Raw genomic sequence first — 72,089 nt, 5'->3', positions numbered from 1 at the left:
AAGGTTGCCTACTTACTTCCACAGCAATATGGAGATACTGACTGTGATATTACAAACATGACAGCCACCTCAATCTGAGCAGAATTACTTGATTTATTAGGAACAAAATAGCTATGTAGGCTGGACTCACTTGGCCTTATTAAAGATTCTGTTTCACTAATTGCTTGCACAATGGGCAAAGGAACAAAGGGAGGAGGGAAGAAACAGAGGCAAGTGTCTGCCAGAGGAATCCTCACTGGTTAGCCTATGGGGAAGGGGAATGACCTACACTTTGGTGGCTTGCATAAAGCTATGAGGCTCCTGCAGGGAAACAAGAGTTTAGAATACCATGTTACCCTGGATGAAATTCTAAAGAAAAACCTTATTGTGCTAGAACTTGAGACTGGCAGAGTGGTCGCTTGTCCCATCCTGCCTGCACAGATAGTTGATCACAAACGCTGAGAAGAAATGAGACTCTCCTTTCTCACTTACAGGAAACTAGTTTTTCTGAGTTGAAAAGAACCTTGGCTTGGAGCTGAGGAAAAGCAGGAAGACCATGAGGTGATGAGGAAGTATGTAAGAGCAAGTTCAGACTTTCTCCAGGGACTTGGATTATGGAAAATTATGCCAAAGGCAGCCTACAATGGTTAAGAGCATAGATTTGGATCCAGAAACTGAGTTTGACTTCCTATTCCACCATTTTCTGTATGTCTTAAGCAATTCATTTCCCTGAGCCTTGGTTTTCTTAGATGAAGATTTTAACAATGTCAAATCACAGAACTTTTCTGAGATGCATATGAGAGAATATATGAAGGTGGTTTGTATAGTGCCTGCATATAAGCTTTCAATAAATGAAATCTGTAAAAAAAATAAAATGCCTCCATGATTGTCTTAGGAACAATTCTATATAAATCCACTCTGGAATCTCTTCTGGGTCCAGAATTCTATCAATCTCCAGCTGTACAGTTAATTATAATCACAGAATGTTAGAGGTAAAGGGACCTTAGAGATCATCTATTTCAACCTTCTTGTATTACAACTAGGGAAGTCAAGGTCCAGACCAAAAATTAAGTGCTTTGTTCAAAGTCTCTCTAAAGGAATTCATAGCAGGAGAGGGTGAATCTCAAATTTTAAAGAGTTAGAATTATAGTTTTAAAAAAAATTTTTCATGTACCACATACTATAGCTTTCATCTACAGAACTCGACAAGCATCAGTCAATTAAGGTGCAAATCACCAGTGCATTGTAGATAAATATTAATTATCATTACTTATTTAATAGGTATTAAGCACCCACAAATACACAAAACATTACAAAATTACCTTTGCTTCACTGAAGTATAGATCTTTCTGGTTAACTTTGCTTTTTCCCTCTACCCCCTTACCAGCATTTATCTCCACATAAATGAGCCTCAGTATCATCAAGATTGATAGCTTTGCTAGTATTGATTATCTATCCTGTGCATTTCACTGCCAAGCAGGACTACAGGTGTGGGGAAAGACCTGTGGCCTCACATTTAGCTGTGGGTTTGCACTGCTTACCTGTAATTATGGGGCTTACTTGTAGCTATGTAAATGGCGACACTTAAGTAACATTTGCCCATACATCATCCTCTTCGGGATTTCCGTGTCCACTTAGGAAATTGCCTCTTCGTGGTGCACCAGGTCCATTGTGCTATTACCGTATTTAAAAATAACCTGAGGGGTTATTACTTAGGTGATGATGGCCAGCTGTTCTAGCTCTCTACTGAGAGGACAATTTCTTTAAAAAGTCATTTGATGATGGCAAAGAAGATTTAGACAAAAGCAGGCAAATCTCTTGACTGTGGAAGGCTAGCCGAAGTTGTGGAACTTTATCTCCAGAACTACAAATGCAGGTCCATTCGTATCTTTTTGTGCTGCTGTAGTTTCTAAGCAGCCTGTTGAGAGGCAGAGGGTGGACCTTGTTCCCTGGAGGTTTCCTTGAACACAATGATCACATGACACGTTATAATATCCTAGGAGATCCTGCATAAATCAAACTATGTTTTGAAAAGAATTTCCTTCCCCCGTTCACATGGAAGACAAATATGTCAACCACATCCTCCCTGGATACGCTTCTTCCTTTTCTGAAGAAAACGATCAAGAGGAGAGATGGTACTTTTCCACAAAAGAAAAGGGCCTCTCTGTAGACTAAACAGAGTGGAAAAGAAGGTACTTGTTATGTGAGGTTTCTCACACAGGAGAGAAAAAGTGAAGACCTTGGGGCTGATATTGCTACTGTAAGAACCCAGCTGAAACCCAGGGCTGGGGACCCTGCCTCACGCGCTCCTGCTGTCTGGGGTATTGCAAAAAAAATTACAACAGAAATGAAGATTGGGTTTGATTCAAGGATTACAGTGGGTTAGAAATAAGCCTGTGTTTATGTTGCCTCCAAAAAGCTTAATAGCTGTAGAGCTTGAACTTTTGTGTTTGTTTAAAAAATGCCAGGGAACAACATTTTTTCATTTTCCTTCTGCAGTGACTGTTGGTTGCTTCAAATCCCTTCATGAATGTATTATGGAAAACTGGGACAGAGTTTTTCCCCCTTGTTAGCCAAGTGCATGCCTGCTGTGGTTTTATGTTAGAAAATACAATTTTCTTTAAAGGAAATGTACAGTAGAAACCTGAGCCATCAAGCCTGAGATCATGTAGCCCAGAAATGCATGCTTGTGCCTATTTTTTTTTTTTTGGTCAAACTCTTCTACCTTTCTACTGATTTTATGTACACTGTAAGACAAATTATATCAGTTTTACAGGTATAATATTTTACAGCATTTTACCTTTCAGTGGACCTGAAATGAACTCATTTCATAAAAAAAAACTTTTGAATTTTTATTTTTTGTACTCTTGTTTATGAATTGATGCCCAGAATATAGTTTTTGAAACAGAGTGTATTGAAATGAACATTTTATTTACCTGCCGGTGTTAACAGAAAAAAAAAAAAAAAAAGAAGAAAAGAAAAGAAAAGAAAAAAATCTCTTATTGCATGAAGTTTGTTGGAAATACCCATTAAGGCTTCCAGTCCCATAAAATTTATGGAAGCTCTTAGTTTGACAACCAGCTTTTTGGTCTTAGGACTGAAGTAATATGTATTAGTAAAGAAGCTTTCATGAAACTGTGCATCAGTAAGGGAATGTGCATTGTTTATCTTTCCATCCATTCAAGCTCTTATTGAGAGAGGCATTGTTGCATTGTGGGAAGTGCATGAAGTTTGGAATTGGACTGAGTTTCAAATCATATTGGGGTGCTCCATCTTGAGTTCCTAATCTATAAAATGTGTCTACCTCATAAGACTGTAGTATTAAATCAAGTAACTGGTACAGAGTTCCAAGCCCACTACTGGAACCTAATTGGCCCTTAATCAATAGTAGTTATTATTAATATTGTTAAAGCTTTACTCTAAGGATCTAATCAGAAACCTATGCACATTTCTGTCTGCATGAACTCAGTCCTGCAATGAGATGAAGATGACCCATTAACATTTTCAAGAGTTCTTGATCATGAAAAGGATTTCAGTGATGGGTGTCAAGAAAAAAGTTCAGATATTTAAAAGCTGGTTTTTCTATATTGATTCCACCAGCTGATGCATGCAAGCTTTTGTATTATAAGCCACATGTCTTCTGGCCAAATATTTCAGGGAAGTGACATTGTAACAGACAATCCTATTTTTCTATTCTGTGATGTTGTCGTTTTTTCTGATCTCTAGACAAGTTGATGCAGTAATAACCACAAATAATAGTTCTGGAATTTTCGTCTCTCCAGGAAAGAAGAGAACGTGCCATTGCCCTGTATTCTGCAACCCATAAGGTTAAAGAAAATCCTCCCTAGACAGGCTATTTTATCAATACAAAAATATGTGGACATTATCACAGCTGTCCCCCACCTTATAGGATGATTGAGATTTAACAGCAATATTAGTTTTGCAGGAGATTTCACCCTTTGGGACAAGAGGTTGCTGTCATTAAGAAATTTTTCTTAATGTTTTAACCTAAATGTTGTAAACATTTCACATGACTTCTGCCATTTTTTCATACTCACCTTCAGGAAAGTAGGTGGATTGGTATTTAGAGGAGAATACATGTGATTTGTTTTTCTTTTTAAAGAGCGCTTTTCATATTCTGGGTATCTCTAAGACTTGTGCTTCTAGAAATCGTGGTCTTTCTGCTAGAATGGAAGTTCTATGAAAGCAGGCATCTTTGTCTTATTGATTTGCTATAGCGGTAGTTCCTGCCACATAACAGGAGCTCAAAAATTGCTCATTGAATGGATGAGTAATCATTTAGATCAGAATGCAACTATATATTTTGTGTGCATTACCAATAGTCTATGAAAGGAGGACAACAACATTGCTTTGTTTATCTCTCTATTCTTGCAGATTTTCCTGCTATTACACTTGAAGATTAACTGAAAGAGAGATTTGGATCCTTTTGATGTGATCCCATTGCCCTCCAGCAACTTTGTGGAACTCCTGTTCTGCCCATCCCCAACATCGGCCTGGCACTTAACCAAAAACTTCAGTTTATTTTTTAAATTACATACTCTAAATCTGGTAAAACAGACAAATGGTTGAAAAGCAAATTTGAGGATCCCAAAGCACCAGATACCAATGGAATTGAAAAGGTTTATTTTTTTCTGTGCTTCATCCTCTATTTAAATCCCACAAATTAATTTCAATATTTGTGGAAAACCACATATACATCAAGCACTGTGTTGGGCAGAAATTGGGTCTGTATAATCTTAGGTGAAAATCTTCCAAACATTTAACAATCGGCAATTCTCAGTTCTCCTTGGTGTTTCAATGTTTGGTATTTCTTTGTGTGTTTATATGTGTGTTCAGTAAATGCATATATATGTAAAATATATATGTGTGTGTTTCCTCTAATTCTATTGTCTAAGAACTAAAAACGGCTGATTTTAATGTTTCTTTTAATAAAGTTTTAATAAATTTCCAAGTTTGGAGTGCCTCAGATATTGTGGTGTAGTGAAAAACACGCTTCCAACAATCCAGAAGAAGCCATTTCAGCAGCAACTTTTGGAGTCTTCATTTTTAGAGTCTTTTTTTCCATTGGTGTGCAGGACATTTGTATTCTTCTCACAGCCTTATGTAATTCCTAGTCCTCCTCTTCTGTACCACCAAGCTGAGAAATGTTGGCAGTCCAGAATCGTTAGGGCGAGCTGCACAGCTGCTGTCATATCCCTTGCCTCTATAATTTCCCCTGATTGATATATTTGTGCTCAGAATGGATAATCCATCATTTAAAAAGGTTAATATAAAATGCTCACAATGGCAGTTTTCTTTGTTTTTGGTTTAATTCTATCTTCTCCCACTCTCCCTTATTTTGTTCTGTTCTTCAAGATTGGGCTTACTTATCCCTCTCTAAGGAGCACAGTTGGAAATGTTTGCCTGTTGCCCATCAAACACAATATGGTTGTAGTAGAAACAAAGGACATTCAGCAGCAAGGATGACTGGGACAGACAAGAAGACAAATCTCTAATGAATGGAGCCTAAGAACAGCAGAACAGAATGAGACCTTTTCCTGATCGACTGGGATTTACAGTCAAGAACTTAGAATACCCTCTAGCATCTTTCTCAGACTCCATCATGAAAATCTATCTCTGTTTCTCAAGCATTTGTTGATAACTTTGGCAAACTTATGAAGCACGTTTCTTGTATCAGGAACTCTGGAATGTGCTGGAGACAAAGAAAAGGATAAATAGAATATGTTTCTACCTTTGAGGAAGGCAAATTAGTGAAAGAGATATATACATAAATAGGTAATTACAACACAGTTATATAAATGCAATGGTACTCTAGTTAAATACAAGAATATTGCAACAAAACTAATGAACTCTGCCCCCAAAAGTCAGGGAAATCACCAGAAAAGAGATGATATTGAACTTGGCTTTAAAAAGAAGGGAGATAAATACCTGGTAGTGCAATTGCTGGGTTGTAGGGTAGCTCTATTTTTAACATCTTAAGGAAGCTCCATACTGTTTTCCAGAGTGGCTGTACCAGCTCGCATTCCCACTGATAGTATAAGAGGGTTCCCCTTTCTCTACATCCTCACCAATACTTGCTGTTTCCTGTTTTGTTAATTTTTGCCATTCTAACTGGTGTAAGGTGGTATCTCATTGTAGTTTTGATTTGTATTTCCCTGATGGCTAGTGATGTTGAATATTTTTTCATGTGTCTGTTAGCCATTTGTATGTCTTCTTTGGAGAAGTGTCTGTTAATGGTTTCTGCCCATTTATTGACTGAATTATTTGTTTTTTGGGTGCTGAGTTTAAGAAGTTTTTTATAGATCTTGGATACCAGCCCTTTATCCATAATGTCATTTGCAGATATCTTTTCCCATTCCCAAAGATACAGATATAGTGAAAAGATAGGGCACATGTATCCTAATGTTCATAGCAACAATGTCCATGATAGCCAAACTGTGGAAGGGACTGAGATGTCCTTCAACAGATGAATGGATAAAGAAGATGTGGCTCGTATATACAATGGAATATTACTCAGCCATTAGAAAGGATGAATACCCACCATTTGCATCGACATGGATGGAACTAGAGGGGGTTATGCTAAGTGAAATAAGTCAAGCAGAGAAAGACAATTATTATATGGTTTCACTCATATGTGGAACATAAGGAATAGTGTGGAGGACCACAGGGAAAGGGAGGGAAAACTGAATGGGAAGAAATCAGAGAGGGAGACAAATCATGAGAAACCCTGGACTCCGGGAACCAAACTGAGGGTTATAGAAGGAAGGGGGTTGGGGGGTGGGGTTAACTGGGTGATGGTTATTAAGGAGGGCATGTGCGGTGATGAGCACTGGGTGTTATATGCAAGTAATGAATTGCTGAACACTACACCAAAAACTAATGATGTGCTATATGTTGGCTAACTGAACATAATAAAAAAATTAAATAAATAAATAAATAAATAAATAAAAGGGAGATTGACACTACAAGTAGAAACAGTTGGTCCCAGACTGCTAAGATAAGAACAGTTAGAACGTGGGTTGAGGGGGACAGGGTGAGGAGCAATGCTGGGAAGATGGAGTGGGCAGCATTGCACTGCTAAGGCATTTCGACTTAACTGTAAATCAAGAATTTTGGAGCAGGCATCAGTTTTGTATTTTCTAGAAACAACTCTAAAAGTGGAAGGAGAAGAAGAAATGGGAGGAATGAGGAACTGCCAGGAAGCAGGTGTTAAGAGTGATTCTTTAACTTTTTTCCAACATTGCCATTCATTCAATGAAGTGTTCTCAAGTTTTGTCAATCTCAGTTATTTGAGCCTTATTGTAGAAAGCAGGACTGTCATACTTAATGCCCTAGCCTGTCATGAAAGGATTATTTGTCTTTTCTAAAATTCAAATCTTAAGGTAATATGTATATCAATGAAGAACCATTTATGGCTATCAGTCAATTATTCTTAGATAGCAATCCATGGAAGGAGCATTGCACGGTTCCTGTTTTTGTACCTCATGGCTCCCTCAGGTAGTATCTGATGTTCTCTAGGATGATCCTAAAATTATTTTCAGATTCTTCCCAAAACTTTCTCAAGGATCTCAAGAGACCTGCTGCAGGTTTAAATCATTCTCACCCTCCATCTGCTCTCTCCTCCCCCCCATCTCCTGTGACTCTTCTGTCCTTTTACAGATTCTGGAGGTTCTCCAGCTTTCTGGTTTGTATTCCATTGGGAGCTCCTGATTGTGCTGAGCACTAAGGCTTGGATATATGCAACATCCACGGGGTAAAAAATGTTCTTCCCATGTACCTTTTTTCTGTCTTCATATTCATCGGCCAGAAAATGAAACAGATATAAGCCAAGGTTTCACTAGAGACTTCTGGTAAGCGACTAACCATCACTCTGTAAAATCGAAAATGTTCCATATTTGCTATATTTCTTCATATCTGCCAAAATCTGTTAAAAGATTCTTTGAAATTCTCCTGGGGTTGACTGTGATCTGAAGAAGAAGATTTCTACCTACAAAATATGCCCAAAGGTCAACTTCACTATTCTGGGCTCCTGAAAAGGGCAGGCAGTGTGTCACCTCTCTCTCTCTGCCTCTGGTCCTTCCTTGGTCTCATTCTCCATGCTCCTGAGAGCAAATTCTGAGCCAAATGAACCACTAAGTGATGCAGCCATTTTGATGATGATAATTTTCTGCATTGACCTTCTGGTTTCACACTATATTGTTTACTGTCCTACTTACTTATTTTTGTATTTCTTTAATTTCTCTAAACTTAGGAAACATTACAATCCTGTTTGCTAGAGAACCAAGTTCAGTCCTATTTCTGTAGAAAGCTGTAGAATTTAATCACACTATTTTACATATTCCCTTCTTTTTAAATTGTTATTTTTGTTGTCATCAAAATTACATAAGAACAACATTACACATGATTATGAAAGTCAAATAATTCTACAAGACTTATAATGAGAAGTCAGCAGTTCCCTGCTGCCAAACCTTCCACAGCCTCATTGCCAGTCTCCTGAGGACGCCACATTCACAGTTTTCATTTTCCTTCCTGTTTCGAATAATGAACTTATACTCTTATTTCTTGATTTTTTTTTCATTTTCAGATATTGTCTATTGATTTTCTGCTGTGTAACATGAAGATTTAGCTCTCTAGGGTCTTTCTGTTCCCCTCACACAAACAACTATCTTATAATTTTTAAGTACATTTTCAAGTTTATTATTATTGTATACATATTCATACTGAGCCATGTAGAATACTATTATTATATATTTTTCATATAATTTTTATCATCTCATTTTTTATAGCTTAGTATGCCATATACTTATCACTAATTCATCACCAAACTACCAGATGGGTAAAATCCCCTCCCAATACAGTTTTAATTTCTTCTTGGAAATTCTTCTCCTGGAGTATTCGACTCCCTTTTAGGGAGAAATGATTATTCTCTTGGACTTTTTCTTCCACTTTTGATCACAGATTTATATTCACCACCATCCCTTTATCTCTCCTCTGTATGGGATCTGTAACTCCTGGATTCATGGATTTGATTTTTTGCAGATTACCTACTAGTTTTTGTGAAGCACATTCTTCAGGTAGTTTCTGAGAAATGCATGTAAGATAAACATTTTAAAAAACTCCTATGTTTGGAGTGCCAGGGTGGCTCACTTGGTTAAGCATCTGACTCTTGATTTTGGCTCAGGTCAGGATCTCAGCATCCTGATATTGAGCTCTGTGCTGAGTGTGGAGCTTGCTTAAGATTCTCTCTCTCCCTCTCCCTCTGCCCTTCACCCAGCCTGGCACTTGGGCTCTCTGTTTCTCTCTCTTTCTCAAAACAAAACAAAACAAAACAAAACAAAGCATTCCTGTGTTTGAAAATGCTTTACTCTCTGCTCAAATATTGTTTCTATTTCCAATGAAATAGAATAAATAAATAAATTTCCAATCAAAATTTAAAGGAATGACTCTTTCTTTCTAGCTTCCGTTGTTGCTATGAGAAACACTGTCATTCGTATTCCCAGTCTATTTTGTGAGACCAGTTTTTCTCTGTAGAATGTTAGAGTTTTCTCTTTGTTAACAGTTATGAAATTCCTTCTTAATCTAGAAATGCATGTCCTTCAGTCTGAGAAATTTATATATTTGATAAATTTCTTCCCCTCTTAATTTTCCAGAGCTCCTAATATTCAGGATTTCATATTTTCTCTTCTATTCTACAGAGCCTTGTTTTTTTTTATCACATTTCTGGAGAGTTTCTTCAGCTTTATCTTGAAACCCTTTTATTGACAGTAATATGACTAAGTGCCAGTGATGTGTGAAAACTCTATTGTGTCCTTAAAGAGAAGGAAGTTGCCCCCTCCCCATTTCTTGTTGGTATATGGATGGAGCTGAGTAATTTTAAATTAAGAAGTTGAGTGTAATACCCTGAGGATAGCAAAGCGATGAATTAGAACAAGTCTAGGGCCCTGGTAAGTTTGTGGACAGAGGCGCCATATCAGCTCAGTCTTTTACATGAGACAGAAATTTATTTCTCTCACTTAAGTCAGACTAAGTTTTCCTGGGCTTAGTGTTTTTATGGTATAATCTTTTTCTACCCTTTTAATTTTAACCTATCTACATCTTCATAGTAAAAGTTAATTCCTCATAAAAAGCAAATTGTTTGGTCTTGCTTTTACACTCAGTCTATCAATTGTCTTTGTATTGTAATTTAAAAATTAAATTGAAATTAATCAATTGAAAAACACAGCTGCTGTGGCTATGTTAATATCAGATAAAGTGAATTTCAAGAGTGTTCTGAGTATTACTAGAGACAAAAGGAATATTTCATAATAATAAAAGATCAGTTCATCAGAAAGAGGTAACAATAATAAATGCATGTGCACTTAAAAACAAAGCTTTAAAAAATACATGAAATAAAATTTGGCAGAATTTAACAAATAAATCCACAAACATAATTGGCTCTTTAATACCTCTCTTTCAGAAATTAATAGAACATGCAGACAAAAACAGTAAATATTTAAACTTAAACATTATCATGTAAATTGATACTATTCTTCTTAACTGTGCATAAAACATTCACCGGAACAGACCATATGCTGAGTCAGAAAGCAAATCTCAGTAAATTTCAAAGGATTAAAATCATACACACTATGATACCTATCCACAACTAGATATCAATAACGAGAAAATATCTAGAATATTTCCATCTACTTGAAATTAAATTATGTACTCCTAAATAATGTATAGGTCAAAAACATTCCAAGGAAAGCATTTTTACCTGAATAATAATGAAATTGCAATTTATCAAATTTGTGAGACACAGAATACTTCCTAGAAATAAATTTATAGCTCTAAGTGTTTATATTAGAAAAGAAAGGTGTACAATTATTTGTCTAAGCTCTCCTTTTAAGATGTAGGTAAAAAACAGATTAATGGTTCCCAAAGGTTAGGAGGAAGTGGGAAGCCGAAGAACATGGATGGCTGTGTCTATGAAAGAGCAATGTGAGGGATCCTTATGGTAATGGAAATACTCAGTATGTTGACTGTATAAGTGTCAATATCCTGGTTGCAATATTGTACTGTACTCTTGCAAGATGTTACCATTGGGAGAAACTGAGTCAGGTACAGGCATACCTTGAAGCTATTGCAGGTTTGGTTCCAGACCACCACACTAAAGGGAGTTACCACAATAAAACAAATGAAGTTTTTGGTTTTCCAGTGCATATAAAAGTTATGTTTACACAATACTGTAGCCTATTAAGTGCAATAGCGTCATGTTCAAAAGAACAATGTATGTACCTTAATTAAAAAAAAAAAACAAAAAAACAAAACCCTCACAGATGCCTGGGTGGCTCAGTTGGTTAAGCATCTTCTCTTGGCTCAGGTCATAATCCCAGGGTCCTGGGATCAAGTCCCACATCAGGCTCATTGCTCAGCGGGGAGACTGCTTCTCCCTCTCCTACTGCTCCCCCTGCTTGTGCTCTCTCTCTCTCTGATAAATAAATAAATAAATAAATAAATAAATAAATAAATAAATAAAATCTTTAAAATAATAAAATAAAACTTCATTGCTAAAGAATGCTAACCATCACCTGAGCTTTTAGCAAGTCCTAATCACTGACACAGACCACTATAACAAATATAGTAATATTGAAAAAGTTTGAAATATTGTAAGAATTACCAAATGTGACAGAGACATGAAATGAGCAAATGCTGTTGGAAAAAGGATGCCAAATGATTTGCTTGATACATGGTTTCCACAAATTTTCAATTGGCAAAAAAAAAAAAAAAAGCACTGTCAGAAAAGTACAGTAAAGCAAAGTGCAATAGAAGGAGGCATGCTTGTACCTGGACTCTCTCTGCATTCCTTCTTATAACTGCACACGAATGTACAAATGTCTCAAAATAATAGTTTATTTAAAAAAAAATCCTACGCAATACCTTTTTTGACTTAGATATCATTGCAGTTGTGTTTTGAATTCTGGGAACAAAAGTGCCTCCCCAAAAGGTATTAAGTCATACTATGAAGTCTTTTTTTAATTCTTTTCTTTTTCACTGAAAAAAATAATACACATTCAGAAAAATGCATAAAACAAATTTATAGTTGAATAATTATAATGTGGATCTCCATATACTACCACCTAGCTTAAGAAATACACCTTTGCCAGCAACCCAGAAACTGCCCATAGCCGCTCTTTGGATTACTATTGCTTTGTTTCCTCTAGTGATAACCAACACCTTGACTTTTTATGATACACATTTCCTTTTTTTCTCATACATTTGTCTTCTGTTATGTCTTGCTAAAGAATATAATTTTGTTTAGTCTGATTTGAAATTTATGAGTGGAATCTCATGTAAATGTGGGGGTTAATATTATGTATGCAAGATTCATCTATATTATTTTATAGCCTATAAGTTTATTTTTAATTTTGTTGCTTAGAGTGTTCCATTTCACATAAAATACAACATTTTAATTCGTTCTACTGCTGATGGAGATTTAGGTTGTCTTCCTCTGGGACTGGTACAAATAATGTTGCTGTGAACACTGCACATATTTTTAACATGTTTGTATGCATTTCTATGAGGTATTTACTTGTTAGGAGGACTGTTTGGTCTTGGGTTCCTTTACCTTCAACTTTGGTAAATAATGGCAAACTACTTTCAAATAGTTCTACCTCTGTATACCCCCACCGGTAGTGGGAGAAATTCATTGATCCACATCCTCATCAGCACATGATATTGTCAGATTTTTTTAAAACCTTCCCAATCAAGTAGGCACATAGTGTACCATTGGAACTTCGATTCAGGAAGAGCTGGGAAGCACATATGGGTCTCTATGTTGCCGATGCCTTGAATATTTCCTCATAAAGTACCCCTCATATGTTGTTTATTCAGATCTTCCTTGGGTAGTTTTGTCATGCTCTGTTTTTGAGTGACATCTACTTTTAAATATTTTCTTTACTTACATTCCTTTTAGTGAATGCATGTTTTATAGATGAATTGGTTGAAGGAAAAAGCAAAATGTTTCATGAGGAGGATGTATTCCTGATTATTCACCATCCCTTCCCTTATGCCCTTCCTCCAGCTGTGCCTCCAAAACATAGTCTTCTGCATCTGGGGAGCAGCACTTACGAGACTGGCTCAGAGTAGCACCCCAAGCACAGCCCGTCTTTCCTGAGTTGGAACTTCGACCATAGATAATGCAGGGAATGATAAGTTTTCCGTCCAGTATCCGAAAGATCTTCCTATGAAAGATTTCGTAAGTGGAAATGGCAGAAAGCAACTACCATTAATTTATACGGAAAATTTTTGGATGTTCCCAGACCCCCCAAATTACCTCTCTTAGGCTTTTCTGATACTTTAAGACACATCTAACTAATGAATGTACAGAATAAATCGACATAAGACACATTACCCTAGATACAGTTCAGAGCTTTGGTGGCTTGACGCTGAGATGCTGAGTGTCCTTGGGGGCTTGGGAGGAGCTTGGTTATGCCCTGTTGCTGCTTGTTATGCGCTGCTTCTATAAAGGCTCACTGCAACGCCAGTGCTGAACACTATTTTCGCTTTTCGTCTTTCTTTGTAAAAACAAAAATCCTCTTCCCTTTTTGGACTTCTTTCCTTTAGTGAAAACAGGCAATAGGGTAGGTCTTTTGTAAAAGCCAAGTGGTGTAATGTGAACTTTTGAAAAGTGACGGATACCTGTACCTCTAAATTCTTTTTTTTTTTTTAAAGATTTTATTTATTTATTCGACAGAGATAGAGACAGCCAGTGAGAGAGGGAACACAAGCAGGGGGAGTGGGAGAGGAAGAAGCAGGCTCATAGCAGAGGAGCCTGATGTGGGGCTCGATCCCATAACGCCGGGATCACGCCCTGAGCTGAAGGCAGACGCTTAACCGCTGTGCCACCCAGGCGCCCCTGTACCTCTAAATTCTACTGTCCAGGCTTTAGTCTTTAGAAAGTTTGAGTTCATAGAGGCAATATAAGATGTTAGCCATGTGGTTAATTTGGCCTGGCAGGTATTAACTCTGTAAGTGCTTGAAAGTAAGATTTGCCTCGTGGAAACTGCACAAAGCAGACCACTGCCTGCCGAGTCTGAGTTGACTAAGTGGACTATAACCCAGGACAAATTTAACCCTGATCACAGAGTTACTAAGGGTGAAAAATGAAAAAAGACTTTTTGCTAGTTTCTGAAATTTTCTATTACTGATCTCCAGAAGTCCATTAACCCTTAATTCATAACAGAAGATGTTGATATAAAAGATAATAATTGCTTGGAAAGGCTGACTCCCCAAGGACATTCTGCTAGTGATCAACTTGTCTACACATAGTTCTACCTAAGAATGAAATCTCTTTTAGTGATTACCATTTTTCAATTTTATGTGTATGCATATTACAGTCATCATGTACTGTGGCAATTTTGGAAATTTCCAGGAAGAATTATGTCATAGACAATATGGCTCATAAAAAGTCATAGTCACAAAAACCACAGTTTTAAAAAAGCAATATGTTATTAGTAATAATTAGTAATAATAATTTAGCTATACAGTGCCCACATTTTCCCTACACTATCATTCATGCTTGGCTATAAAACTATTAATGACTATTAATAATACTAATATCCTTTCTTCCTGAAACCACAAAATGTGGAACAAATTGCTCCACCAGTCTTAAAAAGTTTGATTTATTTCTTTCTTTTCCACATTGTGTCCACTCCATAACCTCTTGCTCACATCTTCAACCATTCAACTACATTGAAGATGTTTGCGTCTCTTCAAGTTAGAAAGGTGAAAGCAGAAATGACTAAGCATTTCTTTTTGGCTTTTGAAGAAAACCTGACTTTGTCAATAGAGGTTTATGAAGACACCAAACTATGACCCAACTCAATGACAAAAACATCTGTAAAATTGATCTTTCTCAGTCAACTAAATATTTCAATGGTTAATCGAAAAATAAAGAGCTGCAATGAGAAGCAAATAAGCATTTATTTGGGATCCAAGAATGGCAATTTGGGAAGCACAGATTCAGGGAGAAACCCAGATAATGTCTCCCTCATAGAGGGGAAACAGGAAGTTTTTATGAGGAAGAGGAAGGGGGCAATTACATAGTTGAAGAAAAGGAAAAAGAGTTTTCTGTGGGTATTAACAAGCAAGGCTACTGTGGTTTCTACAAGGATTGACTTCTGATTCTATCTTCAGAAAATCCACAACCATGCCTTATGATCATGATATCCATTCTCCCTCTGACTTGTGCTTACAACAATTGCCATTTTGCCCAGTCCAAAGTTTTGGTCAGCTCAAATGAAGATTGTTAAGGGAATATCTCTGCAGAGGCCACTTCAGCTCTACATTAAAATGGCTTCAGTCATGTCATTTTTTCACACAAGTAAGAAAAAACACAACATATTTAAGTGGCACACGCATACAGTTTAGGATTGAGACGAGGTAAAGCCTCTGCCTGACGCCAAGAAATTGCACAGGGAAGCAGCATCATGATAATTTACTCCACCTAATTTTGGGAGGTTACCTAGGTTTGAATCAGTTTTATTGCTGGTTTCACTACTGTGAATACTTCAATAATCCTTTAATTGTCCAGTGGTTTTGTTTTATTTTTGCAAGCTTTATAGTTTCCCTTTAAAATGATTTTCATGATGTCGATGTACACCAAAAATCGTCTGAACACATACACATAATATTCTGGGATACATAAAAATGATGATGACATATTTCAGCTTATTTTTTTTTAGAAGTGAGGAGGTTTTTCTAAGCTAGAATATAAATGATGGAGTTTATATATAAAAAATGTCTAAATGTGTTTTTTAATGAGGCATTTCTGTATTTCCCATGGCAATTTGAGATAATCACTGTGTACAATCTTTTAAAACAATTTTCCACATTTATTTTTAATTAAACTTGAGTAGGCTGCAAAATTTCTCAATTTACCTTCAAATGAACACTATTGAATGCATGTCTACCTCCCCTCCCCCACTAGCCCCGACAGAGCAACAAGGTGAGCAACATTCTCATTAGCTTTAAATATGGATTTGTGGACAGTTTACTTCTGGTACAATGAAAGTTATCAATATTTACTTCTGGAGTTGTGATAAAGTCTTATTTTAAGGATTGCCCTTCGGTAGCACATAGCATGTGATTTTTCCTCTTCTTTAAAATCAGAATTGTAGATGCCCTACAGAAATCGTAGCTTATTGTGACATTCTAGTCACTATTGTATTTATTCATCAAATGTATAACATAGTCTAACTTTTGTTGAATGAACTTGATAATGTTTTCTGTTGATGTCCAAAATGGGAGGGGAGACTATCTCTTCATTAGATATCTGATCATTTTTATGTAAATGGAATAATTAAAGGGAAAGGTTGCCATTAATCATGTTTATGCCTCACAACTTTTTGTGAAGTGAAAGTAAAAGCTCATTTTACAGGTGAGATAAATGGTATAGAGAGAATTGGAAGTTGATGCCAATAGTTTGAAAACGGGAAGTCTGAGGAGATGAGCTTTCACCAGGGGCCATCCCTGTGGTCTTCTGGCTGCAGATGGAAAACTCCTGTTTCTCCCCTAGTCATTACTGCCCCAATTAACTTAACCCGTTCAGACTAAATTCTGTGTGTTTCTGTAGGATCTCTAATGCTTCAGAAGAAAACTTCAGGCAAAAAGCACAGCTCTGGAGTTTGCTGCCCACTGCAGAGCCCAGAGAATATCACTGGGCCTCCCCAAGCCTTGTAAAACAAAAGGTAACATATCAACCTTTGCCTCACGGGGAATCGATGTATAATAAAGGGCAGAGAAGAATTGATGTGACTGACCAGGAGCTGCCCTTTGTGCTCTTGGACATGAATTGAGACAATTAATCTGATTTTCCTACATAACAACAAGGGCTCCACTTCATACTCAGAAAGGCTTTTTATCCAAAGCCCTCCAAGTGCACCACTCCAAGGGAAAGGCTCATAATTATTTCCTTATTATCACTCCTGTCCGGAGCAGATTTGAGTCATGGTCAAAGAAAAAGCAGGTTGCTGATTAATCTCTATCAACTGTCATCCAACAGATTCATGGTGTAAAATACTGTCTGAACTTTTAAAACATGAAACTGTAATTTCCATGTAATTGATTTTTGACCTTGAACCACATTATTCAATTGTAATTGTAACTTAAGTTAAAACAAAACGGAGCTCTCAGGTGACTATGAACCAGCAAAGAAGACACTGCAGGGAAGGAGGAATTCGACTTAATGCAGGTTCACTTTTATCAACCTTAGCCATTACTCTAATAATATGTTTCCTGCTTCTAACAAAATGTCTGTAACTAGCCTAATAAAAAAAAAAATAAGTCTTTGTGGAATAGAACTAAAATAGATCATATAGTCACCTGATTTAAACCTTGAATCTGTCAGATGAAAAGACCTAGCCCCAGAGTTTTGTGCAACATGCTCAAAGTTACATAGCTAATAAATGACAGAAATAGTATTGAAACGAAGGCCGCCACTTTCTTTTACAAATACAAAAAGGAGAATCCACAGATTTTCAGCCCCTTGTTCAAACTTGTGGGCTGGTTGGAACAGAACTATCTCCTCTCGGCTGTCTACGATACTGTGGGCTCAAGGAAGGGGTACACGTGTTATGTCATATGCCCAAGGACTTCAAAGTTATTAATCAAGCTCACAAACTGTCAAATAAAATACGTTCTATACATATATTTTGACAAACATACCTCATCATGACCTGCAAGATCAGGTTTGAATCAAATTCTTAGTTCTTAGACTCCTCGGAGTTCATGAAGGGAGTCAGCCCCTGGCATCCAGCACCTGGCCTAAAGCGTACCATCATTATTTTTGTTTTTAGTCCCTAGCTCTTTTTAATCCCACACCAGCATAGGCCTCAAAGGCCTACTTGTGGACAACCCAGTCTGCATGTCCAGGCATGAATGAGGCCCATCTGTACTCCCCATGCACCCTTGGGCAGCTCTAAGTCCTGGGAATGTACTTGCTGACACAGTCTGTCTTTGGGCTCATAGACTCAGGCAAGAGGTCTGCTCAGGCCAAGGAAGCTGGTTCATAGCTGTTACTCATCCTGCTGCTAGGATTTCAAAGCCCCAGCTAACCAGAAAGAATATGGTCTTGTGGTTGTGGTTGAGGTGGTGAGTGCTGCTTCTGACTGGGCACATCCTCTTGACACTGCAGAGCACTTGTCATAGTGGTGTGTAGACAGAGGAAGGCCTGAGTTGGGGGTTGGTAAATGTGGTGGCTTAAAGGAGGGATCTCTCATGCTCAGGTCTGCAAGGGCAGAAAGGGGAGAAATGGTCTCTTTACCCTTTAGTCCAGTATTTTTCTTCACTTCCCAAGATAACCCTCTGGGATATATAATTACTTAAAAACTTTTATCGTCCTTTAAAAAGAGAATTTAGAACATCTTAATTTCTTATCCCATTTTCTATTTTAATCAAAACAGATAGATCAACAATGTTGGGCTGATAATCATAATTCTCTAACCTCAGAACAAAAATTATTTCAGTTGCTGACAATCTTCCTTAAATCCCAATTACATATACTATTTTCAATGAACACAACTTCTTTTTATTAGACTTTTATGAGAAAAGTATGCTAATTTCAGACTTTAAATAGAGGGATTTATAAAACTTGGAAGTGTTTAGGAATATTTTTAAAATAATTTCAATATAAAGTATATGGTGAAAGGTTAAAAGAAGTAGCACTTGCTTTATCTTACAGATGACAGAACTAAGGGATAAATTAATAATTGTCTTCAAGTTTATAGTTGATACTAAATGAAGAAAGAGGACTAATTATCTCTCCGGCTTCAATTTTGCATAGTGCCAAAAATTTGAAAAGTAAAAATTGAGTCAAATAAATGATCTAAATTTTTCTAATAGTATAAACGTTTGTTACAGACATCACCCTCATACCCACACATACCCACACACATGCACACATCTCAATAATTTAATCTGTTACTCTTTATCTGAATATTTTCTGGTATGTAGCTCTCACTACCCTTTTTTAGATACCATTTCTTTAAACCATCCCATTTCATCATTACCTAGAAGGGATTCAGGTGGACAAATATGTAAGATTCTTTTAAAGGTCTTTTCCACATTTCTTCCTTAACTTTATGATACACTGTGGAGTAAATACTGCTGTTTCCATTTCACATATGAAAGAAATCGCATAAACTACAGAACAATCATGTGAGTATATGTTTAATGCCCCTTTGTCTACATGATGTGTCTCCCAAATAGGAGTAACCAATACCTGACTGAGCACCAATGATTGGAGGTAGTAATAAATGGGGAAGAAAAGACAAATGTCCCATGCAGAAGAATTCTAAAGAATTTATGTAGATAGACTGCTTCCAATGAGGTGACTCCCACTCCATAAGTGTGAGCTTCCAGGGAGTACAATATGAAAAGGGGGAAAGAGTAACTTTACAGTGGAGGGGTAAGAAATTTTATTTATTCAGTCAGTAGATAATTCTTGCTACACATATTTACTTATAGACTTCTTTTAATAGATCTATAACTTCATGAGTTACAGTTTGGATACTCCCAGTTTATAGGGAAAAGAATGTCAATATTCTGATGGGACCTGAAAGATTACTAAAACAAATATGGCAACTTCTGCTTCTAGCCATGATGGAGTAAGTAGTAACAGACATACCTTCCCACTATAAACAACTATAAACCTGGAAAAACTGTATGAAACAACTTTTTTTTAGGGATTAGATAATAGGCAGCCCAAGACTGTAATCCCTTAGAGAAGGAAACTATAGGAGTCAAGCCCCATATTTATCTTGGCTCTTTGCCTGGGAATAATTTCTGGAGGAATTGTCCAAAGAAAGAAGGGTGCAACAAAGTTCAGAGTTCAGAGCTACTAATGTGCCAGTTTGGGGGCATGTTGTGGGGCAGAGTACCAGAATGCAGGGAGCTATGGAGAAGGAGGCCCTAACCCACATGGGGCTTCTCTGTGGGTCTTTGGTCAAAATATTGGCTGTGCATGCATCAGTCTAGACAACCTGAGTCCTGGTAGAGAGTAGTTTCCATGAGGCTGAGAGCTGAATGTACACAGCAGAGGTATAATAGACAGAACAGATGCCAGATAGTACGAATCTAGGAGACATTGGTGTTCCAATCCAGCCAGAGCAGAGGATCCACACTGAGCTCCTTAGTCATTCATTTTAGACCCAGAAAAGCTTGTAAGAACCACACCCTTGAGTAAGGGCCATGTTCTAGGGTTAAGGACAATTCTAAAGAATCCCACCCAAGCAAGAAATAAAACCAAGCCTGAGGGACTCTAAGTGATTCAGTAGTCATCTTTTTAAAAAACTTTTTTAGTTTAATTGAGATATAAAGGACATGTAACATTTTATAAGTTTCAAGTATATAACATAATGATTTTATATATGTATTTGTTGGAAAATGATTGCCACAATAAGTTTAGTTAACACCTATCACCTCACATAGTCACACTGTTTTTCATGTGAAGAGGACTTTTAAGATCTACTCTCTTAGCAACTTTCAAATCAGGAACACAGTATTGTTAACTATAGTTATAGTTACCTATACCTATACTGTTATACACATGGCAGTAATTTAAGTGCCTGGCCGAACAAAATTCAACATTCTTTAAGAAGATAGCATAATCTAGACTGCCTATAATGTAGCTTCCATAATATTCTGGATAAAAAAGACTATTACTATATATTCCTTGCTTCTATGAGGTTTGACTATTTTAGATACCTAATACACACGGAATTGTGGCATATTTGACCTGGGACTGACTTATTCCAGTTAGCACAGAGTCACTAGATTCACCAATTTTGTCACAAATGGCAGGATTTCCTTCTTTTTAAAGGTTGAATACTATTCCATTGTATGTATGTAACACATTTTTTAATCCACTCCTCCATCAATGGACATTTGGGTTGGGCTGTGGGAAGATGGGAAAATGGTGAATTGTTTTTCAATGGGTATAAAGTTTCAGTTATTCAAGAAGAATAAGTTCTAGAGATCTGCTGTACTAATAGATAATAAACAGTATTGTGCACTTTAAAATATATCAAGAGGTTAGATATCATGTTAAGTGTTCTTACACACACACACACACACACACACACACACACACACAGAACACAAAAGAACACAAGGAAGTTTTTGTAGGTCATGGATATATTTAGTACCTTGATTGTAGTGATGGTATCATGAGTGTATGTATATGTTCAAACTTATCAAGATGTATACACTAAATGTGTGTAACTGTTTGTATCACAGTGATAACAACAAAACTTTAAAAAAGAAAAAAAAATTACTGTTATGCTAAAAAAGGAGAAAAATGAAACTCCCAATCAAGAAAAAGTCAATTCAAGTAGACTACTAATGGCTCAGAACTTAGAAGATAAGGACTTTGATAAATATGTGCAAGGACTTAAAGAAGAATGATGGACATAATGAGTAAACAGGTAATTTCAGCAGAGAAATGAAATGCACCTAAAAAAAGCAAAAACAACTTTAAAATACAGTATCTAAAATGAAAATTTCAATGAATGGGATTAACAGATTAGAGGTGACAGAAGGAATGGTTAGTGAACTTGAAGGAAAATTAATAAAAATAATAAAATTTGAAAAACAAAGAGGAAAAAGAATGAAAAAAGAAAGGGAAAAAAAGAGCCTTAGGGATCTGTGATATGTCAAACTGTCAAGTGTGCACACAGTTGGAGTCTCAAAGGGGAGGAAAGGGAGTCTGGTGGAAAATTTTTTTTAAGAAATAATGTCTGAAAATACCCCAAATGTCATGAAAAACATAAACCTACAGATTCAAAAAGTTCAGTGAATCCCAAACAAGAAAATACTACAAAACCATGCTTAAGTATATCACAGCCCAATGCCTGTTAGTCCAACTAACAATAAAGAGAAATATTTTGATAGAAGTGTGTTAGTTTTCTATCACTGTGTAACAAATCACCACAAACACAGAGGCTTAAAACAATACCCACTTATTATCTCACAGTTCTTTGGGTCAAAATATTGTGTGGTCTCAACTGTATACTCTGCTCAGGATCTCACAAGTTTGAAATCAAGGTGTTGCGTGGACCGGGCTCTTATCTGGACGCTCTGGAGAAGTATCCACTCCAAGTGAATTCAGGTTGTTGGCAGTTAATTCAGGTTGTTGGTTGTAGGTCTGAGGTCCTTATTTCCTCTTGGGCTGTTGGCCAGAGGCTACTCTTTGCCCCTAGAAGTCACTTGCATTCTTCCTCCTAGGGTCCCTTTCATTGTCAGTGCCAGAAATGACACATCAACTCCTTCTCACACTGAATCTCTTGGACTTCCTCTTCCAATCCCAAATGGAGAAAACTCTCTGCTTTCAAAGGGCTCCCATGTTTACAATAGGTCCATCCATATAATCTCCCTTTTACTAACTTAAAGTCAACTGATTAGTAACCTGAATTACATCTGCAAATCCCTTTTTGCATACAGTGTAACATAATCAGGGCGTGATATCTTCTCAAGAATTATAATCTTGGGTGGTGGGAAGAGGATGCATTTTAGGATTCTATACACCATAAAGAGCCACAGAGAAATGAAAACAATACATAAAGGTGAACAATTACACCTGATTTTTTATCAGAACCATGAGTGACAGTAGATTTGGACTAACACTTGAAAGATAGGAGGAAAAGAAAGGAAAAATGACAAGCAGATTTCCCTATCCAGTAATATATCCTTTGAAAATGAGGTAAAATAGAAGACATTTTCAGATGACTAAAAACAGAGAGAATTCATGAGAACTGAATTACAAGAAATGTTGAAGAAAGTTATTCAAGCTGAAGGAAAATGATGTAAGCTTAAATTCACATTTGCAGGAAGGAAAAAAAAGAGCATTGAGAATGATAAATATAAAAGCCTTTTTTTTCTTACATTTATAAAAACAACTGACTTTTTTTTTTAGAGTAGAAGCAGGCAAACTCCATGGCCCATGGGCCAAATCCAGCTCACAGCCCGCTTTCGTTTGGTTTGATAGCTAAGAATGCTTTTTATATTTTCAAAGGATTGTGAAAACAAAAACAAGTATGACCACCACTACCAACACCACCACCAACAAGAACAACTGACAGAGACCACATGTACCCTTTAAAATCTAAAATATTTACTATTTTGTCCTTAAAGGAAAATATTTGCTGATCTCCTTTTTAGAGCAAATAAATAAATAATAGTCTTACGGAATTTATAATAAATGTAGTGGTTAAATATATGATAAGAGTAGCCTGAAGAATGGGAAAAAGTAAATGGAATTATATGTTGAGAGATTCATACATTTTAAGTGAATATTACAATCTCAGTATTAACTCTGGGAAAATTGTAAGAATGCAGATTGTATCCAGAGCAATCACTAAGAAATACAAAGTAGTATGGCTAGAAAGCCAAAAAGAAAAATTCAAAATGGAACACTAAATAATTTTTGACTAACAAAAAATAAATGCAGGATAGGAAGAAGACAGATCAGAAAAACAGAAAACAAATAAGAATGCAGCAGAATTAAATCCAGCCAAACAATGATTTTATTAAATACAAATAGACTAAACAGTCCAATTAAAAAACAGGTTGTCAGACTGCATAAAAATGAAGATCAATTACAGGCTCTACACGAGCAACACACTTTAAATATGGAGAAATAAATAGGTTGAAAGTAAAAGGTTAGTGCCATGGGCTAAATTGAGTTTCTCCCCTAAGTATAGTTGTTCTCCATGTGACTACATTGGAGAAAGTTTCTTTAAAGAGGTGATTAAGGTTAAATGAAGTCACAGTGGTGGAACACAGGTCGAATAGAACTGGGTGTCCTTATAAAAAAGAAGGGGCACCAGAGACTCACTCTCTGATTGACAGAACAGAGCAAGCAGGTGGCATTACGAGCCAGGAAGAGAGTTTTCACTACAAACCAACCTGCTGGACCTTGATCTTGAACTTCCAGCCTCCAAAACTGAGAGAAACTAAATTTCTGTTGTTTAAGTCACCTAATCTATGGTATTTGGTTATGGCAGCCTGAGCTAAGACTAAGCTTGAGCTTGAGACTGAAGAAATTGGAAAAGGTACACGATGCAAACAGTAAGAATAAGAAAGATGTTGTGTAGAAGGATAACAAGCATCAAGACAAAAACTGCTACTAGAAATAAAGAGAGGCATTTCAAAATGATAAAGGGTCACCTCCTCAGGAAGACATAAAGTCATAAATGTGTATACACTAAATATAAAATCTTCAAAATATGTGAACAAAAACCTGACAAAACGGGGGCATCTGGGTGGCACAGTCGTTAAGCGTCTGCCTTCGGCTCAGGGCGTGATCTTGGCGTTCTGGAATCGAGCCCCGCGTCAGGCTCCTTGCTGGGAGCCTGCTTCTCCCTCTCCCGCTCCCCCTGCTTGTGTTCCCTCTCTCGCTGTCTGTCTGTTTTATAAATAAATAAAATCTTTAAAAAAAAAACACCTGACAAAACTAAAGGGAGAGAGAAATAGATATATACACAATTGTTATTGGGGATTTTGACACCCCTCTTCCAAAAATTGATAGAACAGGTAGATAAAAATCAGCAAAACTACAGAAGATTTGAACAACACGGTAAACCACCTTGACTTAATTACATTCACAGAACATCCCACCCAACAACAAAAGAACACACATTATTTTTAAGTGCTCATGAAAAATTCACCCAGGTAGGTCATACGTTGACTGACAAAACTAGTCTAAATTAATTAAAAACATTAAAATCATAAAAGAATATGTTTTCTAGACAAGAGTGGAATTAAATTACATATCAGTAATATTAATATTTCTAGCAAGCTCCTAATATTTGAAAATTAACCACACACTTCTAAATAACTTAGGACTTAAAACATAATAGAAATTAGATGTTTTGAGTAGAATAACTAAAACAAACATCAAAATTTGTGAGCTCCAGCTCCAGCAGTGCTTAGGAAGAAACACATAACTTTAGACGTCTACTTTAGAAAAGAAGAATGGTGTAAAATTATTTAAATTGTCATCTAAAGAAGCCAATAAAAGAAATAAATAAAGAAGGAGATAGTAAACATAAAAGAAATCAATGAAAATGAAAATATAAGGTATTTAAGGAGAGAGGGCTATGAATCCTACAGATATGAAAATGTAATAAGGAAATATGTGAACAACATCATGCTAATAAACTCTACAACTTAGACAAGACAGAAACATCTCCTGCAAAAATACAGATTACTAAAACTAACATGTGAAGAACAGAGACTTAAATATCCCTGTATCCACTAAAGAAACTGAAAGTGTAATAGAACGTTTTACCCTTTTCTCCCCAAAGTCCAGACACAGATGGTTTAATTAGTGGATTTTATTAAATCTTTAAGCAGGAAATAATACCACTCTTACACAAAATCTTTCAGAAAATAGAGCAACGGGGATAATTTCCCAACCGGTTTTATGAGGCCAGCCTAATTGTAGTACCAAAACCTGACAAAAACATTACATGAAAAAAAATTTACAGGTCAATATCTCTTAGGAGTATTGATAAGCAAATTAGTGGCAAATTGATTCCAGTGCCATATAAAAATATGGATAGTAGCAATCACCTCAGATAGACTTGGAAAAAGATTTGACAAAATTCATTACTCATTTCTTATTTTTAAAAAGTTCCAAACAAATCCCCAGCAGGCTTTTTTTTTTTAATTAGAAGAAATTGATATGCCAGTTCTAAAATGTATATCAAAATGCGAAGATGCTGTAATAGTGAAGACAAAGGTGAAAAAGAACAGCAAAGTTGAAGGACTCAGACTATCGTACTTATTCTAAAGCTGTAGCAATCAAGACAGGATGGTATTGACGTGCAGGTGGCTAACAGATTAGTGGAATTGAAAAGATAGTTCTTTGAACAGAGATCCACACTTACACAGTAAATTATTTCTCTATCCAGGTGCCAGTGAGAATAGAAAAATCTTTTTAATAGATAGTGGTTTAAAAATAGACAAATCATATGGAAAAACAACAAAACACAAATATTACCTCCCACCATCACCAAAAATTTATTCAAGAAGGTTTATAGATCTAAATACAAATTCCCTACCTACACATTTTTTGAAAAGAAGACATAGGCAAATGCCTTCACAGTATTGGAGTAGGCAAATATTTCTTAGGGAGCATGAGGAAACCGATAGCCAAAGAAGAAAAAAATGATAAGTTACACTTCATTTAAATGTAAAACTTCTACTCATCAAAAGACACCATTAAGACATAAAATAGAAAACTCACTAAGAGCCTATATAGAGCTGAGAAAGCACTTTTATCCAGAATATACAAAGAATTCCTGCAAATAGAAAATATAAAGAAAAATAACAGAATAAAGAAATGCGCAAAAGACCCAGACATATACAAATGGTGAAAAATGTACACAAAAAGATTCTCAGCATGATTAGAGAAATGAAAATCACACCTGTTAGAATCACATTCTGTACATCGGTTCCAAAAGGGTAACATCCAAATGTTAGAACGTGGAGAAACTGGACCTTCCATACATTGCTGTTAGAAATATTAAATGGAAATTTTTTTTTTTTTGAAAACTCGTTGGCAGTTTCTTATGAATTTAAATACACACTTATCCCATGACCCAGTAATTATGCTCTTATGTGTTTACCCAAGAGAATTTAAAACAAAGATCCAGAAGAAACTTCCACATGTTTATAACAACTTTATTTATAATAGCCCAAACTGGAAAAAACCCAACGGGTACATCAACAGGAGAATGGATAAACAAATTATGGCATATTCATATAATGGAGCACTTCTCGACAATAAGAAAAGAATAAACCACTAATATAGCCAATAACACTGATGAATCTCAAAATTGTCATAACTAAAAGAAGCCAGACACAAAAGAATAGCTATTGTCCAACTAAATTCACATAAAGTTTAAGAATGTAGAGGTAGAAATCCAAACAGTGGTTGAATATGACGGATGTGGGTTTATCGGATATCGCCCCACTTTTGGGGGTGATAAAAATATTTTACATTGACTGATTTGTTGGAGTTCATCAAATTGTACAATAGAATATGTATATTTTCTGTATGCAAACTTTACCTAAATTTTTAAAATTGACAATGTAAAAGTTGCACAAAAACGATCTTCCAAGGCCTTCAGTAACATATTTAGATGCATGGGTACACGTGAGCAAAGTAACAAGCAGAAAGTCTAAAAAAAGTAGACAGAAAAGTTAGACAGTGTCATGCCAATACCACCCAAGCTGTTTACAGGCTGTCTGTAAGAGGTTTCTCACAAAGTGGAAAAACAGACAGCCCCGTATTTGCACTGCCAACTTTGATTATGGAGGACAGCATGGGGATTGGACAACTGCTGCCATTATTATCCATCACCAGCGAACTACTTCAAGGATATCCAGCAGGTAATCTTTGAATACAAAACAAATATTGCAGAGAAACATTGACAGCTCTGGACCCATAAAAGGCTATATAAAGAACCACTCAATGGGGAAAGCTGTTGATGAATTTGAAAGACTGTTCAGGGTATCTGGTGAGAACAGAGTGTGAGTCCAGACGGAAGAAGTAAATCAAAGTACACGACCAGATTGAGATTTTTAAACTCTGAGCTATGAAGATGGCCTGAATCTTGCCTTTCTTCGGAGAAAAGTGCTGTAACCAAAAAGGCCTCTGAGGGAAGTTAAAGATACGCACTAAACTCCTGAGAAAGGAATTTAGCAAGACAAAAATATGCCACAATTATTTCTGAATATTTTTATCTGTGACATGGACATCTATTGTCACATTAAAACTAAATTAAGGAAATAAGGAACTTATTTGTGGGTAAGCTCTATGCCAAAAGCAGGACAGTTTTGAGACTGAATTTGATTAGTGCTATAGCCAGGAACGGAAAAGGATGGGAAATGTCAAGAGATGGTGGAATGATGCAATCAAAGCATTTACTAAGCTAAAAGAATAAGTAAGACACAAGATGGTGACAAAGAAGCCCAGTTTGGAAAAGCTTCAATAAGATTATCAGTTATCCACTGATAATGGGAGCAGTTACTGGTACATGCTGGACAAGTCTTACGATCTCTGGTTTTTGGATTCTTAGTGAGATGAGCAGGCTGAGTTTCTCGCTGACTAGGCTTATAACACGAATTCATAGGCAATCTACTAGTTTGACTAAAGCTGTACTTCAGTAAAAAGAAAAAAATGTATTATCTCTTTTCTTTGAGAAAGAAAAAAAAAAATCAGTACATTTGAAGGTGTAATCAGCACCAACAAGGTTCAATTAACACATCTTGCCTTCATTTTAAACAAAGTGAAGAGACTAAGCTAGACATAAAAATTGCATTTGTAGTTTCATGTGATTTTGTTTCTTTATTGTAAATGAAAGTCACATTCTCTACCTTTTAAAAAAAATCTAAGCTCAAGAGCCACTAAGTGTGGAAGGACAGCTATACTTGATTAAAATCTAAAAGAATCAAACCATAAATGCATTGTCAGGAGTCTTCACAGTCTTCATTTTGCTATACTGTGAGTGTTACTGTAGTTTAAAAAGGGCATTTAGACATCATAATCATAGGAACTTCAAATTAGGAGAGTGAGAGAAACACAGCAGCCAGCATCCCATTGATAAGGAAAGAAATATTTTATAGAACACAGATGAATGCTTTTTGTTAGGGGTAATATTGGGGAGATGGTTGTCAGGGCCCTTGGTCACAAGCACCTGGCTTTCCTTCCCATGAGGGCTCAAGGTTGGAAAAAGCTAGAGAGCCACCGTATGTATGACCATGACAACCTGGATGTCCCCAGCCAGTCCAGGACTAACTAAGGAGGCCTCCAGGAAAAGGAACTGTAAGGCTGTCTAGTTTTCTCCACTCCCAAAGGAGATGAATGCAGCTCTGAATTGTTCAGGGTGAAGGATGTGTTTATTACAGACTATATCAGCAGATAGAAGCCTTCACTATGTGAAGAAAGGAACTCAAAGCTCAACAGCAGGGAGCTGGAAAGGAGAGTGATCTTTATTTCCTTTTCTCTCTTTCTAAACTTCTTTTCCCATGTTTCAAGAAAGGCAAGGCAGGAACCCCATCAGTTCCCTCATGGGACTCATTCAGATCACTGCCTTGAGTCACTCCATGTCCTGATGCTCTCTGAAGGCTTTGCCTGAATAGCTCTTGGAATCTGGTTTTCTCTACCACCACCTGAAAGTTGCAGTTCCTCCATCATTCCCCCAAAACATAAATAATAATACTACTAAAAGCCTAAGGCAAGATACTCAGCTGGCTCTAAACTAGATATTGAAAGGAGATGTTCTGACCTGCTTTTTCTCCTGCCTTCACTCATCTTCTGTATGTATCTAGACTGGCTCGCTATTAAATTGCGTTGAGATTTAGGGCCCAAACCTCAACTACAAAGTAAGTATTTCTTGGCTCAGAGCGATCTCTAATCTAGAACTCTCCTCTGAACTCCACAAGTGTAAAGCCTATTTCATCTTTGATAAAGGCTCAAGGAAGAATGTTTCTTATACACTATTCCTATGTTCCCTGTATTTTATTTTCTATTTCAGAAAATGCAAAAGAAAAGTAACTCTTTGAATATGGTCATAATCCTGATACTTTTGTCATCACCATCATCAGTAGTACCAGCAACAAATTCTTGCTTGACTCTTTATTCATACAAGTGTTTTAGTCCAGCACACAGCTCCCAAGTTCCTTCAACATTAAGAAAACTCATTCCTCACAGCCCATTCCCAATAACCAATAAGTACCCTGCTGACACTGTTGAAGGCCAGTGGCAATCCATGAACTCATGTAAATTGTACTTTATCTTTTCCAGGATTTCTCCCATTTATTTAGAACAATGCAACCTCTCCTTTTGAGGGACTGGTCCTCCTACCCCGACATAAGTGTCTCTACTTCTTCCTCTTTCCTACCCCTCCACTCCTTGGCAGTGGTAGACAAATGACCCAAATGGATCAGAAGTCTTCATCAGAACTTTTCAAACTGCAAAGGGGGTGAATAAGGGAAATGCGACTTTAGTGTTTCTGACAGTCATGACCAGAGTCTCATAGAGCAGGTTGGTCTGCAAGAAGAAAGTTGCCACTGACATGGAGGAAAGTAAATTAGAGAAAGCGGCAAAGAATATCCTGAAGTTTTCCAGTCCTTGAAGCTTGATTTACCCCTCTATGTCCAGTGATTTATTTATATGTATCAGTAAGTTTTCTTTTGTGCTGCTTCAAATTAAGTTTCTATCCTTTGAAACCCAAAGAATCCTTACTAATAGAACTAGGTGTACCAGGAACGAACTTGGAAATATGAGAAGGGTAAGTGGGCACTCAGTCTGAATTTAGATGGAATGATGTGGTGACCTTAGTTACACAGTTATAATTAAAAAATATGAGAGGGACCTACACCAGTTCAAAACTGAAATGATTCAACTTATTTTCTGAATACATTTTTAATAATTATTCTTTATTGAAGTATAGCACATGTACTGAAAACTGCACATATCATAAATATACAGATTGATGTCTTATACCCAAGTGGGCATGTTAAGAAACCATCATCCAGATCAAGAGAGAATGTTGCTATCCCAGAAGCACTTATTGTTAGTGTTGAGAAATCAGAGAAAGTTGTTTTGCCTTCATCTGAGGTTGAATGAGAGGAACCTAAAGAGTTCATCACAGTGAAACAGGGCCCCAAAGTTTAAGGGGCATCACAACTAGCATGTAGTCAGCCATAAAGAGCTTCAGGGCTAGAAGTGTGAGCTTAACAGGGTCAAATTGAGAATAAGTTCATCACTTCTATAGATGGCAGGACAAAGCCTCATGTCTTCTTGACATTAGAAGAGCTTGTAAAAGGTCTTGGGTTTATCTAAACGCTCTGTATTTGTCTTCAAAGAAATCTCACCCAAGAAAAATGTCTAGACGGGCAAAAGGACTAAAAAAATGGGATGAACCAATAAAGGCCGGTAAAAGCCTAGGGATTGTAAGGCAGTAATGGAGATGACTGGCCAGGGGAGCCATATGGCTTGATTTATGGCAGATGCAGTCAGAGGCATTCAGTGAGAGGCTTTCTCAGAATGTGCAAACATGTCACATGGGAACACAGAAGCAAACAGAAAGAAGGAGAAATGACTAAGGTTGCTTTTTTATTATAGTGTAACAAGTCCAGTTTGTTTGACAAAACAGATCTGCATGCATTATTCCCTACTCAACTGTGAACACTCCTTTTTTTCCTATTTTATTTATTTGACAGAGAGAGGGAGTGCGAGAGCACAAGCAGGTGGGAGCAGCAGAGGGAAAGGGAGAAGCAGGCTCCTGATGTGGGGCTCGATCCCAGGGTCCCGGGACCAGGACCCTAGACAAACTGACTGAGCCACCCAGGCACCCCACAACTGTGAACACTCTGAGGGCAAGATGCTTCACCCTTATTTCACCTTATCTCACATAGGGTCTCTCATATCAGGAGGTGCACTAGTGGCACATTGAAGTGAGTTTTGATTCACAATTGTCTAGATAAGGACAAAAGAAAGTTTCAAACACAAATAGAGCAATGGAAGGGTAGAAAATGAATTTGAACAAAATGGTTACTATGTACTTCCGTTGATCCGGTGTTATTTGTTGCTCTTCCTCTTTTCTTTCTATTCCCTTCCCTCACCTTTAAGAAGTGGACATGACCAGACGATGAGGTGGCGGCACCCCAGGACGCAGTGATAGGCCAGGAGCTGAGGTGAGAGCAGCAGGATCAGAACAAAGGTGGTGGCCAGCATGGTGCCGAAAACTTGGCTACTGAACAAACGAGTAAATATGTGGAGGATAATGACAGCAAAATTTCTCACTGTTGAAGAAGGGATTCACAAATATGGAAAAGCTGGATGTAGAAAAGTGTGTGTGCATGTGTGTATTATGTATAAGTATGTATATATGTGAATATTTATATTCTAATTCTGTCCATAAAAGGACTTTAAAAAGCAATTCCAGAAGCTCAGTGAGTGAGCAGATATTGAATTCTAAAAACCTTCCTCCACTAAGAGAGATCAGGGATCCTCAAAAAAATGGCTGATTTCAGGACAAAGGCAAGGAAAATACAAGGTAAGCCTAAAACACCTTTCTTTGTTGAAATGTAAAGAAGTGCTCAAAAAATGATAGGTACATTTCAGAAGGACACAGGAGCTTAGCAAGAACCTGCCACTGGCCAAATTTAGAAAGTTTGACCATCAAAACAAAAATAATAGAAATAGATTGCAATTTTTTGAATAAAATAGGCATCCATATTTCCATTCTGTTATTAGAAGATAAATGGAGGGGTAAGGTATAAGCTCCTCCTTAAATTAGTATGCCAATGACTAAGTGTTGAAGAAATGATGGAAATAGAAAAATTACCATTTGGCACCATAACACTGGTGATTGATTCAGGTGGTAGTCATTAACAGATGCTTAGGCTGGGAGGTAGAGTTTTGATGAACAGGATAGTGACATAGTCTCAGAGTATTTCTCCCCAAAACACTTTTCAGTTGCAAAGGGAAAAATGGGGACCTTAAATTGGAGGAATATGACAGACACCCACTTGGACTGGTGATCAAGGTTACCATCATCAGTGGAGAGACAGGTGCCTCCTGATGCACTGAGAAGAGCACGGCTTCATTTCTATGGTACTTCTACAGGAATGTGCAGCCTGAGACTGAGCAAGGGTGAAACCCAGATGGATGCAGACTGAAGAACAGTCCACAGGATAAAACTTTTTTTTTTTTTTAAGATTTTATTTATTTATTTGATAGAGAGACAGTCAGCAAGAGAGGGAACATAAGCAGGGGGAGTGGGAGAGAAAGAAGCAGGCCCCCAATGGAGCATGGAGCCAGATGCAGGGCTGATCCCAGAACGCTGGGATCACGCCCTGAGCCCAAGGCAGACGCTTAACGACTGAGCCACCCAGGTGCCCCTACAGGATGAAACTTTGAAGATCTGAGAGACAAGAGAGACAATGAAACCATTCCAGATTAAAAGAGACTGAAGTCAGGTGGCAACTAAATGCAATATATGAATCTAGACTGAACCCTGGAAAAAGAAACATTGTGGAAGCATTTGGAAAAATTTTAATGTGTTTCATTGACTAGAAGTGAGTGTTGCTTCAATGTTGATCTACTGATTTGTGTGGTTGCATTGTTATTTGGTGTCCGTCAAGTCTCTACACCATGTTTTGGAGATTTACATATGTCTGTATTTAGGAGAGAAAGAGGTATTATGACTGCAACTTGCTCTTAAATAGCTCAGTGAAAGAATAATAATAGGTTGAGTGAGAGAGAACGAGAGAGAGGAGAGAGAAAAGAAGATACACGTGATGTAGACTTAGCTGAAGAATCTGATCTTTGTACCATTGCTATAACTTTTCAGAACATATGAAAATACTTCAAAATAAATTATTAAAGCATTTAAAATTATTTTATTTATTCTTTTATATTGTTATCTATTTGATTCATATGACAAACTCATCATCTGTTACGGATTGAATTACGTTTCCCCAAATTCATATGTTGAACTTTTCCTAATCCTCAGTGCCTCAGAATGTGATCATATTTGGAAATAGGGCCTTTGACAATGTAATTGTTTAAGTCAAGATGAGGTAGTACTGGAGTAGGGTGGGCCCCAAATCCAGCATGGCTTCTGTCCTTGTCAAAAGGGGAAATTTGGAGACAGAGATGCACATAGGGAGAAGGCCACACGACGACAAGGACAGAGATTGGGTAGATGCTTCTATAAACCAAGGAATGTCAAAGACCTGCCAGCAAACCACCGGAAGACAGGGCAGAGGCATGGAACAGATTCTTCCTCACAGCCCTTAGAAAGAATCAACCCTCATGACCCCTTGCTCTCAAATTTTTGGCCTTCAGAACTATGAGGGAATAAATTATTGATGTTTAAGCCACTCAGATTATGGTCTGTTGTTACAGCAGCCCCAGCAAGCTAGTACACTGTCTTGAATATTTAAGGAAATAAAATGGGGAAACTATCGTATTGCATAGAAAGATGAAATGATTGGAAGGGATATTATGAAAATTTCTCTGGACTAGGAAAAGAGGGAGAGAATTGTCTGGTACTCCTTTACTTGTTCAATTTATATTTATTATTTATAATGTGACAGGCTGTTCCAGCCACAGGGACACAGCAGCAACTTACACAGCCAAGCTCTTGCTTTCATGGAGCTCATATTCCAACAGAGAGAGGGAGACACTAACCAAGTGGCAATAACTGCTATGAAGAAATGTAAAATAAGATAGGGTGAGTAGATAGAGAATAATAAAGGCTACTATTTTAGGTGAGTGAATCTGAGAAGACCTCTCACCTCTCAAAGACAATGAGATGAGGGACTGGGGAGAAGCTGTCAGCGAGGGAGAATAGCAAGTGCAAAGCAGGAAGGAATTTGAAGCACGAAGGAGAAGCAGGAAGGCCACTGTGGCTGTGGCAGAGTAAGAGATGGGAAGAGTAATTAGAGACTGCTTTGGAAAAACAGCCAAGGATGAGATCATGTAGGAACTTTAGATCATAGTAAAGATTTTAAATTTTATTCTAAGAGTCAGGGAAAGCTACTTCAGCGTTTTAAGCACTGGAACGACATAAACAGATTTATATTTTCAAAGGGTCCCTCTGGCTGCTCTTAACAAACAGATGGTAGGAGGGCTTGCACAAGACTGAGGAGACCACGTAGGGTGCTGTGCTCAGTAACTTCTGTTTGCTTCTCCAGAGTCACTCGCCGTCTGTCTCCGTGCTGGGTCCCTAGAACCTGACCTTTCTGGGCTGTGCCAACAAATTCCTTTGACTTCTGGCTTAGTTGTGTTTAGTCAATGGGAGCCACCAACAGAAAACTGAGAGGAGACTGAAGTCAGTGAACTAAATTCCTCTGCTTCCTACCTGCAAGGCTGTTGAGGGTCAGCGGCATCTCTCTGCCAAAAGCCACAGTCACTGTCAGCCCCTTATTTCCCTACTTTTGGTACCTGCTTCCTCCCTCTGTTCCTTCAGGTCTTTGAGTGGAAATGACTCCCCATCATTACTAGCTCTTGATTATAAAACTTTTCTCTGTTGGTTTTTCTAACCCAGTCTTCACCTTTTCAAATAATCTCTTTATTAAACTCTCTCCTAATTCATCAGTGTAAGTATACTGTCTTTTATCCCTGTCAGAGCTCTGACTGACATGGGGCTTTTACAGTAATGTGATGTTGTCTTGGAGGAGAGTGGTCTCAGCTAAGGTAAAAAGAAGTTGGATTTGGAATGTATTTGGAAAGTGGAGTTAATGGTATTTGATGATGGATAGACTGTGGGAGGTGGAAGAAAGAAATGAAAAAAGAGAATTCTAAATATTTGGTTTGAATGTTTAGAGCACAGAGGAAAATTTAAAAGCAGCTTTTGCAAGGAATAAAGAACTCAGTTGTAGGCATGATATATTCAGAATGTGTGTTAGACTTGCGGGATTGGAATATAGAACTTTTGCTTCCAGTCAAGATGGAGTAACAGGGGCTGGGTGTACCCTTTAATCTGAAACAACAAACACATTGGAAAAATATCTGAAACAATAGTTTTCAAAACACTTGGTACCAGAATACCAGGCAATGAAGGACAGCAATATTGGAGAGACAAGAAATATATGAGGTGAAGCGTATGAGCTCTGTGACCTGCTTCCTTGAGAGAGTTTACATGCTGTGGCACAGGGAGGATGAACCCAAGTAAAGCCTAGCTGACTGTGAGTTGAGATGAAGCTGAGAGTTCTAGGAAGCCAAGGGGTTAGGGTTCACAGGACAACATACTGGAAAGGAAAAAGCCACACAGAGAGAAAATTCCAGGGATATGTATAGGATCCTTCTCAAGTGTTTAGCAAAGTATAGATCAGTGCATATAGGTGAGAAAATTATTCAAGGCTAGGCAAAGAACCACTTTTAAGGGTACTTGAATCTTTCACAGGGCAGAAATGGTGTGTGCTCCTACTAGCAAGATGGAAAAAACCGTCATGATTCATGGACCATGGGTACACTACTCAGAAAGGTCTTGCCTTTGTAGTGGGGATTAATAAATCCTTGGCTGAGCACTGTTCTGGTCTTATTTAGCAAATCTTAGAAGCAAATTTTGAAAGGATCAAATTGTTTCCAAGTAATTGTGTTCCAGAGCAGATTTCAAGAATACTTGTAGGGATAAAATATATCCAGCACCCAGCAAGTTAAAATTTACAGGGACCCCTAATAAGGAGAAAACACAGTCAATCTAAACCAGTCAAGATAGACATAGGTGTTAGACAAGGGGTGCCTGGGTGATGCAGTCAGTTAAGTGTCCAACTCCTGGTTTTGGTTCAGGTTGTGATCCTATAGGTCGTGAGATTGAGCCCTCTGTAGGGCTCGGCAATAACCATGGAGTCTGCTTGAAGTTCTCTGTCCCTCTCCGTCTGCTCCTCCCACTTGTGCTTTCTCTCTCTAAAATAAATAAGTAAATCTTAAAAAAAGAGTTCTGAGACTAAAGACATTTAAAAAGTTGTTTTAACTGTACCCCATATGTTCAAAAAGTAGAGACATAGAAAATTAAAAAGGACTGAAAGCTTCTAAAGATAAAAACTACAATGTCAGAGATAAAAAATACACTGCGTGGGATTAATGGCAGATTTGACATTATAGGAGAAAAGTTTAGGGAAATTGAAGCCATGGCAATAAAAACTAAGCAAAAGGAAACGAAAGAGGAAAAGTAATTAAAAATAATGAAAAGAGAGTTGTTGAGCAGTGGAATAACTTCAAGCGGTCTAATTTGCCTTTAACTGAAGTCCCTAAAGGTAGTGGAACAGAACTGATATTAGAAAAAATAATGGACAAAAATTTTCCAAGTTTGTGGACAGCTATAAACCCCTAGAACCAATAAGTACAACAAACTCCAAGCCCAAGAACCTTGAAGGAAACCACAGCTGTGTCCGACATAATCCAATTGCTTAAAACCAGTGATAAAGAAAACAGTTTAAACACAGCAGGAGGAAAGAGCATAGAATCCACAACAGAACAAATATCACTATGACACCTTTTCATCACTGAGGATGCAGAGGGGACAATGGAGTAACATATAGGAAGGTTGAAATGAAGAATGCAGACACAAAGCCGACAGTCAACAACTTGCAGGTGATTTTAAAACCATTGGATTTAGGAAGTGATCAAAGAAAGACAAGAACAAAGTCAAGAGAGGGAAAGAATGAATAAGTATTAATGTAAAAAGGGCAGTACTGAAGAAGTGAAATTGATGGGAAACACTATGAGGCTGACCCTTTGAGAACTAACCACCTTCTACTTTTGTGCCTGGGTGATAAAGGTAAATGACTGATAATAGAACTTAAGTCAAAGCAAGACATATTGGTATGGGATCAATTGGCAATTATTTGGGGGCAGAATTTCACTAATACTTTTATTTTCATGCTCATAGGGGACACATTAGGTGGTCTTTGCTGTTTGGGCCATTGCTAGAGAAGATATTTTCCTTTTGTTTTTTCCTTTCCCATACTTTCACAAGGTTGTACTATGTTCAGCAGGTCAATTGAGGTCTTTAAAGTTGTTTTTGCTTGACATTATTCCTAAAAATTGCTGCATTCATCCACTTCATTTAAAGAAAATTTTTGCTGTGTTGCTTAAAATAGTTTGGAATTTGTAGGGCACCTGGGTGGCTCAGTCGGTTGAGCAGCTGACTCTTGGTTTTGCCTCAGTCATGATCCTGGGGTCCTGGGATCAAGCCCTGTCTTGGGCTCTGTGCTCAGTGGGGAGTCTGCTTGTGGATCCTCTCTCTCCCTCTGCCTTTTCCCCACTTGTGCTCGCTCTCTCTTTAAAATCAATCAATCAATCAATCAATCAATCAATCAAAAAAAGATAATTTGGAATTTGTTTCAAGAATGGTATAATGGTGAATGGTGTGACTTAGAAGTAAATTCTGCAAGGAAGAACAATTGAAGAAAAATATGCAAGGGTGTTATGATTGTCACTAGGTTGTGAGAAGCTGAAAACAAGAGGAGGAAGGAAGAGAGGGCAGCCTAATGGGCACCACGAAGCCATTCTTTATGCCCCATAATTCTAAGTAGGAATCTAGAGTCCACGAGTCCTGGTTTGGCCTGTGCCTCAAAGGGGAAAAAACTAGAGTAGAAGAAAAAAAAGTTGATGATTTTAAATACATCAGACACTTATTTTCAAATTTGTAAATAGGAATATGTTATTTAAAACTATTCTTCATAGTGAGTGAAGTCAAAACAGAAACTTAACTCTATTCTCTATTCACTTTCTCAGTGTCCTTAATGATAGTTTTGTTTTCTGAAATTACACTATTCTTCTCTAATTTGTCTGACAATAGACATGCTTTGTAGCATATTTTTAACTATTCCATCACTAGGCAATTCTACCAAGGCATAATTTGAAAGCAAAGCAATTATATCACTTTGCCTGTGATCTGTTTATGCTTTTCTCTTTTTTTTGGTCTTATTTTCTACTTCTGACTTTATTCCCCTCAGTATCTCCCTTTTTCCCTCCCTCTCTTCTCCTTCCCTCCCTCTCTTCTTCCTTCCTCTCCTATCTCTCTGTCTTAATTTTACAGTGAAAAGAAAATAATTTATGTGGCATTAAGGCAAGACAGCCTCTTATTTTTCAAGAGGGTGTAGAGGGGAAAGGAAACAGGGCTAGCAAGCACCCATTACATTATGTGAGTGTAACCAGTTCCCTCTCCCTCACTAGCAGCAAACACAACCAGAATTGTAGAGAATATGGTAGACTTAAAAAAGAATACCTGTAAGAAGGGTCATGCTTTCACGGATTCCATCGAAAAGACATATTATTATGAGATTCTTCGATTTTAATTCCCTAGGGCAAAGAGAGGAAATTCCACTTTTTTTACACACTGAAAATATCACCAGCATTAAGCTATTTTAGTAAGCCATGGTTGAGCCCTTCATCTTAAGATCCAGTCCAAAGTGACCCATCTTCAACTGTGTCAAGTTCATGCATTTGACAGCAATGGCTGGTCCTCTTGAAAAGACCCAGCTGGCCCTGCTCCAAGTAGACTAGTGATTCAAAAGCAAAGAATCCTAGAGTTGAGAGAACTTTGAATCTTATCCATTTCAACCCTCTAACCAGTTTAAGAATCCATTGTATTATACCCCTGGTAAATGCTAATCCCACCTCCATTTCAACTGCTCCAAGGATAGGAGCCTTAGTAGCAGCACCTTAGTAGCAGCAAGTTTTTTGAAAGATGTCAGTTGTAGAAATGTTTTTTTTATATTGAACCAAAATCTAACTTCTTGTAGCTTCTACTCTCGGGGAAAGAACACAAGCCTCAGCACTGGTCTCTCTGCTCTGGGATCTGTTCTCAGTTTCTTAGTTGTGAGAAACGTAGCTGGTCAGCATTGGGAAGGCAATGCAGACAACACAGCGTAGTGTGGAAGCACAAGAACACCTAGATCTGAGGAACAGGGACTGAGGATACTTTAAGGTCTTGGACAGTATAGAATCATAGCTAGGGTGACCATATAATTTATCATATAAATCAGAATACTTTTGAAAGTGAGAGAGGTGTTATTAACAATCATACTGGGACAACAGGCATGAACTAGTACTTTTCAGGACACAGGCACATCCTAATCAAGTTAAGAAAAATCAACCTTGGGCAGAAGCAATTCTGAGTTCACCAAAACTTTCACTTTTCCTCCTGGGCACAAAGAAAGATGTTATTCACCACCACAACCACTACCAATCACAACACACACACACACACACTTGGAGATAGATAAATTGAGTCACAATCTATCAATAGATTGAGATAGATTGAATGACAATTCTGAGTTATGGGCAATTTAGTGTGGGCAGAAGTGACGTACCCTGTTTTAGACACAGCCATAGAACATATGAGTCATTTTAGGATGGTTCCCACTGACTCCTTGATGGTGGAAACATACAGTAGAAGGAGCCTGAATCTTGAGTTTACTGTTTGGAGGAGAGCCACCCAGAAGAATCACTGACCAGAAACATCCTCATGAGACTCTGTGTGAATAAAAAATAAATCGTTGTTGTGTTATGGTTCTGAGAGCTTGGGGTTGTTTGTTATTACAGTTGGCCTACCCTGAGTAACACAGCTGCCAATCATGGAAATACCAACATTAAGGATTGCAAAGCCAGTTTCAGAAAATCTACTTTTCAGGGTTTTCCCTTAGAAAAAATGTTATGGGTGTACTACTCAATGATTTTCTAAAATGTCCAAACCAGACTTGTTTATTATAATACGAAATTTCAAACAACCTAACCCTCCAACAATAAGCATTGGTTAAAAAATACGATACATTTCTAAGATGATATATGACACAGACATTAAAATGACATGAGAAATATTCACACATATTTTAACAAGTTTAGGCTATAGAATGCCTTAAAATTAAACCTATGCATGGAAAAATTACTGTGTGTATATGTAAAAATGTCAAGAAGGATTACTGTAGGTGACAGACTTTGATGTAAATTTTATCTTCACCCCCCCTCCCCGCAAAGATTTATTTATTTAATTGAGAGAGAGAGAAAATGAATGAGGGGAGGGGCAGAGGGGGAGAGAGAGAATCTCAAGCAGATTCCACACTGGGTGTGGAGCCAGCCTTGAGGCTGGATCTCATGACCCTGAGATCATGACCTGAGCAGAGACTAAGAGTCTGATGCTCACCTGACTATGCCACCCAGGTGTCCCATGAATTTTATCTTCTTTACTTTCTGGGTTTTTCAGTATTAAAAACTGTAGACACATACATATATAATATCTACAGTCAGAAATTTTAAAGAGTCTCACAAGCAAGTAAGTGAACTTGAGAAATTGACCGAATAGAGCAGTGGTCTGTTCAGTGCAGGGGAAATGGCTGCCAGGAGTCACAAACCAAGAAATCTCTCCTGCAGAGAAGAGGCACATGGTACCTGCATCTCACCTGCATCTCACCCGCCTCTACTCCTCTGAACTTGTAAGAGCCTATCCTGACCCAGTCTGGGAATTTGCTCTTAATAACCACTAACAGCTGACTAGCCTGAGTAGTACATGCAGTGACCGCCATCCGACGGCTCTCTGGTGAAAGCATTTTCTTGAAGCTCACCTTGCTCCTAGGGTAAAGAGTAAGATGGGGGGAAAGCTTGGTGATTATCTCCATGAATTACTGAATATCAATAATCTTAGTCATAAAACAATATTCTTAGTCATTGCAATCTCCCTTGATCCAAAACAATAATGTTATCATTGAATCTCAAAGGGAAACAGAAAACAACAGAGATTCCTTTTGAATTCTTCATTGTTCTCCCAGTTTAACACTAGATCAACAAAAGCAATTTTCATCCATCCACGATCAGTATTATGTCTCTTTAAGTCATTCTACAGCCTTCAAAAATAGGGCCTCTGCATGTTGGATACTCTAGAAAGTAAAATCCAAAGTTAACAAAAATGTCTCAAAATTCCTGATTTGCATATATGTTATTTAATTGAAGAAATATATTCAGGGTTTTGTCTCTCTGTTTCCTTGTTTATTTGGTCATGTTTTTGTTTGTTTTTTTATTAAATGTTTTTTTATTATATTATGTTAGTCACCATTTGGTCATGTTTTAAAATTGATCTTTATCTGACTTTTCTTCTTTGAGTAAGAGGATTTTGCTCTCCATTCTTCTTTGACTTGTCAGAGGTTTTTAAAAGTGGTAATCCAGAAACAAAAGTCAGGGAAATCAGACACTCTAGCATTTCAATGAAGGATTTAGCTAATCCCTTTTCATTAATGTTCAGAAATTCTGGCACTGAAGGAAGAAGCACTGTAGGCAGAATTTCACCAATAAGGCATTTTTATAAGAATTATAGCTTGGCTATGTTTGAATCTTTGGTGCTTGCGTAACACATATCATGGTTTTTGATTAAACACTAGAAGGTACTTTACTTAGGAATCCCATCAAACCAAAGAACCATATGTATTTAAAGCACCGACGTTTTATTTCTTAAAAACATCATTAGCTGTTTAAATCCAGCCTGTGCAGTTACCGTAGGGAGAGTTTCCAAAGTCTGTTATACAAGGCGATGGTTTGCCTCACCTGATGTCCCGATGGCCAAGTGGTTTCAGTGAGGACTGTGGGAAGCAGGGTTACATAGATTATCACTGAAGCACCTCAGTCATGTTGTGTGTAACCCATGCTTTGTTAAATAAAGTGGATGTTTTACAGGTACCAATTATTTTAAAGCATTGAAATGAAATTGTGCAAATGTGTACTGTGGCTACACACATACACTTTTCAATCATTTTTACTCTTGGAGTTAGAAGTATCTGATGTCCAGAAATCAATTCATGTCTCAGATATTTTAAAGTTTGAATTCATTTCTAGTAAAATTTTAATGAAACATTTCCCCTGTTCTGCATTACATAAAGGACTTCTATTGGTTATCTCAGTGGAAACAATGCAGCCAGCTCTCACCCCCTGCAGTGATGTTTATTTGTGTATGTGGGGTGGGGGGGGGGTGAGAGTGGAGAGGGTTTTAGTGGAACAAAATGAACCATTGAGTCATGAGTCTGAACAGTGCTTCTTGTCCAGCACCAAGGTGAGCTGAGACGAGAATTCCAAAAAATATACCTACAAGCAAGTTCAAAGTCATAGCATTGATGAGGGAGTAGAAGGCTGGCTGAAGACAAAGAAGGTGACACCCTGCAACCACCCCCACACCCCCCTCTTGGGTGGGACATGTGTGACATTCTTTGGGGAAGCCCCCCCCCATCTTAATGCTAATGCCCTGCTAGAGGGAAAAGCAACCTTAGCTTGACAATGGCAAGGCCTCCTGTATCCTTGAGTCTTCTTTAACATATGAAAGTACTTTCTCAACCCTCCCTGTTTCCTTACCTCCCCCAACCCCATAGTATATAATCAGCCACCCCTCACAACCCGGGGCGGCAGCTCTTTTTGCCCACGGGTCCTGTCCCTGTGCTTTAATAAGCCACCATTTTGCACCAAAGACATCTCAAGAATTCTTTCTTGGTCCTTGGCTCCAGACTCCACCCCACTGAACCTCACCTATATTCCAAAACCACATCAGTATCACATTCAGGACCAAACTGAGATGTGGGCACATGGGACTAACTAATAATCTGACACTCCTTCAAACTGATATTCTTTGAATAAGAGTATGTATTAGCAGACAGGATGAAAACAGAGGGGCAAGTGCAGAGATGTAGTGGTTCAGAAATCAGCCTCTCCTCTAATGTTTAGAGTCATTTAGCGAACATTCCCCACTCAAGGAACACAGGTTTTTTAAAGGCACTTTAGAAGAAAAGAAATGTTCCTTCCAGCGACCTCTCTTTAGAGAGCGTTTTAGAGACCATCAAGTGATCATTTCCTACTTGAACATGCCTCTGAGGTCAGGCTTCCAATCATTTCTGGTTCATGAACATTATTTAGCATCTACTAGGTTTAGGCCCCCTGCTTGGCTAGGGCTAGATGGGTAAGCAAGCAGCTTATCATGGCATTTCTTCCAATCATTAGCAGTCCTCTTTGAGAGGAGCTCTAGAAAATGCAATTTGCTGCAGCTCCCAGCATTTTCAATCATGCTATAGCGGCCTCAGTGGCATTTCAGTGCCCAGGTGCTAACTCGGCTGGCCTATTTCTTATTCTGACTCTGAGCATACTACTTCCCTATAGACAGAAATAGCTTGACCTTCTGAAGGCCGTTTACATATTTCCTCCATGCCAACCTAATTTTAATAACAACAGGAATGAACCAATATCCCTGTGTTTTACTAACAACTTAAAGCTGGTCTGGCAAAGGTCTGTAGTATCAGATGGCAAGCATGGCATCCAGGGCTCAGGAAGGGCTGAGACCAGAGATCTTGGCTGGTGTAGTCGGGCGGTGTGGGCTGTGAGGTCTCAGACCTCTACTGTGTCTTCTCTTCCCAGAAGGCATAGAAAGGCAGGTAGGAATTTATGCAAGCCACTGTTGAACTCACCTATTGTAGGCTGCTTCTTTGATATCATCTGTATTACTGGAGAAAGACCTGCAACAGGTTTATGGATTCAAAATCTGTAACTTCACTGAAACTCAGCAACAGTAAAACAAACAGATCAATAAGACTTAGGTTTGTTCCTTGCTTCTATTTCAAAGAATTCAGAGCAGATAAACTGTGGTAGAAATGTCTTTTACTGTATTACATTGTTTCTTTCACAGAGTGAAACTGACACTGCTGAGGTTGAACCAGATCCTGAGTTCCCTTAGTGCACAGCGCATTACTTTGCATTTTGTTATTTCAGGTACCATTTCCCATGCACTATTTTAACCTTAAAGTAAGGGTTAATTTACTCCATTTAGACCATGTTCTAATTGTACTTATTTTTTATTACCTTGGTTTAATGGAAGAATCATAACACAAGATTTAAAATCTGCAATATTAAAATATTTTCAGTCCATAGAGGGAGGCCATTTTTTTTTACATTAATTTATCTGTACTTCTCGGCTTACTTGAAGAGAACAAAAATGCAGCATACTTACAAGTTAGTAAAACTGGAATTTCCTCCTTCTTGAGAAAGGAAATCAAGAGTATTCTCAGGTCCCAGAGTGATGTGTCATGCATACATTTTTAGCTGAAACTTACCTCGGTGTTGGTCATTAACAAAAAGCAATGGGACTTTAATATTATAGTTGAGCCGTCTGCCACGCCTTACTAACTCACTTTCACTCCTCCCTCAGCCAATGACTCTCTTATTCTTCTCTTCCCCAACGCCCACCATGGACTCATGTTTCCCAACTGGATTTTTTTTTTTTCAAATTTACCACTGCATTTAACTGGAACTAAGAGGTCAAATGCAAATGTGAAGATTTAAAGACTGGGCTGGGCTACAGCATCAGGAATGTAAATTATCAACCGAATGACAACTATGAACTGACATTTCAAAGGTACTGTGTGGTTTAACAACTAGGTAGCTAATAACTACGCTTATCTAAACATGCCTCAGGTTTTTATTCTTTGTTGTACATAAACAAGGATGGGGACAGTGGAAGAGAAGTTTTCTATTCAATGTGGAAATGATTTTTCAACCCCTTTGTTGCTCTTCAGTGTGTTGTGATATTTTGCCTCCCAGATTCTGAAAACAACTCTAATGATTTCATAGGAAGGCCTTTCACGCAAATAGATGGAGTAATTGAAAGAATAAATAAAAATATTCAGTGAAATTCCATGATGAAGCAGCACACCTGTGAGACTTCAGTGATGGATTAATGGATATTATTAATATTATAGAAATTATAAAAATTTGTCAATAACATTGAAATCATTCCCAATTTTTTTCAAAAAATAAGGAAAAATTGTGTGAATTTGGAGTTTGGGGGGTTGAAGCTGGTGCATTTTTAAAATTTAATAAAATATACATATGAAACTGACACATGACCTCTGAAATAAACAGAGAAGCCGAATGATCCCTATATATCCTTCTGGTACCATGGCCTAGATGCCAAAGTGCAGTGCAGCTGAGAAAAATGCTTCTGTGCGTTCACTCATGAACGGAGGACACTCCTGCATCTCAGAGACTACCAGACCATTAAGCCAGGCCTACACTGTATACAGATTCCATTAGGTCAGTGTGTGTGTGTGTGTGTGTGTGTGTGTGTGTGCATGCACAATATTATTGACTCAAATTGTTTAATTAAAGTTAAACCATTTCATGCATTTAGCATAGTGCCACATACTCAGTATGGTAAGACCAAGTAAATACCAATTAAGGTTAATGAAATGGACAGACACCAAGAAATGATTAACTGATTCTGTGATGTGGAAAATGGTGTGATCAATGCATTGATACTTCTGCAAATAGATATCTGGAAAAAAGAATGCATAGTTCTGTGAATATCCACATATAATAGCTCAAGTTAGAATCAGGATATTGTATAAATGTTAAATGATATGTGGCTCATTTTCAAATTTCACAATTAAAATAAAAATACCTGAAATATAATTGTGCTCTAAAACTGCAAAACATATAAGAAATAAAAGATACAGTCCTAATTTTAAGTATCATGCTACATGTAATTATCACGTAACGAATGAATGGCAAAAACAAAATGTAGTTTTTCAAATACTTGTTGTCACAACCTGAGAAATTTGTATGTTTGCATCTCTGTGGTACGAGGGAAAGAAATACTCGAATATTTTGAAGCATGGAAAACTCACATCAAATATGTAATAAAAAGAAAATATGAGATTGTAAATTAATAGTAAGGAAAATATACTTTGTGAACAGGAGAATCTCTTGTGGATTGCCTAGGCACTTATGGGTAGGACGTCAGTTTCATGTTTGCCTCATACTATTCAAAACATTTATTTAATTATTAAAATTTTACTTATTCATTTGAGAGAGAGGGAGAGCATGAAGGGGGGAGGTGCAAAGGGAGAAGCAGGCTCCCTGCTAAGCAGGGAGCCAGACTTGGGACTCATCCCAGAAGCCCAGGGCACATGCTTAACCAACTGAGCTCCCCAGGTGCCCCTAAAACATCTCCTTTTAAAGACAATGGGATTGCACTGATCTCTTTCCATAGGTACATACCATTACCACATAGGGTATTTTAGAAAAGCCTTCATATGCTTCATATCTATGAACTGACAACCCGTCATGTAATAGGAGTATTTTAAATACATATACTTATTTTAAATAACTTACCTGGATCAACAAAAAATCACATGGGCATGTGAGCGAGATATTTATAAACTTCACTTGTGATCCCTCTAAGTGTTTTGTGTATTTAACATGGTAGAGATGCTAGTTGTACTCAGAAACATACAAATCACCATGAAATGACTGCAATATGCAACTGTATTTAATGATGGAGCCCACTATTTGCACCTGTAAATAATCGTCTGCAAGAAATGTGGATGAATGGATGGATGAGGCTTGTTTTTCACAGTTTGATGTCTTCACGGTTCCACAACAACTTACTTCATGATCCATAATGCTGCAGAAAAAAACTGTTTCCTGAGTGGCATGAAGCTTTGGCGTGTGAGGAAAGCCCCCGGGTTAGCTATGCTGGAAGTTCTGATTGCGCCATTTCATTTTCTTGCTTTTCATCTGCTTTCCTTTCAGCTGTGTGAGCTATTTTATTTTGACGTTTTAAATACCAGCCTCCTTAAGATAAAATGTGCCTGGGTTCTTTGGAGTGCTTCCTGGCATGGGTCCTTTTTTTTGCAAAATGGATGTGCGTTAATAATAGATACTATTATAAAGCTACCACTGGGCTCCCACCTTTAGCGAAGGTCCGAGAAGAATTACAGATCTCCATTTTGGTAGTTGCCCAAGCTGAGCACTGGCCAACCTCGAGAAGCAAGGAGAGGTAGGGATAAATATTTACTTACTTATTTATAAAATGGAAAGACAACGTATTATAGAGGGCCCACGTAAGTCCAAGTTGTTGCTGCTATCCATGTCGGCTTTAAAACTTCATAAAAGCAATACATGTTTAGTCTTCACATTTGCTTCTGCCTGGTAGCTGTGTGAATGTTCTCCTGTTTTAACCACAGAATCACCTCTTAATGCTGCACCGGGATGTCTGGTAATAACTTAGAATGTCATATTAAGAATAACGTCCTGACACTGTTCATGTAACACCCGTTACCATACTTTCTGAAATAGAAGTCCTAGAGAACCAGCTGCTGGAGCCAGCATTCAGTGTTTCTAATGTGAAGATGACAGATTGCTCTAATACATAACTGACATGCAGTGTAATTTAAAAAAAAAAAATCTAATCTCATGCTGCATGTGAAAGGAGTATACGGGAGTTACCCAAAGGGCAAACAAACAAAAAAAATAAAGTAAAATAAAAAAAGAGGAAAAAAAGAAAATCTTATGAAACATTTTTCACAGCATTTTTCTGAAGCAACAGCAAGGAGAAAAAGCTATCATCTTGTCATGAAAAATAGATCTAAAACAAGCAGTGGCTGTGGAAGGTTGAGAAAACGCGATAGAACATCAGGCATCTAAAGAGACAAGGCAACACTTCTGGAATAGTAAGCAGATTGGTTACACAATAACCAACCAATAACTGAAGAGTACTCCCAAGAGCCTTCCTTTTGCTCGCTTCTGGATTGCTCATCCCTGGTTACGCGGCACACTCACCGCTGCCCTGTGCTGGGCAGACCTGACACTCAGGGACACCTGACTCTGACTTGCTTACCTTCCGAGAGTCACCCTAAGGAAACGAATACCAGATCGGATAAGGGCGGACATCAGCTCAACTTCTCACTGTCTCATCTCTCTTTTGCTATATTGATACAATAGCCTAACAAAAGAAGATTTTATTAACTGCTTTTCATTTTGAAAGATGTGGAATATTTGAAGCTGTATGAAAATACAGTGCCAATTTTCTATTATAAACCCTACATATGTAAACATTTAACATAGACATACAGATCATACCTAAGTGGATGTTTTTAAATGCAACCACTGGGGGGAAAGTATCTGCATCAGTAATACTGCTTAGAATTGAATTTCCAAACATTTTTCAAGAATGTTTTGAGTTAACATACATCAGGGGGAGATTGCAGAGAATGTAAGAACCAGGCATAACAGGAGGAACCATGCGACCCACTGCCCCAAGCCTGGATCTGCTGGAACTCTGAAACCCAAACTTGCATTTTAAAAGCTATTTATTTCCCATCACCATCATGGGCTGACACCGGAGACTGATGGTGTCACACACATTACCAACAATTGATGGAACTGTGGGAGGACAGAAATGAAACCCACAGACCTCTCAACCTCTTCAACCACAAGGCCTACAATCTGTTGATGGTTGAGCTTGTGTGTCTTCCCAGCTGTCTCCTGGAAATGAAATTATTTTCATCAGAAAGGAGACAGTGTTCACAGGGAGGAAAAGGTGACTGGTGGGAAGTGTTTTCCTTTTAGAGAAAAATTTAATCCCTAACACCAAAAAAGGTGAATCAGAGAGCTTTGACAGAAATGACAACGAAGAGGCAATGAAACCTCTTCTAAATAATAATTTTAAAAAGTTATTAAAGGCATATACTTTCCCCTGGAAGTAGACCCTAAGTTTATTTTTGATTCTCTATTTCTGGCATGTCCTTTCATTAACAGAGAAAAAGCGAACCTTGAAGCCCCAGAGCTAAACTTCCTTTGATACCCTAATTCAATTCAAATACATATTGAGCCAATGTGCCTGTACCTGGCAGGGGGAGAAAGTGGAGGAGAGACAGCCACAAAAGGGCAGAAAAACATGCAAGAAAGAGCAGACATGAATTAGTGAGCTCATGGGCAGTTACCCTGGCCAGATATAGAGGAGTCCTCCTGACATCCAGGAGGTCCACTTTCCTTCTTGACCAAGCCTGTCCCTGGAACTATTGGTCTGGGCTCACCTTTGGATACCCGTTTACCTCAGTGAAGGTGTAAGTTCCATCACGAACATCAGGCTATGAGATGAAAGCTAAAGATTCTGCTCATCCATAAAACAGATGAGCAGTATTGGAATATTTGAGATTCATTCACGGCCATTTTCCCCAAAATAATAATATCAGAAAGGAAACAGGTTTCACATTTCACAGACATAAAGTTTAGATTACTCTATTAGGAGCATTAAATATTGTAATGCTGCCAATTCTTCCCAAATTAGTTTGTATCTTCAAAATGCAATCCCCAAATAAAATCCCAATGGAATTTGTTGCGTAACTTTGGAAAAAATGTTTCAAAAATACATCTGAAAAAAATAAACAGTGGGGGACTGTCCAAAATCATGAAAAAGAAGAATTAAATACTGGAACAAGAAGATTTATTCTATTATAAGAGCCAATAATTAAAAACAGTGTGATATTGGCATAAAAATCAGCTGACAGATCAAGGGAACAGAACAGATAACCCTAAACAGATCCTGGAATACAAGAGTCAAAAATACTGCAAACCACTGATGTTGATTAATTGGCCACACGCAGGAAAATAAATTGTGTTTTTACCTTTCATCATACCAAGATAGGTAGGTAGGTAGATAGATAGATACAATCTGAGCTGGATTATTAAATGTTACAAATAAATCAATACAAATTAGAAAAAAATACTTGTAAATACTGAATTAATCTTACAATATGAGAAAAAAATTAAAGCACAAAAGTAATTGAAGAATTTACCTGTTAAATCTTGATATACAAGCATTACGTGTTCTTTACTGTCATAAAAAATTAAAATGAATACCAGCCAATCGCTAAGAGAATTTGAATAATCAAATGGAAACGTACAGCTTGAGGGGCCTACCAACTACCTATAGTTAAGAAGTGAAAAGACTGAGCTCATGCCTGACCCAAAGGATATACAAACAATTGGTTCGTGACTGTCATGCTATAAAAATGCTTAGCCAATTTTGAGACACAAATGAGAAACTCAAATATTAGTTTGTGATTTTCTCAGGGCCATGGAGACTGCAAGACTCTGTAATACCACTAGATACCCAAAAGTAAGCAGAGCTGAAGAGCAGGGCAGAATCTGTTGTTACCGTTCACCAAGTCTTTCTTAATAGTGTTCTGACGCCATTGGTAACGGAGTCCAGGATCTAGCTTAGTAAATGATTCCAAGTGTTCCCCTGACTTAGAAGGTTTTAGTTTGCCTGGAAAGAGGTCCAAACTCTATAATCTGATATAAGTGTTTAAACCTACAGGTTTAACATATATTTAGCATTCGAATAAAATAGCTTTTATTTTTAAAATATCATACAGATCAAGTTACTGCCTGCCTTATGCAACCTTAAAGTTTGCAACAATTTAACCTTGATTTATAAAATGCAGCACACAGAGAAAACTTTTAAATGCTTTCAAATGATGGTACTTATTAAGTTTTCTCTCAGAAAAAATAGAAAGCAGGGTGGGAGAAGGAAGGAAAGAAAGAAGAAAGGAAGGAAGAAAGGAGAAAGGGAAAGAAGGAAAGAAAGAGGGAGGAAGGGAGGGAGAGGGGGAAGGAAAAGGGGGACAGAAAGAGAGAGAGGGAGGAGGAGAGGAAAAAAGAGAAAAGGAAGGAAAGAAAAGGAAAGGAAAGGTGTTATTAGGACGATGATTCTTATGATTACGAATTCAAACATCAAGCCTTGAGCTCCCAACCTGGCACATTATGAATGCTCAGTGCCGCATACATCATAGCTGTCGTCTTATTAATGAAACAGCAGGCCTATGTTAAGCCTCGTCAGTCATCACTGTTTCACCCAGCTAGTCAACATGGGAAAAGCTATATAGTATCAAAGAGGGACTCTGCATTCACACTACTTATTAGTTTATGAAATAAAACACATGTCACAAAAAAATGGATTGACCAGAATAAAATAAATCCAATCTAGGGAAAGCATGTACTCTTGGATGTTCTGAAGAATAGGGACAACAGCAAACACATCTTGGACCGTTGTGACTACATAGAAATAGGCACAAAGCTATGACGTGTGACCAAGGGGAGGAGGGAAATGGCCATTCCCATAGAGAGGAAAGGCCTGAGAAAAGGTGAGAGAGTGGTGGCCGGTTCCCCAGGGGGAAGCAGAGAATGGGTCCGATCTAGCTGGAAAGCAAAGAGTGGGAAGGAGCAGAGAAAAGTGAAGGCGAGGGAGGAACAGGTGACAGGGAAGGAGCTCAAGGGCCCGCTTAAGCTTTTTTTTGTCCTTTATTTCACTGAGGATGGGTGGGCTCTGTGGGTGTGCGCAGAGGTGGGGCCGGGCGGAAGTGGAATTACGAGGGTTCCTTTCCTTTCCCAGTATTTTCCCTTACCATTTTATTTTATGTCTTGTTTTAGTTAAGTATTGAAATGACTGAAGAAAATCTGTTTACAATTATCAGCAACCAAGCAACAACAACCAAGCAAGATACTTCGCTGCTATATTTTAAAGAAACTGGACAATGACTTTTTCCAATAGCTTAAGGATAGGGCCCTTGAATAATATGCTCTCTTCCCTGGAACACTGTTCTCTTCTATCTCAAATGTAGTATTTCTCTTCCTGTTCAGTATACTTATGAACGTTTTAGAAACATTCCATTCCTGTGTTCATCTGTTTACTTTATACTTTTCTACTTCCTTCCCAATTGTCTTTCATCCTAAATTCTATAACTTAGTTCTTAAGTTATTTTTTTCTTACCAAACACACTTGCCCTTTTCTTTCCCCTCCCTCTTCCCCAAACCTCTCATACATAGCTTTGTATTCTCAAATGAGATTTTATATTTTTTTCTATCTTTTCAGATTTTTTTTTTCTATTTGGATCACTGCCAGACTTATCGCCCCATTTTACACTTCAGTGAATTAATCAGGAGCTGAAATAATTCTCCTCCGTGTTTTATGTAATATGTCTAGCTCAAATTCACTATTGAAGGGAATACAAAAACCTTACTTTTCCTTTAAAAAGAAGAAGTAGTGAGTAGGGCAAACCATGTTTAGGAACCAGGGCAGCAGGGAACAAGAGAGGTAGAGACCCTCTTAGCTTCTAGAGATCAGCTCCAGGGGACATTCCCTAGAGTTTGCTATTGAGTACCCCCCTGAACTCCATTACCTCTTGGCACTTGCTGACCTTCAAAGTCCCTTGAATGATTCATATTTTATAGTATCCCTTCTCCATCACTCACACTGCCTCCACCCTTAATTCCTATCAAGGAAAGAACCTGTTTTCCACAATTATTCTCTTTATTGTGGTGGATAATTGAAACAATACATAAAGGTGTAAAGGAAAATGAAAAGTGATTTTAGAGAATTAACCTACGTGCCACTTGTCACCTTGTATAGTTTTCAGCTCCACTTTATTTTTGTACACATGGTTATAATTGCCGCCATCAAAAATTCTTTGCATAAGTATAGCTAATGGGGTTTGCGGGGAATTTTTAGTATAACAGCTGGTCTGAAATACACAGATATTGGAAAGAGTAAAGTTGAAATGCTATTGTATCCAGGATTACCTCCTTTTTACAACCCCAAATAGATTCATGGTTTGGTCATTAAACCAAGTACATCTTACCCCATCTTAAACCTTCAGTTTCCTTGAATTATATAGAAAGTACTCATCTCAGTCTGAGTCAAAGTTGTACGGTTTCTGAACTCTGGTAAACAACGAATGTGAGTGTGCACCTGCCCAGGTGTGTGCATGTGAGGGCTAGAATAGTGGATAGCAAGGACCAGCATTCTTATCTCTGTAATCATGGTTGGCACAAACACGAAGCTGCAGACATCCTATGTGCACAGACCCCTGCTCTGTTGAAGGGAGTAGCGTGGACTTTAGCAGAAAGACATAGATGTGTAGATGCTAATACAATAGAATATCCAGTTCTCAAAATATATTCTTTTAGATGATTTGTAATTTACTATATTCCTAACACCAAAGAATTTCTTAATTTTCTTTTAACATTGAAATACACATAAATCGTTTTATCATTGTCTTGTGGTATGTAAAGAAGCAATATCACTAATTTTAAATTTGTATATATAGACAGAAATTTCTACCATGCCCGATGGAAGAAATATCCCATCTTCAACAGCACAGAAAGAGGAAGACAAGAATTATGTTACGTACACAGTTATTAATCCAGGTTGGCAATTTAGAGAGACAGTGTGGTCTAGCTGGTAGAACACCAGAAGGTAAGGCATGGGACCTGCTTTCTATTCCTAGTGGTATTTCTGTTAGATTTGACAGGGGATTTCTCTGCGTGCATCCTCTTATGCCAAAGTGTTCACAATCCTCACCTTCACTTTCCTTCACAGGTATGACATAAAAGCCTGCCCAGAGAGCAGCTAGAGATTCTCAAAATGATATTAATAAATATAAGGTTGTTTTAGTGTAAAGTGTTATCTGAAGCTACTATTCACTCTCTTTGAGCTCCAAATGCTTCCTTAACATGGCAGGTGGGTAGCTAGTTTGCTTGTGGTTGTTGACAAGCTTGGTCACGGTAACATTGGCTCAGGCTTGAAAATAGTTTTCAAAACTCTTTAGTATTCAAATCTGTCTTGTTCATTTATTTTGCGCTGTTTCCCTACCATCTTCCTAATTCAATTCCTTTCTTCTCTTATAATATCCACCCTCAATGATTCAATGGGGAAAGGAAGTCTTCTTTACGTTTCCGTCAACACTGAATTTATTAGGTTTTTCTAAGTCCATGGCCCTGTTTTGGGTATAATAGGGAGTACAGAAGTCTAATATATATTTCTGTGAAGAAGTATACTGTTGACTTTGAGAGGTAGATTTGATACACATGAAATATTTAGATTATTGACCTGGTATCAAATATAAAATATGACATCATTTCTTATAAACAAAATTGGTACGGACTAAGAGGAAAGCTTCAAGGCATATATGAAACTGATCTGGGCTAAGTTAATAGGATTTGGATCAGAAGAGAGCAAAATGAAGGGCCATTATGAAAAGGTCAATAGCAGAAGTAAATTCAGGAAGACAGGAATGCGGACACTAGCGCGATTGTCAAGTTTCAGGATTGGAGGGATATAGGTTACACGTAAATACTACAGTTCCGTTAGAGAATGCCTAGGTAAATATGGAGAATTTTATATCAATAGGTTCTAAGGCAATAAGAAGCTTTTGGAGGTTTTGAAGAGAAGAATGTCTTCAGAAAGGATTGATTTAGGCAAGTTAGCCAGGAAATAGATATGCGGGATGGCCTTGGGGAAGCCTGGACCTACAGAGACCAAGGGCAGGGGAGATGAAGAAAAAGGAAAACAGTCAGGGCACATTTTCCTTTGAAGAAATGACTTGTGATAAAGAACTATTTTCAAGAGAATAAGAGTTCTAAAAAAGAAAGAATGGACTTTTGTGCCATGAATTACAGGTTAGGAAGGATAGCCTTCCCACACCTGGGAAATGATATTTCAGGAAATGGTGTGAGGGATTAAGTAATCATAGATTTATGGAGAATCAAACTGATAAATTTGGTGAGAAAAATGTGATCATTGACATATTCAGGGAGGGACACTCCAAGGAAATATTCATCTGAGGAATAGTGCTGTGTGATGATATAGGAAGGAGCCATGTAAGTGTGCAGCCATCAACATAAAGTAGGTAGAGACTTCCAGAGTCGTCACAAGACAGAGGAACTTGATGCAAAGTCATTAGGAGTAATGGCAGGGAAAAGATTCATGTTTTATTTTGAGTACATTTCCTGAAAAAGCAAACCAGAGTGGAAGAGAATGAAGAAAAATCTTTGGTTGAAATTCTCTTAATCTTGATCTAGGATTCCTATTGAATTGCTACCCTGATTTCATTAAGATACTTTTAATTTCCTTTAGATCTTTCCCACTGGAGACAGAGTTTATTTTGGTAAAAACACTGGTTAAACTGTTCTGTTTTGTTGTTGTGTGGGGGTTTTCTTCTTCTTTTTTTTTTCTTATTTTGCTTTAAGAACCAGTACATAGAGTCAAAGATGAAAGAGAAAATTCTAAAATGGCAGTATGACAGCCATCTATCCATCTATCCAGCCATCCCTTCACCCATCAGAAATACAGCAATACAGAAGAGGAACATGATCCTGCTCTCGTGGACCTTAAATTACATGGAATTAATTTTTACAAAAGCTTAAGTGAAGATTGCTGTGAGAATAGCGGGAGCACAGTTGCTGTGCTAGCCCAGGGTTTCAGGAATGGTTCCATGAGAAAATGTCACCTTTACTAATTATCAGGGAAGGGGAATAATATAGGAACAGGGACATACATAGCACCTAGAGAAAGACCTGGAATTTATTCCTCGCTACAGTTTCAGGGTGTCAGTCCAGAATTCCAGTTGCTTACTTTCCACTGAATGCGTATCTGTGAGTGTACACTATTTCCTATAGGCAATTGACTTCAGGCGGGAACACCGCAAGACATCTTGGAGAATCAATATGAAACGAGGCAACTTCCCAAAGGACAGACATTCAACTACAGCAAAAATATAGATTCCAGGAAACACAGCAGAATGGCATTAGGGGTATATAGGAAAATGTGCTCTGAAGGCTTCCAGAGAAATAGGACAGGGAATAGACCTGATGAATAGGGCACACTACATCTGCCTAAGCCCCATGATGCCTGGTCAGTGCAACCTTGCTTGGAGGCAGTGGTGGCTATCAATATTTGCTCTAGGTATGTGATAGAAACTGCATTGGCAGAAAGCATGGATATTTTGCCTCCTTTATTTAAGGAATACTAAGCCTACATGTCTATTTATTTTAATGTCATTTTTCTAATTACCTAAATAATATTTAAAAATAGGAACAGAATATCACTATCAATAGAGTCAATATCTCTGCAAATAACTTATTATCTTAGAGCGTGTATGTGTGTGATAGTCATAATTCACATTTGAGATAATGCTATACATACTTTTATAACTTCTCAGGTGTATTTTGGCAACCATAATGAGGAAATGAAAAATATAGCATGTTAGCATCAATCATTTGAATCCTGTTTAGAGAGAATCTACTATCTAATTGGGAAATTAGAACATCTACTATCTTGATGAGGCATTGGTATAGATCATGAGACCCAGAAGGCACGGGTGTTAGCAGGAACTAAGAAGTTATTACTTACATGTATGAAATGACAGGAGGAATTACTGTCCTGTACAATACAAAGAATAAAGAAAGTAGAGTATAAAGAAGGAAGACGTAAGACAGAGAAGTCAAGGAGACAGTGGGAAATGAGAGCTGTCTGGGAGACAGCTAAGGAAATGTCCTAGTGATGTGGTGGCCAAATGACATTTATGTCTATTATTTTGTTTGAGGACATTGAAGTTGGTCATCTAATTTTAGGTAAGACCTTCCTCATTGCAAAAGTCCAACAAGAGTGATTTTAAATTTTTGGTAGAAACTGAGGAGGGGATAAATTGTATGTCTTGGTCAACATGGTGAAGAAGAGTGTCAGGAGGGCTCCCAAGAACAGAGGTGACCAGGGAAACTGGGTACCCAGAAATGTTCAGAGTATTTGGAAGGATTTAGGGCTGTCATAGGATGTGACTAGGGAGTCCCAGCTGAGTAGATCTCAGCAGACCAGTAAATCTCACATGCCTTTGAGTTAGGTTTATTTTTCTTTTAAAAAAAATGTCTACATCATCGAAATATTCATACTTACTAAGACTGACCAAATGATATCCTTTTAGAATTTTAAAACATCCCATCTATCGGTATGCTTTTGTCATGCTTAATATCCCATATTTGTGTTTTCTATGTTTTTAATTTGTGTTTAGACTTATTTCCAACAGGCCAAGATCTTGGATTAGTTGATCTATTCTGTTTCTAATCCATTAATTTATGGCTTTATCTTAATTCTTTAGGCACATATTGGTTTTACAAAATTTTAAGGCATGTCAAAATAAGTGTAGGGAATAAAATAATGTACATTCATCTACCCACCTAACTTAAAAAATAATATATTAATATTCAAATGAAATCTCTGTGGGTTGCTCCTCATATTTCATTTTCTTCCCTTTCTTCCAGGGGTTTCTACTCCCTGAATGTGATGTCTAACACCCTCATGCCATTTTTATAATTTTATTACTTATACATTTATCCATATACCAATCATAAGTGTCTCAGTGTCTTCCCCTGCCAAACATATGTGTGTGCATACACACACACACACACACACACACACAATCACACACGCAGGCACGTACGCACTTTATTGTCTATATATTTAAGAGTGATATTTCTAGGTCATAGAATACTCATTCTTTTGATTTTACTTAATTGTCAAATCTCTCTCTAAGGTGTTTGTGCTGATTTGCCCTCTGAACTGCAGAGAATTATAGTTCCTCTTGTTCCACATTCTTATCTTTCCGTTGTCAAAATTCTTAGGTTTTGCCCATGTGATTTTGTCTTTTTTTTATATCAATTTGCATTCCCATGATCATTAGTGAGATTATAGGTATTTTCATTTTATTTTTTGTTCAGCTTCTAACTTTCTTGGATTGCTTCTTCATATCTTTTTGCCTATTTTCTACCGGGTTGTCTTTTCTTATTGATTTTAAGTGTTCTTTATATTTTTGGAACTCCTAATGGGTTGCTCATGCTCATTGTAAAAAATACAAACAAAAAACAAAAACAATTTCCTAAGCCTATGTTTTCTCTTTTGCTTTTTTTTTAAATGGTGCTTTCCGATGTACATAAAATTTTAATATGAACGTTATCAAAGATATCAATTATTCTCTTATAAAAGTACTCTGGTTATTTTAAGAGAAACCCTTCCTGGCCTCCAAGGCCATGAAGATATTTTATGGAATTTTATTCTTCCATTTTTTTTTATTTTTACATTTGTTTGGTGGAGTATATAAATTGTTTTCTCTGAGAGTAGTTTCTGAACTTCTTGATTAATCGAAAAATTAGATTTACAAATTTTCTCTTTAAACTACCTTGTCTATGTTTCACTGGTTGATATACACAATGTTCTCATTACTCCCTAAATATTCTGTACATACAGTTTTTATTTCTTACTTATTCCTAGAATTATTTAAAGAACAACTGTATTTTAAATATCACTAATTTGTTTTACTTAAAAGAATGCTACCAGGATCTTTCTAGGTACTGATGAAGTATTATTAATTTTTTCTGATACAAAATGTGTCCTTCCTGGGGCTCCTGGGTGGCACAGCGGTTAAGCGTCTGCCTTCAGCTCAGGGCGTGATCCGGGCGTCATGGGATCAAGCCCCACATCAGGCTCCTCTGCTATGAGCCTGCTTCTTCCTCTCCCACTCCCCCTGCTTGTGTTCCCTCTCTCGCTGGCTGTCTCTATCTCTGTTGAATAAATAAATAAAATCTTAAAAAAAAAAATGTGTCCTTCTTATCTGCAGTGTTTTACCTCAGGAAATTTCCTTTTAACTTGCTTTTACATTTTTCGTCTAGTCATGCTTACCAATGATCTGTAAGTTGGCTCTTAATATTCTGACCTTTATATCTACCATCTTCTACCATTTGGTCTCGTTGTTGTTATTCTGTGCATTTTGGAAGAGCTTCTCTAGTTTGCTTCTTACAATATGAATTCATTTTTCTGCAATATTGCTTCTGTCTTATTCTAAATCCAATTTAAATTTTTGTGATCATATATTTTATTTATGTTTTTTACAATATTTCATTATTTAATCCATTTCTTATATGAGTTTCGGTTTTATCCCATCTATTCTCTTTCATTTCATAGTGTACAAGTTTTCCTAGGTCTTTGGAGGGGACAAAGGTTTCTAAAGTGCACTCCTTTTGAGGTAACAAAAGGAGTTTTACATAGTAAAACATAGTAAAACATAGGAGTTTTACATAGTAAGTCTGTTTTCATCTTAACACTTGCAGAAACTTTTCATACACTTCATGTTTTCTTTCATTTATTTATAAGAAGCGTAATCTAAGGTGGATTACCAGGATTACCCTGGGGTCCCCACACTGACCCCTTGATTCTTGTTCGAATTCCCTTCTCATATAATGAGCTGAGAACTTAATATACTCCAGTCCTAACTAACATTGGCAGTGTCTTACTTAGCATGGTTCTGTTGGAATAAGGGATATGGGGTCAGAGAGATATGTGTTCTAATCCCAGATCTGCCACACACTAGCCTGTCAATTTTGGACAAATCACTTAACTGCTTCGAGCCTTGGACTTACATGTAAAAAGGAAATAACTACCTATCTCACAGACCTATCATGGGTCATTTCACCAGTAACATGTAATTGATTGGACATAATTGATAGTTTTCTTACCCCATTCCCAAATTTGGTTGGTTGGCCTGTAAGGTAACAGCTATCATAATGGAGAAAGCCAAGTGGCCCCAGCCAAGATAGTAAATAAAAAACAATATTAGGCTTCAGGGAAATGGCAGAGATTAGTGTCATCCTTGGAGACCTAAAAGATACAAGGGAGGTAGTCCCCAACATATCTCCACTAAAGTCACTAGTCTAGTCCCTATAAAAGCCAAATGAATCTTAGAGACCACCCCAAACTCACACAAGTAGTAGCCTCAAGTATAGTTGCTGAGCTAGATATGATATCTCTGCTTAGGGCCGATTCATGTAACCTCAAGCACATGTTACAACCAAGAATCTTACAAATGTGTCCTCTTGTATCTTTATCAGAAAGAGAAATCAGAAATAATTCATGTTCATTTAGAATGATCAAAAGTGAATAGTCTTGTTCAAGACTATATTATCTATCTCTCCTGCCTTCTGTCACGTTCTATTTCAAAGGGATCTGAAAGTTGGACATACTGTGAAACATCATTCTGGTCCACTATATTGGTGACCTTATGCTAATTACACCAGAGAAACAAGAGGTTAGCAAGTGTTTGGGGGGGCCTTAGTAAGGCATAGGCATTATAGAAAGAGAAGGTACATCCTATGAAGATTCAGGGGCCTACCACATCAGTAAAATTTTTAGAAGTTCCATGGTCTAGGGCATGCCAAGACATGACTTCCAAAGTAAAGGACAAATTATTGCATCTCACATGTTTTACCACAAAGAAGGAAGCACAATAGCCAGTAGATCTCTTCAGGTTTTAGAGGCAGCATATTCCATACCTGGGAATACCACTCCAACCTATGTATCAGATACAATGAAAGTCTTCCAGGTTTGCATGGGACACTGAACTAGAAAGAGTTCTTCAGTAGGTCAGAATGTATGCAACTGGCTAAGCCACTTAAGCTTGTCTCCCCCCCCCCCCATACAACAGAATAGGAGATAAATGTGGTGGAAAAAGATGTACAGGGTGGAAGTGTGAGTGGTCCCACCTAAAAGTACTGTCAGTCACCTACTTGGGAATTTAGACTTCCCACCCCCAACTCCAGATGTTGTGGAGATATAGATCTTGGTTTCCAAAAGGGAATATCTCCACAAGGGGACACAGCAGAAGTCCCATTGAACTTTAAGCTACAGCTGCTGTGCAGGCATCTAGGGATCCTAATGCCAAGAGACTGTAGCCAAGAATAACCATTCCTAGAAGGACAAATGGACCCTGACCATCAAAAAGAGGTAGAAATCTTATTACACAAGGGGAGCAGAATGGAATATGATTGGCATCCACGTGATTCACTTGGACGTCTCTACCTAGTCTCATTCAATTTTTATGGTTTGTGGACAAATACATGACATAGCCTTAAAAGGGCGTGATGATTAAGGGCTCAGATTGCTAAGGAATGAGAGTCTGAGCCACATTCCCCTAAAATTGAAGAAGTGAGAGCTCAGGATGAAGGGAATCTAGCATAGATGATAAAGGAAGAAATGGAATGTAACAGTAGTGGATACAAGACCAGCTCAGGTGTTGGGAGTTTATAATTTGTCCCAGGTACCTTCTTAGAAATTTCTTCTGGAACTAGGGGCCCACTAGAATCTTTGAGGAGCTTCTCCCAGAATTTATACAAAAAAAAAAAAAAAAAAATCTGAGCATTGTGAGGGGTGGTCTGTAATGGATACCCTAATATAATACCAGATCTTCTTTAATCCTGAAAGACACAGTCCTCAAGGTTTTGGGAGTGCTTCTGGATGACAGATTCCAGCTGCCAGCCTCTGCAGTAATTGCATTCACTTGGAGAGGTACCTTGCCAAGATTGCACCCCTTCCTGGGAGAAGCTTGCAGCCAGTGAATGGTAGATATCGTGGTGTAAAAGCCCAGAAGCCTCTCCCAAACTGGGTAATTTTGGAGGTCCATCCCGGCTTTAGAGCTCTCTATGGGTTTAGCTGAGAGGTTTGTTGAGACTGCAGTATAGATCAACTTCTCTTTTTACCCCATCTCGGTGTTTTTTTGTTTTGGTTTTGGTTTGGGTTTGGGTTTGGGTTTTTTTTGTTGTTGTTTTTTTGTTTGTTTGTTTTTGTTTTGTTGTTTTTTTTTTTTTTTAGCCAGGGATTGATCCTGTAACCAATTCCTATTAAACTTTCTACACATCAATCTCTATCTTAGGATCTACTCCCCTGGAAAGACTTGCAACATGTACCTAACAGTCACTAACTCATTTATTCAATATATATTCTTTAATTTGAAAAATTATTATTGCCTGGCATTATGGTAAAGGCAGTGAGGCAGAACAAATGTATAAAACATGGATCCTATTAATAAAGAATTTACAGTCAATTCAAAGAGATACCATATATATGCAGAGAGTAAAGCAATGTTACATAGAATAAAATAAAATCTGTAAAAATTGAGAAGATGATGGTAGCCAGGGGCTCAGACTTCCTAGGAATGAGGCCTGGGGTTGCATCATCAGCTAAGTCTGTCAACATCCTGAAAAAGCTGCTGGTAAAGGTAAGTAAAAAGTTGGATTATATACAGTTAGTTGCTAATTGCATAGCAAAACAGCAAGAGTGAAAACTACCATCCCATTTCCTGGAACGATATGGACTACTGTGCGGTTACATTAGTGGGGCTTACAGTCATCCTCCCTTTTTGTGACTATGTGGGCAAGTCTGTCCATTTTATAGGTAAAGTATTAGCAAGCTCATTTTGACACTTATCCTCCCACATGCTTAAAAAAAAATCTTATCCAGCCTGCCTTTATCAGTTAAAAAAAGAAACTCTGACATTTTAACTCACCATTTACTGACTCCATAATTGGTTCCAGTCCCTGACTGGGTGGGACTGGAAGTGGCAGTATTGATTCCCTATGATTCTAATCCCAGTTACCCGTTGAGAAAGCAGCCCCATTGCTGAGTATATGATCTTCATAAGTGGGGAAAACAAATTTGTTTTCCAATCAGATGTGGGTAAGCAGTCCTATTCATCTAAGGTGAATCTCTTTTGAAAACACATTTATTCCATCTATGGACTATTCATGATCTTCAAATTTAAAGGTTAGGCCTAGGATAGCAGGATTATTTTAGGAATAAATATTTGGATTCAGCTACAATCTTGAAAGTCTATCCTTAAAAATTGTAAGGAAAGAATTTCTGTTCCTTTACCTTTTTCTGTATGTGATAAGCGATGCTATTTTTTCCCCTCTCTCTTTCTCTTTCACATACACATGCTAAAGGTGGAATTTGGACTAGTTTGTGTACATACAGAATATATATCAACATATTCATTAATTAAACCATACTTGTTTACTTTTTGCTACATATTTTTAAAATATAAGAAAGACCTTACAATATTCTGAGAATTGTGATTCTATTAAAATACTAAAAGAACCTTAATAGGATCTATATAAATATGAAACAAAAACAAAACAACATAAATTTTCTCCTGCTGAGGTCAGTGAGGATTACATAAATTTAGGAGAGCTTGCTTAAAATAATTAGTGTAAATTAAAAATGACTCTTAATAGTGGTTGTGTACATTGTAATTCTTCCTAAGAGAAGACCATACTGCATTACATCTTTAGTTACTATACCAATTAGGGTTTAATCCAGAAAGTAGATCAATTATAAGTGACATGGAAGTATACATTTATTTAATGGGCTAGATCACATGTAATTTTTGGAACTGGTTGAAAAAGTCTATGGAAGACTGCTGCTGCTATCTTGGTCCTGAAACTATTGTAGGTCATCAGGACTGGCAGCCAGGAGACGTGCTCCAGTGGAAGCAGAGTACAGCAAGAACTGACTGGAACCTGCAAGGAAAAATTGGAACTCATATCAGTCTCTCACCACAGCGATCCTTGGTGACATAAGTGACCTGCAGACAAAGCTGGCGCTCTTTCCAATGGAGGGCACACCTCCCAGTCCGGTACTTGGAGATGCTGATGAAGGAGATCCAGTTGGAGCTGAAAGAGTCCCAAGCCCAGCTGTGTCCTGTGCCCAGTGGGCCAGCAGATCAATGACAGCATACATGAACTACAAGGACGCATGCCACCCTACGTTGTCCTTCAGAGGGTAATGGCTGTTTCATTTCTACCTTCCAAATCTTGTGCAAATTTCCCTTGGGGCCATTCCTAATCTGGATCTGTAGATGCAAGGACATTCTCAAAAATGTATTTCCAGCTCAGTTAAGTTGTCGCTGAACACAAAAGTCCACTCCTTGTCCCCTTGATATCCCTACCTAGAGGTATCTCTTTAGGTGTGTTTAACTTCTACATAGATGTGATAGAACATGATGCAAGTATCCTTTTTTAAAAAAAGATTTATTTATTTATTTGAGTGAGAGGGAGAGAGAGAGAGCATGAGTAGGGGAAGGAGCAAAGGAAAAGAATCTTTAAGCAGACTCCACGCTGAGTGCAGAGCCTGACAGGGGGCTTGATCCCACTACCCATGAGGTCATGACCCAAGCCAAAATCAAGAGTCAGATGCTTAACTAACTGAGCCACCCAGGTGCCCCTGCAACTATCTTTGTACAGCCAAAAACACAGTAACTCTCTCTGTATAACAGCTCCATATGTCACTTTATTCATCTTTGGTTTATGTTCATTTTCTTCTAGTTTAGTCACACTCTTCCTTTGATAGTCTGTGGCTTAAATATTGAACTATAAGATTAACCACTATTAACATGCCTTATATAGAAAAGTAGGAAAATGGGGGGGACGAAAGAATTGGTTAACATACACAAATACACACATATGTATGTATGTACGTATGTATCTGTGCACCCGCATGCAAAAATACATGTATATAAATTAAGGAAGAAATATTCATAACTATTGCAGTCCTCATTTCTGTTATTGGCAATATGGTCAGAGCTTGTATTTATGACCTCCTTCTTCTACTACCAATTTATTTTTCCTTACTAAGCACTTCATCTTACTATAATTCCATGCCTGGTAGAGTGACTCAGACTTTTACCACAGGATAAGACAATACTAAGAGGTGCCCTAGGTGATCTCCTGCATTCCAGAAACACCCACTCCTTATTCCCACTCTATAGGGGAAACTCAATTTTCCCCGTATAGTCAGTATCAAACACCCCAGCCACTCTTTTTGTCTTTGATTCACTGGTATCTGTTTAAAGGCAGTAGTCTTAACTTCCATTTTAACGGAACTCTTACTGTGTCCCTTGGTAGAAGCTAGCATTCTTCTCTTGGAAAGTAAGACCGCTAAAGCACTACAGTCCAATGTTGCTAGTAGATCATTAATGGTAGTAGTGAAAGGAGCTACTCTCATTCCCATTCTTTGATCATGCTTTGGGAGAAACAGCACCACAATTTGGTTGATGATTTGGGGTAAATACTGTACTTAAAGGACACTACCCTAGCCCTGTAAGATTCTGCCACCCAGCTAGGGTCATAACAAAATCTTCAAAAGTCTCATTCTTGTCCACACTTCATTAATTATTTAGGAGTTCCTTGGTCAGAAGCAATGCTATGAGGACTATCATGAGATAATGAGTAAAGCATATAGAGATGGTGCTTTTAGCAAAACAAATGTATGCAGTGAAGTCAAATCCATATCCTGACAAAGTGTCTCCCAGTGAGGACAAAGCATCGCCGCTCCTGTGATGGAAATAGTCCACCGCAATCAAGCTGCCAACACAGCAGAGGGTGATCTCTATAGGAAATTGTTGTGCCAAAACATCCATAGCCCTTTTGTGAACCAGACTCTTTTTCAGTTGTGATCACAGGGAAATCTCCAAGAGGCCATCCTATGGTTGAGAAGGAGGAGACCATATAAGAAAAGTATGGGTCCTGACGTTCTGGGCAACTTGCTCATGAAACTTACTTATGCCTTCATGACCTGCTCAAGTTGACTATCCTCTCTACCACTCCCATTTGATGAGGGAGGGCTGTTCTGTATAACCAGCTTCATAGTTTGGTGGTCAGACAATACTCAGTTCATGCTGAGTATTTCAGGTGATGTGTCAGGTTGATGATCCATGGTCTGGCGTTTAATCTGTTCTGGGGTCCAGTAGCAGACCAGAAGCTGTTTCTTAAAATGAGAACTGATATCTGCAGAGTATGACATAAGTTTATTTTCAAAACCCTAAGGGTCTTCACAGTCATTCACCTTTAAATGCTTGTTAATGGCTCTCGACATCATCCCATCCCCATAAGACACTTCAGGCACTATAAGATCAGCTGGTTCATATGCAGACCCGAATGGAAGAGCAGCCTGCACATCAGCCCGGACTAATTAGAGATGCCTCTTGTTCTAGGACCCACACAACCCTGGATCCTTTTGAAGTTATTGGATAAATAAATATAAGAAGCACACCCAAATGGGGCATATGATGCTCTAAAATCCAGAGATCCCTCTAGGCATTGCATCTCTTTTATAGTGGTAGGAAACACAAGGTGCCACAACTTTTCCTTAACTTTGGAAGGGATATTCCACCAACCTGATCGTTCCAGACCATTTGTTCCTTAGATATTTCTAGGGGTAGCAGGCCTTAATTTTTGTGGGATTTATTTCCTACTACCTGACGAGTGTCTATCTTACCCAGGTGCCTACAGTAGCTGCTACTCCCGCTTACCAGGTTTAATCAGCATTATGTCAATAAGGCAATGGTCTAGCATAATGTTCCTTGAAATGGTGAGGCAATTAAAGCCCCTCTGGACTCAATTATGACATAGCATTGAAGAGTTGGTATAGCCTTGAAGTAGGATAATAAAGACATATTGCTAGTCTTTTCTACTGAAAGTGAACTACTTCTGAGATTTTTGCTAAAAAGCATAGAGGAAAAAGTATTTGTGGGAACAATAGCTATAGACCTGTTGCTGATTTTCTCTAGAAAGAAAACATTAGAATAGCAGTTGGAATAGGAGTCACCACATAATTTTGAGGTTACCCACTGCATACTGAAAGATGTAGCCATCTTCTGCACTATACAAATAAATTAAATAGGGATGTGGTAGGAATCACCACCCCTATATCTTTCAAGCCTTTGATATTGGCAATGATTTTTACAATTTCTCCAGAAAGATGTATTGCTTTTGGTTTACTTATTTGGTAGTCAGAGTAGGTAGGATGTTTCTTCATGAATAACCTGGCTTCTGCTTCATTGAAGGGGCTTTAGTTTGGAAATTAGCTCAATGCTGGGAAGTGGTTGAGAGGCATGACCATTATAATGATTAAAGTTAGATTTCCATTCACCAAAAGAGATCGTTACTGCTATACACATTAAGTAATACTTAAGAAGTCTGTCAATCTATTCCTGTTCTAGAGACACATTATTGGCCTGCCCAGAGGTCTGTGTGGGCCAAAGCACCTTGTCTCTGGCCATTAAGTGCCATAACTTGGTCCTTGCCACTGCAAGATCTCAAAATCCCTGTTGAATTCAGTGAGTCTACTTTAATTGCAGCAGTTCCCACTGGTGTTTCTGGACTACAGATAGTGCCAGTCTACAGCTCACTCACAAATGTGTTCTGCAGAGCCTTTGTGAGGAGAATGTCCTCTAGACACAGTGAGTGGTGTAAGCTGGTCCTTTCTAGAATCCTACTTTGGTTGGATACCATCATCTCCAGGGAACCAAACATGTTCAATCATCTAAACAAGATGGCTGTTAGAGCCACTCCCAGCTGCTCAAGCTAACACATTGAATCTAGAATCTCTTTTAAGTATACCTATACCAAAAAATTCAGTCTAATATATTTTTCCACCCTTATCCAACATAACTTATTATTCATTCCCAAACATATTCCCAGGGATATTGATATAAATTGGAGACATCTTGCATTCATTTTGTTTGTTTTATGGAGAATAATTTTGTTTGTTTGTTGTTATGGGTAGTCATTTTGTTTGTTTACCTTTCTGGATATCCCTGGAGTCTGCCAAGACTGGATTCTGGTTATAGGTCTGGAAGGAAAAAGAGATGGTGGAGGCAGTTTTTGTAGAGGGCCAGCAATGCCTCAACAGGCCAATTCCACAGGTGAATCCAATACAGGTTTTTTAGGCAGGGGAGGCCAACGGATTTCCTTGGAGAACTTTCAGTGTAGTTACCCACTGAAGAAACTGGTACCTTTTGCCACAAATCATACATGGCACTTGGTCCAGAACTTGAAGAACTCCAGGAAGAGTTTGGGCAAGAGCCGGAAGAACACTGTGGGAACATGTGTGATCTGCTGGGGTCCTTGGGATTCATACAAACATTTAGAACATATTGGCTGCTTCAGCTTTCCAAATCTTAAGCAAATTTTTCTTGTGGCCAACCCTAAATTGAATCCACACAAGGAAGAAAGTTCAGGAAAACATAGCTCCAGTTTAACTAAGTTGATACAATAAGGAAATAATTCATCACATTTTCATATCCATATTAATGTGGCTTTATACTCATATATACAACAGTACTTAGAGCCTTTTATTTTTCTGTTTGACTTTGAAGTTGATTACATGAAGTATCAAATTCTCGCTACTATTTTCTCATTGTCATGCTGAATTCTGATTGAATCCCTTTATTTTCTTGCTTGATTATTGGATAGAGCATTTGTATGGTCTCATTAGAAATAATACAGAGTTTCAGATTTGAGTTGTCATTGAAAATCTTTGACTGTGGCTAAGGTTTCCCAGATTAATATGTGGCTTCAATCTTCTTTTGAACTCTCATCAATCTACATCATGATCATTTTTGCATGTAGATTTCAGAAGCACAATTTACGTGCTGACATAGCCCGCTGAAGAGAAAAATTTCTTAGATATACAATGCATATTTTAACACTAGCAACAAGATCCCCTTGCTGCATCTTCGAGCATGGCTGATAAATTATTGAATACTTTATTTATTCAAATCAAACAAAACTCTAATTTGTCCTTAATATTTTCATTCAGAATCTCAGAAGATGAGAAATTTATAGGTCCAATGTTACATCCAATATTTCTCTGCAGGAGATAGTGAACTGGAAGGGAGAGTTTGGGGTTTTTTGGAATGGTATTTTACATAATATTGGGAGAAAAAAAGGTCAAAGGAAAGGGAATTATAGAGGTGATTATAGAGGTGATGGGGGACCCTGAATCTCCCATTGTGCCACCCTGGGTACTGTCACTATCTTTACTCTTGGCTTGCTGAAATCTAAGCCAAATCCAATGAAATATTTTGAGGACCTTAACTTTCCATTTAGTAAAGAACAATTACTTGCACCTGATGGGCTGGCAATAAAATATAAAATAATCCACATCTAAATTTCTTGATTTATATTTCCCCAGCAATTTGTGAGAAGTTGGCAAGAGGAAAAGGAAGGAGAGGAAATATCAGGAAGGACGTGGTCCATGGTTGTAACTCCTTTATTTATCAGACATGTGACTTTCCAATGTGTTGGTTTTGTACTTCTTACAAGATCTTACACATAGTAAACACTCCATAAAGTTTTGTTCAGCTAAAAACATGGAGGTGATTTGCAGATATTTGAAAAGGGACCATTTTCTTTTAGAATTTCGCATTCTTATATGTTTTCAAACTCGAATCTCTAGTACATTTGAAAGAGAAGATACAAATGACCGTTCTAACTCTATTTCTGCAAGTTATATGGGAAGGAGCTAAAGATGAAGGGGGTAGGAAGTGATAGTTTGGGCTAGGAAATAACTAGTTTTCTCCTTCCTTTCCAATGAGTCCACTTACATATGGGATTTTCTCTAGACACGGGTATTGGAGAAAACAAGTCACTAATTCTTTTTTTTTTTTTTTAAAGATTTTATTTATTTATTTGACAGAGAAAGAGACAGCGAGTGAGAGAAGGAACACAAGCAGAGGGAGTGGGAGAAGAAGAAGCAGGCTCCCAGCGGAGGAGCCTGATGTGGGGCTCCATACCAGGACTCTGGGATCATGCCCTGAGCCAAAGGCAGACGCTTAATGACTGAGCCACCCAGGCGCCCCCAAGTCACTAATTCTTGACAACTGTTTTTCTCCATTAGAGCAAGTACAGTTTCTTATACCTAAAGACTTTCTGTATATAGATAAATGTTAATTATTATTTACTTTTATGTCCACACGTGGTCTAATTGTCTCCTTAAATGAAAGTTTTCGTAAATGTTATGATTTCTTCAATTTTTGCACATAAATAAAAATATATGTGATTAAAGGTTATATTTTCTAAGGGTTTTTTAATGCATTATGCTATCAGTAAGTATTTAATGTCAACTATCACATATGTATGAATTTAGATGGTCCAGAAAAATAGCAGATAGAAATCATTACAGGAATTCCTTATGAGGTCATTTTCTGCTCAGTTCTTCATATATGTTGTTACTTACATTTTAAATTTCAGATTCTTTCTGCTTTGGAGGATGGCTGAAGATTGTCTTGAATCCGGGATTGTTTGAATTATTTAGATGCTTTCACTGGAAGTCAAAAAAACAGCTGAACTTCTGGATACAATAAGAAAATATTCTCCTCATGTCTTTATGTCCCAGCCACCTGAGCAAATCTGTGTTCTCCGAAAAGAGGCCCTTTTGGGGAAAAAATGGCATCTGGATCCTTGTCTATGACCTTCCTTACCCATGTGACTAGATAACTATTATGGCCATTAATTCATTTAGAAGATAAACCAGTTCAGGTTGAAAAAATTTAGTTAAACTAATAGTGATTTATTTTATTATATTTTGCTTTTAGATTGAATTGTGCAGAGAGCATATTTTGGAAAAATGGCCTGATGAATAATAATGTCTGTCAAGAGAATTCTTCCATACAATGAACATCCTTTTGCTAAACAGACAAGAGTTTTCCCTTGGTTGTTGTTTCCACTCTGAAATAATTGAGCAAGACTATCCAACAGTCCAAATCTGTGGACAGAATCAAGTCCCAAGACACCTCTAAGCCATGAGTAGGACCAGGGAGGATTGTCACAGTCTTGCCCCTGAACACCCAGGTTGCTATCCTGCCTAAATCCACATGAAGGTAAGGAACTGGTGAATCAGCAGGAGTTAAATGGCATCTGACAGGAGCTGGGGAATAAAGTGGATACTATAATCCATAATAACGCATGCCTCTGGATTACTTCCCCAGAGAATTTTCATTGTCTAAGTTCTGAAGGGGGATTCCTCCAAGGGTAACAAACGCTCATAAACTGCAGGTCTTTTAAAGAAAGAATTACTTTGCCCATAAGAGACCTAAGAGGAATGTCTGCCTGTCTCTGCTTGGCATCACTGCCACCTCATGGATTAATGAATTCTGTGTCCTCCAGTTGCCTCATTATGTACCTCTGTATCATAAGAGTAGCCAAATGTATCAGAATTCACTTTAATGAATGTGAGTCATTCCTTATTTTTTGTGATTTAGACTCACTGGTTTGTAAGTAAGCCATTAACTGCGCTAAAAATAAGAATACTACCTGCTGGAAAACCTGTGTAGCAAAAGGGCTCGTGGCCAAGAGCACCAAAGAAATGGGTGGGGAGAAGAGGGGCTACGATGGTGAAAAAAAAATACCCCCCCTAATTTTAAGGTTAAAAAAGCAGTCCTTTTTACCAGAAAGCTTAATTTTATAGTGCTGTGGATTCACGGAGCCAAACAATTTTGCAACCATATTCAGAACCACACTCAGTCTATTTTGTAGTAAAGAATTCAAAATATCCATGTTTGTTTTCTCATAGAAAAAGAAGGCTCAGTCTTTCTGGTCATGATGTCTCTTCCAAATTCTGCAGGTAAGCATCCCCAAGAGGAGCCAACAGGAGTCTGCGGTCTGAATTAGGTATTTCAGTATTTTAGCAGCTTCTTCTGCTCAATGATAGCTTCTTCTTAAAAGTTAGTTTCAAAAAGTTAGTTAACCCAGAGTTCATGAAATACATTGCTTTAAAGAGACGGTCTCTGTCTATACATGTATCTATTCGGCGTATTACCTGTCTACTTCTTTTAGAATGTAAGTTCCATGAGAGCAGGGACTTTGCTCACTGCTGTATTCCTAGTGCCCCAAACAGGGAGGGTTTGGCACATAGTCAGTTATCAATATATATCTGTTAAATAACTGGCTAGAATATAGGGTTAAAATATTAAAACTTGCTAAAAAAATAATTTTATTAACGTATAAACCTGGAAATTAAAGTTTCCCTTAACTGGACACTGTGACATGGTTATTAAATAGAGAGTTTGTAAATGAAAAGCAGAGAAATTAATTCTATGATTTTCATTTGAAAAGTGTAATTTAAATGGACTTCTGAGATCAGATTTATTTTTAGATAAAATGCCACGAACTCCATCTCATTATATTGATTAGCTTCTTTGGCCAAATAGTGTTTGAAATGGTATAAGTCAAATACATTAGCCATGTTCACTCATTCAACAAATTAGTATTAGCACCCCTT

The sequence above is a fragment of the Ursus americanus genome, chromosome 13, assembly GCF_024610735.1.
Source record: "Ursus americanus isolate L20-20 chromosome 13, mUrsAme1.1.p, whole genome shotgun sequence".
NCBI lineage: Eukaryota > Metazoa > Chordata > Mammalia > Carnivora > Ursidae > Ursus > Ursus americanus.
Note: the sequence above shows the minus strand (reverse complement) of the source record.